The 72089-nt window shown below is 34.9% G+C and overlaps 4 protein-coding genes, 1 long non-coding RNA gene and 2 other non-coding genes across 8 annotated transcripts in view; 5 read left to right on the top strand and 2 right to left on the bottom strand.

Moving 5' to 3' along the window:
- Positions 1 to 12295: 12295 nt before the first annotated feature.
- On the bottom strand, positions 12296 to 26628 carry LOC115951173 (hsp70 nucleotide exchange factor fes1-like). Its single transcript, XM_031068355.1, has 7 exons — positions 26622 to 26628; positions 15213 to 15356; positions 14861 to 15003; positions 14720 to 14770; positions 13624 to 13845; positions 13414 to 13516; positions 12296 to 13176 (listed from the first exon to the last, which is right to left on the bottom strand). The coding sequence occupies exons 2-7, from the start codon at positions 15296 to 15298 to the stop codon at positions 12606 to 12608; spliced, it is 1176 nt and encodes a 391-aa protein (XP_030924215.1). The 5' UTR covers positions 15299 to 15356; positions 26622 to 26628; the 3' UTR covers positions 12296 to 12605.
- TRNAN-GUU lies at positions 22302 to 22375 on the top strand. The gene has a single exon. It is a non-coding gene; the product is annotated as a tRNA-Asn (tRNA).
- TRNAN-GUU lies at positions 22853 to 22926 on the top strand. Its single transcript has one exon. It is a non-coding gene; the product is annotated as a tRNA-Asn (tRNA).
- Positions 26629 to 31549: 4921 nt separating the features above from the next.
- LOC115952363 (E3 ubiquitin-protein ligase RDUF1-like) lies at positions 31550 to 33152 on the top strand. Its single transcript, XM_031069520.1, has one exon. It carries the CDS (start codon positions 32013 to 32015, stop codon positions 33150 to 33152), a length of 1140 nt encoding a protein of 379 aa, XP_030925380.1. The 5' UTR covers positions 31550 to 32012.
- Positions 33153 to 47533: 14381 nt separating this feature from the next.
- On the top strand, positions 47534 to 52971 carry LOC115951897 (probable galacturonosyltransferase 7). Its single transcript, XM_031069022.1, has 10 exons — positions 47534 to 47868; positions 48239 to 48270; positions 48367 to 48509; positions 48572 to 48653; positions 49381 to 49462; positions 49576 to 49616; positions 49714 to 50012; positions 51109 to 51466; positions 51559 to 52104; positions 52482 to 52971. Exons 1-10 carry the CDS (start codon positions 47694 to 47696, stop codon positions 52758 to 52760), a joined length of 2037 nt encoding a protein of 678 aa, XP_030924882.1. The 5' UTR covers positions 47534 to 47693; the 3' UTR covers positions 52761 to 52971.
- A 5157-nt stretch (positions 52972 to 58128) lies between these two features.
- Positions 58129 to 62113, bottom strand: LOC115951393 (protein SCARECROW-like). Its single transcript, XM_031068612.1, has 2 exons — positions 59880 to 62113; positions 58129 to 58653 (listed from the first exon to the last, which is right to left on the bottom strand). The coding sequence occupies exons 1-2, from the start codon at positions 61796 to 61798 to the stop codon at positions 58197 to 58199; spliced, it is 2376 nt and encodes a 791-aa protein (XP_030924472.1). The 5' UTR covers positions 61799 to 62113; the 3' UTR covers positions 58129 to 58196.
- Positions 62114 to 71889: 9776 nt separating this feature from the next.
- LOC115952391 overlaps positions 71890 to 72089 on the top strand; it is a 2443-nt gene continuing 2243 nt past the window's right edge. For both annotated transcript variants that reach the window (XR_004083398.1, XR_004083397.1), the window contains exon 1: positions 71890 to 72089. This exon is cut by the window's right edge and continues 187 nt beyond it. This is a non-coding gene — a long non-coding RNA (uncharacterized LOC115952391).

The raw sequence follows: 72089 nt of genomic DNA, 5'->3' as shown, positions 1-72089 counted from the left end.
CAACCATTGGCCACCTTAAAATTTCCTGGAGAAAGTCCTCAACTATCTCTCATATGTTCTTTATCTAACCATTCTGAAAATTTTACACAATTATTTTAGAGAATATGTTACCGGCTTTTATATCTGAACCAAATAACTCACATTAAGTTACTAGCTTTTATATCTAAGCTGTAGTACCCGAATGCTACTAGTACAGTTGTACATCCCATAAATGATTTACATTTTACCAAGAAAAAAAAAATCAAAGAGAGCCTTATAAGAGAAGCCACATGTTTGTTTAAGAACTAGCTGAATGAAAAACCATAAAGAACAAAATGCTCAGCTATATGTCACAATCTGTGAGTTCGTGATAGTGGAACTAGACTACCCCACTGATGTGCAGGCCAAGAAACCAAGATAAGTATTGGCTGTATTGCTAAAAAAAAGGCTGAAATCATGGTGGACCTTTCTTGTACCTGCTTCTCATAAGAATATGTGATGACAGAAACCTGTCAAACTTATTGAAGGACATTCTCAAAATAAAGTATATACGAGTGTTTTCTGAGCCAGTGGGAACAGAAGAGTAATAAGGACAAAAGAACAGATTCCAGTAATGCATTCCAAATGTGACTTGTAATAAGACTACAATGCATTCCAATGTTCTATAGACTCTGCTCCAACTTGTGGATGTCACATCCATGAACAATCAATCATCTCAAAAGGCTATCAGAAACATGAAACAGACAACCCACATTAGCAATTTTGCAGCAGGATTGAAATGAAACACATCCCACTACCTATTATCAAAGATTTATAGAAACAGTTTCTGATGAATAGCAAAAATTTCTGCAATTCAAATAAAGGGAGCTCCATAAGTCCAAACAGAATGACAGCTTCATGCATCAAATGCCACCTCGGGTAACACCATTAAAAACAAAAGAATTAACGCATTTAAGAATGGTTAAGCCTAATAATATCCTTTGGAAGACCATGATATCCAACATCCTTAACCATCTTGATTGACTGTGAGCTCCCATAATTGACCTATTCTTAGTTAAATCAACTGATTGAAACAGGACCAAAATTCTAAAGTTCAACCAATGGAAACAACAAACTACTTGTACAGGAATCTGATTCAGCTATAAATGCTAAAAACATGGTGATTTAGGAGATTTACCACCAACATCAAACTTTAGTTTATACAAGCTAAATATCCAGCAGAGCTGAACCACTTCAATCCCTAATTCCTTTGTGTTAGTGAAGGCAAAAGATTAGGAAGCAGCCGTAAATTATTAACCATGGATTTTGTGGGGGCAATTCATTAGTTGGTGGAGCAGTAAAAAACTGGCATGAGTGGTTCATAATTAACCAAAGTATATATTATTGCCGACTGCGAATTTGAAATAGGTTTGAAAGGAATCTGTTTGGACTTTGGAGCTTAACTGGGTATTTGACAGAAAGGACACCTTCAAAAATTTACAAACTTTTAAAAATATTTTAATTTATATGGAAAATCTCATATGCATATAAAATAATATTACTTTGCATGAAAAGTATTTAACATGCCAATAACATGACCAAAATTTCATGATTGTCATGATTATTGGGTATTAGTACAAAGAAATCAATCAATTTACATCTAAGGTTTGTTAAAAGAAAAATACAAATACCAAATTGATGGTATTGCAAAGAAGTAGTCATCACTAGCCAATTATTATTGGGATATTGGAAGAAACTAATAATACTTTCAAAAGTGTGGATAATAAACAAAAATTGTGGAGAAAAAACAAATTAGAGTTGTGAATTTCACAAGTTTGGAGTGAAATGATGGACTTACGACTAAGGTGTAATTTTCAATTTTGGTTTTAGTGTTAAAAAACAGATAAAAATTGTTCTATGTGTGGATATGTGGGAGATTATGCGGTTAATATTAATAATGTAGGATCTTGGATTCTTGATTCACAAATATTAAACTCTTGAGGCACATTTACAATTTTTTTTCCAAAATAATCTAAAGTTCGGAAAATCTCCAAAGGTGATTTTTCATTTTTTTTTTTTTTTTCTTTCTTGTAATTTCAGTTTTCTATGATAAATTAGAATTGCAATTGCACATAATATGTTGAATTAGTCTCTCTTGAATTTCGTGTTTATTTTCAGTGTTCAGAGCATTGCCTATATGGTTCGATCATCAGGAGGTCACATTGGCCACTTATTACCGCAATAGAGAGTACAAAGAGCTGAAATTTTGGATCAAGTTCATGCGACACAACTTCGCAGATTGGAACAAAGCCAAGAAGAAATTGGTGAAAGTGAGGCTGAATTTGCCTGTTGGATTGAACACGTCAAAGAGGTTGGTGGTGAAGAATGGACTGGACGTGACAGTCGTGATGAAAAAGTTCAGGCAAAGAACAGAGGTTGGATCAAGAAGAGGAGGGCTCCTCTGTACAATGTGGAGAGGGGATACTTGTTGGTAGAAGAGGGACTTGATTGGCAAGTGGCAAATATGTGCTTGTTTGCCATTTCACTCCATCGGTCCCTAAACATGCTAGCAACGATAGTGCCTATCGGTGATATGGATGACTTCCTCTCCCTAGATTCATGCCATCTTTCCCTTGACAGAAAGTGTTTCAATTGGGTTGAATTTTTATTGGTCTAATGTAAGACGATACTGTTGAAGACAAACAAAACGACACCATGCATTTAAAAAATAAAAAACCACAATTACTATCATAAGATTCAGACCTTTTTTATAACAGAGAGTGGGGGACCTTTATAAAGTGGGTGATGGTCTTTTGTAATGGGCCTGCTGAAGATGTTCCTTAGAGCAGTAGTGAATCATATCTTCAGGGGAGGTAATATGTGTGCAGATAGTTTAGCTAAAATTAGAGTTGAGCAACCCATAGATTTTATTATTTTTTATGAACAAACTTCTATGGTGGGACCGTTGCTAGCTTTTGAAAAAGTTGGGTTGTTTTGTAATAGACTTAATTTGCGGAGTTTAACCAAAAATAAATAGTCTTTTGTAATGGGCCTTAAGCCTAGATTTGGGCTAGTCAAACAATTGGAATAGTAACTTTAATGTATATGTACTTCTATTATTAATAGGAATATTACTAGGTTTTTTTTTTTTTTAGGGTCAGGAATATTATTACTTTATTAGGTTAAATGAAAAGTAAAATATAAATTATAAAGTGTACATTGTGGGTAAAAATGTGGCTAATGTTTGCTAAAAGTGGCTAACATTTGCCACATTTGTTTCCTACATTGTACACTTTATACCATTCATGTGAACTAATAATTGTTGTTATTAATATATGCTGTTTGTCAACTTACATTACATTTATACCACATTTTATACATTGAATGAAGATTACAATAGGATAGTTATTACTATCAATAAAAGATGTTGTAATGAAATAACTATTTATATTCAAAAATATTGTAAAATTAATTTCTAAAAATGAAAATTTTGTAAAAAATGATATATATATATATATATATATATACACACACACGTGTGTGTGGGGGGGGGGGACTTTGTATTTTTTGAAATATATTAGTTTAAAATTTAGGTAAAGATAACATTTTGGGGTCACTTTTAATTTAGTCTCTACAGTTTAGTAGTGGTCAATTTGCTTCATGTTATTTTCAATTTGTAATCAATTCTATCCATACCATCAACTCAATAACAGAAAATGCCTTTGTGGCACATAGCGTGCCCACCTAGCACAGCACCTAAACCACATGATCACACCTAAATCAACCAAAACCACCCACAAAATAGAGTAACCACACCGCCTTGCAAGTGGAGGTGAAAAAAAACGCACAACACAATTCTATGATGCGTGTGTTTCTATATTAAGAAAACTGCACCATATATTATATAGTAATATTATTATAAAAGAAGAGTTATTTCACACTAAAAAACTTGTTGGAATACTCTTAATCAACCCAAAACAAAGGAAAAAATAGATTTAGGTTGGGCCAATCCAACCAAAAATTTTGAAAAATGTCTCAATCCAAAACCTACCAAACCACATCATGATACATCACACTAAACCGCACCACACAACATATGTGACCGCAAAATTAAGGTGTGGTGCAACAATAAAATTGGTCAAAAGCCACATTGAACCACACCATGAACACACTTAGTTCAAACCCAGGTGGCCTCTAAAATAATAATAATAATAACTTTTAGTCAACATTAAAAAAAATAACACCATCATTTAATAAACAAATAAAAGACAAAAAAAAAAAAAAATTATAACTAATCAAGGTATGGTTGCAAACTAATGATTTGGTTTGGTAACAAATTGCCTGGTTCCCATATTAGGGACAAGGAAATCAACTAATTCAATTCAATACTTTTTCTTGCTCGACTTATTGGTAAGACAAGGCTATTAAGTGTTGAATCATACGTACTCGCTTCAATGCCGAAAAGGCCGTACTCGACAACACCTCCTCGTGCTCTAATCGGTACTTAAAGAACTTGGCAGTGGCAATGGCTGTGGCAAGCTGGCAATGAAGTAGAAGACCCCGGAATAACTACTTGATTTTATCCCACCTCTTCCTCATCCTCCCTAAAATATTCTTCAAAGTCACCCAATCTATGACAAGGAGGGACGGGCCCCAGGAAGGGCCCAGGGCCCCCCCCCCCCCCCCCCCGGGGTGGAAAAAAAATTATATTAGGTATATTTTCAGCCCAAAAAAATTATATTTAGGCCCCTCTTCTAAGTAGCTTGGCCCGTTTCCCGTCCAAAATCATTAGCCCAACTCAATCTAGTCCAACCCAAACTCATGTAAATCCTCGACCCAAAATATATGGATGCTTATTTGTTGATACTTTCTCGATGCTTATTTAGAGTTCTTTTTTTAGAAATGTTTTGTCCACAATATTTTCACAAAAAATTTTAAGTGTCAAGTTATTACTGGCTATTTTTAGTGGATAAATAAGGAATTTCAGTAGTTTGTTCAAATTAAAAACAATGACAATCACCTAGGAATTGCTGTGAACATGGTGTGGATATAATATGCATTTTTTTACCCCCCCCCCCCCCTCCCTCGAAAACCCCCTAATTTGAAATCCTAAATCCATCACTGATGACAAGGACAACCCAGATCTAGGCAACTACAAGTCTACAATCCCAGATCTAACAAGAAGAGAAACTTAACAAAATTTTGAGATTTATATGAGACAAATTCAACCACCACCTTATTTGTCTCATTTTGTTGTTGAAGATTCGATGAAATGAGAGATTGATTATTTGTTTTATTTTCAATGGATTGTGTATTATGTGTTTGGTTGCCAAGAAAAAGTAAGAAAAAATTGCAAAGTAAGTTTTTTTCTTTCTCCAAATCTTTTTTTTTTTTCATATAGATTCTTATGTGGAATTTTTTAAATATCAGATAAATTTTTTTATTATTATTTTAGAAGCCAGGTAAGTTTAAGTGTGCCAGCTTTGCACATTATGTGCCACATAGGCAATCAGGGCCGGCTGAACAATTGATGCAATCGCCTAAGACCCCCAAATCAAAGAAGGCCCCACTTGTAAAAAAAAATGTATATATATCTATATGTTTTAATAACAAAAAATAAATAATTAATTAAGTACTTTATTGGTCAATAAAATACATTAAAAATGTCTCATTGTATCCTAAAATGCAAAAGATTAAAAAAGGAAAAAACAAAAATAGTCAAACTTCAACTGACAAAATTAAATTTTTAGGAGACAAATTCATTAACTCATTCTTGAAATATGCTAAAATCAAAATTAATACTAGACAAATTTATTAATAATACAACATAATTGTCTTGAAATATGCTAAAATAGAGATTATAAATTTCTAAAACAAAAGAAAAAATCTCTTATCTCTCTATCTCTCTGCCTCTCCATCTATATTCTTACCTTTATTTTCTTCATCTTGATTCTTGATCTTTTCCTGTAAGCTCAATCTAGCTTGAAATCATTCTTTGTTCATTCCCTTCAATTCACAATAAATTCAAAATTGAAGAAGGATGGCGTAGGTTGTGGGCATAGCAGAGGTAACCTTCTCTCCCTTTCTATCTTTCCGAAAATTAAGATTGCGGAGTTTTTTTTTTTATTCAATTTAAATATTTTAAATTATTTTTTTTTAATCTACTTCACTGCTTGATTGGTAGGACAACACGTCTTGCACAAGCTACACAACCCACAGCACTACACAATGACAGTGCGCACTGCACACAAGCTGTGGGCTGTGCAGAAAAGACTGTACAGTGCACACAGCACTGCACAATCTACCCACAGGCCACAGCACATCACAGCTAGCCCCACCACACACTAATTAATAATTTATCACATCTTTTTGTTTTTTTAAATGCAAACTCTTACTTTATCAATTATTATAAATTACCACACGAATTAATAATTTAATGTATATCACATCAACTCATTTGTATTATAATGAAACTAATTTATTGAACCATGTAATAAATTAATTTTTATTTATGTAGGTTTAGAATTTAAAGTGGTCACGGTTTTAGAAAAATTGCAATAACTAGGTTCTATTATTCTATACTTTAAATTTTATTTTTAGTTAAATTATCATTTTTAATTATAAATTGTGTTTTAGCCATAAGGTCTACTATGTCACAAGAAATATTAAGTGGATTAATCATATTATCAATTGAAAAAGAAATGATAGAGTAACTTAAGTACAAAAACTTAATTAGTAATTTTGCATCTCAAAAGGCAAGAAAAATAGTTTTTAAAAAAAAAAAATTCAATAAATATTATTTAATAAATATTTAAATATAAAAAATGCTCTACTTAAAATTTTCGCTTAAGACCCTTAAAGTTGTTGAGCCGACCCTGTAGGCAATTTCCTTTAGTGAGTCGACGGTAGGTGTCAAATTAACTGTAAATTGAAAATAATATTAACTAAATTGATTATTATCAAAATATATGAACCAAATTGAAAGTGACTCCAAATTGTATAATTTAAAATGGTATTTTTGTCTAAAAGATATTACATATACTAAAAATCTATTACCGCATACTAAACATGATGAAAGTTTATATTTTTGGAAAGTTTTCTGCTAGATTGTATGTTTTGATAGGATGAAGATGCAACAAAATAACAAAGTAGCTGTTATATATAAATAACCATTCCATTACAATATTTATTACTACATATCAAACATACCCTTACAATCTTTGTATGAATGTGTTTCTTTTTAAGCTTTGCTGCCTAAGAAAATTTAAGTCACAAACAAGTTTCACTCGTTTGCAAACGCAATATCGAAGTTCTATGCATTTGACAAGAACCTTGGTCTCAAAGTTGACATTGTTGTTGATCGCTTGTTGACCACAAAATTAATAACTTCGACAGTTAATTTTTTGTTCGATGGAATTTTTTTTCCTCCAAGGTTGCAAGTTTGACATGAGTTCAATGGAATGTGTATCCTCTATTAAAACGTTCAAGAATCAATAATTTAGTATTGTCTCAATTAAGAGTACTTAAACCAAGGCATGATCGTGTATACATAGTTGATTGTGATTAAGCATAATAATAAAGTGCGATAGCAGATTGAGTAGAAAATTAAAATACTGAAATAAAAAAAAAAAAATTTAATAAAAGGGGGTATTATTTATATAATAGAGAGTTTACACAACAACAATCATATTAGCCATTTAAGGGACAAAGTCTACTAGTCCTTATTTGCCTTACATCCCATACAAAAGCTAGATAAATAAAAGGAGAGCATCTGTCATAGGCCTTGTTTGGTTGCAGCATCACTCATCACTCATCACTCATCACTCATCATCCAAATATCATCACTCATCACCCTGTAACTCATCACTCATCACTCAAAAATCCCTAAAACAAACCCAACTCTATTTGGCAACTAAACCCGATTAACTTTGCTTTCTTAAAAACACACCCAAAAAAATAAATAAATAAACTCACCTTTTGTAGGACCCACTTACTGTCTATCTTGCAAAGGCACAGAATGGCTACTCGCGTTCCTTTTCTCTTTTTAGTTTCCATATGCCTTTTTTGCCTTCCCTTTATTTCCAACCTTTGTCTTCACCTCTCAAACCCCAAAGCCAAAAGACCACCAAAGCATCAACTCCTCCATCCTTGCCCACCTGCGCCGCCTCCATGTCACCTTACCATGGCATCATCCTCCTTCCTCATCCTTGAACTCGAGCCGCTACACCTCCGTCCTCCAACGTCGACCCTAAATTCGAACCCAGAAATAGAGAAAAAGAGTCGATCCTCTGCTCTGTCACTGTTCCTCATCTAGATTGGTGGTCGCTTGACTTGCCCAAGGAACTTCGACGGCTTCCCTGAGCATTACGAGTGAACAGTGTATGGATTCATCCCTCGTTCTTTTTGAAATTTTAGGCAAAAATTATTTAAGCTTGCTGGGTATGCCATGGGAATCCAAATTTGTTTATCTCTTTCCATTTTTTAAGCGTGTATGCCACGGGAATAGAAGATGTAAAGCTGGGTGACTTTGTTATTGGCCTGTGATGGTTACGAAGATATGTTCCTTCGGTTCTTAATTTGCAACTCCTATTGTTTTTTTTTTTTTTTCTCTTCTTATTTTAACATAATAAGACATTATTGTTTGTTAAGAGCTTTGTAAGTTGTTCTTGCTCTTGTGATGTTGTTGTTAGGATGTTGCTGTGATGTTGGGTTTACAAGGCCTTGTGATGTTGTTATGGGTTTGGGAGAACTGAGAGGAGCTAGAAGTGATGAAAAAAGAAGATTGAGGTGGTTGGGAAAGTAGTGGCAACAGATCGATTGGGTTCACAAAGCTTGCACTGATGGGACGAAACACTGGCAATGGGACCCATATTGTTAGATAAATTACAAAATTGCCACTAATAACTCATAATCCATAACTTGAAAACACTTCCACCATGTTTCCGAATTAGCTCACTCATATCTCAAAATATTGAGATATGTTAACTGAGTTAAGTGTTTGAATAATCATCTAAACAAGCCTACAACCTGTGGGCCCCACTGATATTGGGTTATGAGTTAACAAAACTGAGATTTGTTAACTCAATTCACCAAAATCCAAACAAGGCCATAGATTTCCAAAAGGCTATGTCTTTATCTCTTTTTGCTAACACATCCACACATTCATTTGCTTTATGGTGTGTATAAAATAGACGGATGGTCCATGCTCGATAATCGATATGACAAATCTACTACAATCAAGGCTAAATTTATGCTAAAGGAGGATATTACAAGGATAACAAGCACAGTTTTTACTTTTTATATGGAGTTGAAATCTCTCCTCTCAGATGAAAAAAATTTATCCATGCTTCTTGGCAACAATTGACAATTGTTTTAGGACACGTGTCTTCATGACCTTTATCCTTTGAACAATTATCAAGGTGAGTTGCGGGACTCTCCTAGACTTTTGGGGTAATTGCCTAATAACCCAAATTCTTTTCCCTTTTGAGTTTCAAGTTATTATATAACTGCTCCTCCATAGTCCGAACAATTTCGCTGTATCAATCTATTTAACTCTTGAACACGTGTCTTCCTTGTGAGGCCCACTCTTATTTCCTTGTCACAAGTGTTTATTAACTAAGTAAATTTTAGACTAAAATATTGGTTCTGTCCTTCAAGTCTGTATGAATTTCGTTTTTCATCTTTAAAATTATGAAATGATTTTTTTTAATAGTTTAAGAATTACTATTTTTCAAAATTTTAGGAATAAAAGAATTTCTTTTTTTAAAGTTTGAGGCCATAAAATATAAGTGTTGAAGGGCTAAGGATTGAGGTACCCTATTTGAAGATAAACCTACCAACCCAAGCAACTAAACGCAATCAGACCCCGAGGATCACGCTTACCTGAGGAGTACAAGACATTAGGGGTGGAGGAAGGAAGATTCCTAATGGAGACACCTCCGACCTCCACATTCAATACTTTGCACCAACTTAGCTAGCTGCATTAATGGGAAAATGACACTTGAATAGTGACTTCACAGCTCACATCTCTTTCTACCACCTCCAGAAGGGTCCCGATGGGACAAGCATCCAAATTGTTCCTCTGAGACATATAGATGGAGGGCTGAGATGCAATGGAATGAACTATATAAGGAAAGAAACCCCCCAGAAAGAGGGGATGAACATTTTCCAAGAAAAAAGACATAAAGTGAGAGAGCAAAGGATCACCCTATAAAAATATCACCCTTGCTTATTAATGAGAGACCTATCCTCGGACCCGCCCAAGGAAGAATTTATACTAAATTGTCGTTCTTTATATTCATATTAGCCGCTTTGATTCTATTGGTCTTAAGCTTGTAATTTTCTTTGCATTGCAATTGACTCGGAAGCCAACTCTCTTAAAAATTCATTGTATTGGGTTTGGTTTGAAGGACTAGGAGCCACTATTCTAGGTGGGTCTAGACTTTTCTTTTTGAATCCTTACAATAAGATTTTCAATAATTTTAGAGGAAAGTAAAAAAATAAAAAAAATTTAATTTTAAAAACAAAAATGAAATTCATACAAATTTTATGGAATAGTGTTTTAGCCTAAATTTTATTCTAAACACCAATGTCTCAAGCTAATGTCCAGATGGAAACTAGATTGGTCTCGAGATGGAGACTATATATTGGTTTTCAACGGTGACACGTTTTTTTTTTTTTTTTTTTTTGTGTGTTATAAACAGGACCTCTTTTTTGTTGTGCAAATAGAGAGTAAAGCAAAAAAGAAATGGAAATAAAATGCAAGTAGAATAAGATAGCAAAACCGGCACCAATTCTAGATGCTGATTTAATTTATGCTCCCCTTATCTTCTTTAATCTCTTCCCGATTTTTACCTTCAAATTGCATATTATAACTAGTAACTACGAAGGTCGTTTTCTCGAGTCTGCTTGCTCGAGTATTTTGAAGATTAAGAACTGTGCTCTCTGGTGAATTTTCTCTTCTGTGTCTTTCAACCTTGAGTAACCATATGGTCTCCTCAAAAAACTTGGTTTGCTTAAGAAATCCATGATAAAGTACAGATAGAGAGAAGGGTAAGGAACTAGGCGTAGAAGCAACCTAGCTCGAAGCAATATTTATCTGAGTGTTGAAAGAAGAATTGGGGTGTGTCATATGGTGATGAAGCAGTGCTTGTGCACCAATATTTGGCAGACAAATAATCGAAGATAAAATAGACTCTGAGTTGGCCTTATATTATTGTGTCCAAATCAACATACTAGCATAGAAATGACTCCATTATTATTATTTTTTTTTTTTCATGGTAGACCTTTGATTTCTTTGAAATGGAAGAGAGGATATTTATTCTCAATCAAATATTTAGTAGGAGGTAATAAGTCACCCTATATCAGTATATCAATGGAAATTTGAGATATCAATTTTCTAATTGAGAATTAGAAAATTGGTTCTCAATTAGAAAATGTATCAATCAATTGAGTTACAAGACTTCTGGCCACTGAAACTCTTACTAAAAAGTAATTATGTTAAGTAAAGTTTCTTTTAGTTTTATTTATTTTACATCAAAGTAGTAACCGTTTTTTATCAAAGAATATTCATTTTAAAAAATAATAATAATCTCTCTTTTGCCAAAAGTTATACCCTTCACCAAGATAATGCATCACGTCCATCGCAGGACAATGTAGAAGTTGAGCCATTTGATGATGTGTCAAATGCCGAAGGGCCCTGTCTTATTTACAAGAAAGTCAGATATGGAGATTATCCGAGGCAATCCATGAAGAGGAAAGAATGAAATCCTCTCTGCATTCCATGTCACAGTCATGACTTCTGCTTCGTATCATAAACATTACTATTGTATTTGTTATTTTCTTGTGAAGAGGAAAGAATGAAATCCTGTGTGTTCCATGTCACGGTCATGACTTCTTTGTATCATAAACATTACTATTAAATTTGTTATTTTCTTGTGTCTTAACCATGCGTAGTCTGTGTAACGAAGACCACTATTTAAAACTTCTTTCCTTTTTCCTGAACGAAGACTACCATTTAAATCTTGATTACAAAAGAAAAGACTTTTTTTTTATACAATAATATTTCAAACTTATAGTATTTCCTCCATGATGATTGCTCTTACTATTAGGTCAAGATAGAAATTAATTTTTGGTATAAGTGAGTTCGAATCTCTTTTTACTGTAGGTGAAGTTCAAATCTCAATTCTCTTATACAGCAAAAAAAAATTTTACCAGTTGAGCTATAATTGGAACCCCTTTACGGTAGAAGACTGAAATCACTGTTTGCGCTATTCTTAAAACAACTAAATAGCAATCTTTATGAGCAACAATCAGACCAAGATGAAAGAAAAAAGGCTGGAAAAATATTGCACGTCAAAGCGCACCAATATGTCGTATATTACCAACATTGTTTGCTTCACACTGTTAGAGTGTTAGCAACAACAAAAACCATACATATCACAAAATTTCAGGCTATCAACTGTTAATACCATAATATTAACATCAGATTAAAGCAAAAACAAACAAGAATTCTGGGCAGCTTTCCCTAAGTCCAACAGTGAGGACAAGCCATGGGAAAGATGTTCCAAAAAGTACACAACAAAACGTATGGACAAAAAAATCCCAGTTCTGTCTATTCAAGATCCATTGGCATTCTCTCTCTAGTTTTACCTATTCGGCTGTCCATTGGCATCCTCTCCTGCACCTGAATTGTTTTGAATATCTGCAGCCTCAGGTGGAGGACCTCCTAAAAGCAAAGGAGCCTCTTTCTTTTCAGAACTGGGGCTCTTATCAGTGGAAGGGTTAGCAGCCCAAGCTCTGAGAGGAGGTTCAAAATGCTTGCTGGCAACATCAGGTGGTGGTGCATCTTCCCCAGGAAGAACAAGAAGCCCCTTCTCTTTCAATGAGGATGGCTCATTGTAACAAGTATTCCACAGGGAGTCAACAAGCTGCCTCTCCTCCCTTGCAGCCCCAAGATCGTCAGGTGACATCAAGCTGATACCATTGATCCGTTCTTGGAGAAGTTGTTTCAATTTCTCATCTTCACCTAGGCTGCCATCAGCCCCTTTTGTCTCTTCTCGAGCAAGCTCAAGAAGGCCCTTAAGGGCAGCTTCTCGTACCTCTGCATCTTCACTGGAGGCAAGGTGCATCATCATGCGAGGAAATCCAAGCTCACTTACCACATTGCAATCTGAAGCATTCTCATGTAGTAGGTAATGGATCAAGTTGAGGGCTTTCCTGAAAGGCGGTCGATCTTGTAAGTAATTAAGAGTGGAGAAACTAACTTAATTGAGAGACAAAATACAGTAAATCATATATGCATTCCAAAGTATACTATAACTAAATATTGGAAATTGGCTTCTCTCCCCCAAATCCATAATGTTTTTCTTTTAACAATGAAATATCAGACTATATATTCATTTCTGGCTCAAAAAGAAAATGATCATATAAACTGATTACTTTTTACATTATTACCTTTGAAATCTCACATTTTCAGAACCTAAAGCATCTCTCAAGGCTGCATAGCCATTTGCTAGACGGAATGCTGTAACACCTGGTTTGTTATGCCGGATTAAAGCTGAAGAGTCAACCCCAAAGCAAAATTTACAAGTATATCAGTCTAAGCCCAAGCAATTATATGGTTAACAAAAAGAATAAGTTCATTATAGAACTGAAGTCACTCACAAGAGATTGCCCCAAGTGCTTTGGTTCGAACAGCCACGTCAGGGTCTGAAGTAAAATTAGAAAGGAGAGGTTCTAAACCATTTGCTTCCATGACTAGTTGTTGACTACGGGGATTGTTCTGGACAATAGTTGTTACAACTTCTGCAGCCTTTGCACGAATATTTGAGTGGGAGTTTTTCAGGTAACCAAGGAGAGGAACCAAACCACCAATTGAGTGAAGATCTGTAGCATAAGCATTAACAGCCAAAACATGAGGCATACTCTTGACACAACTAAAAACAAAGGATAGGAAAAGTGTGCACAACAAGTATATACAAGTAGCTAGCTACAGAAAAAACCAACCCTTCAAATTTTCTTTAACTCAACTAAAGCAGTAGTAAGACTGTAAGACAAAGGAACGAAAAAGTGTGCAGAACAAGAATATATAAATGGCTAACGAAATTTTTTTTTTAAATGACACCTTAAATTTTCTTAAACGTGATTAAGGCAGAAAGAAGACAGAGGAACAAAATAGTGAGAACAACAGGTATATACATGGGGCTAATGAAACAAAAAAAATTGACACCTTCAATTCTCTTGAAAACTACCAAATCAGTAGTAAGACAAGGGAGAAAAAAGTTCGAGCAAAGGCGTATATAAGTGGCTAATGAAACAAAAAAATGACACCCCAAGTTATCATATGCAATGCCATTAAAGGATAAACCAGTAATGGCTCAAACACTATCCAGCAATCCTTAAGAAAAGGGGGGCAAAATACTGGTGTTAGTAGCTTTATACCTCAATAGATATAAAGAGTGAGGTAGAAGAACCCACTCCAGAAAGGATATATCCCATGGAAAAATTGCAAATTCCTAAATAAATTAGACTTGTATGCGTCAAGCATCCAAGAACACATCATTATACAATGTGACGACCAACATAACAATAACAACAAGACACAATTATCGATCAAGATAGTCACATTGCACATATTCCAATACTCAATGCACTCATTCACACATAATAACTGAAGCAAGCACCAAAGACATAAGCAACTGCATCCCCAAATTTCTCATCACATAAGAAGTAATTCACCAAAAAAATGCAAGAACTTTACCATTGGCCATGTCAATAGACTCCACGTGCTCTTGTAACTCGTCCAACATATCTACCAGTTGACAAACACCAGAACCCAAACCCAAATTAATACGTGACTAAAACATAAAATGAAAAAAACTAGGCTTTTGTGATATAATACCTTCTATATCAGCAGAAGTAACTCCTTGGGCCTCCAAGACTTGCTCAGGAGTTTGCATAACAAGAGTTATCTCTTTCATGCGCTTAACAACATCAACAGTCTGTGCTTGCACAGCTTCCATGAACCATTTTCGATCCTCCTCGCTGATAATATACATAAATGAATGAAATTAATCAACACCAATTTAATTCAAATTGAACATTATTGCAGCAACTAATACAAATTTCACTTATAACCTCGATTATAACCTAAAGTTGCCTCCTTTACTTTTTCCCATGTTTCTAATACATACAAACCCAAAGAAATTTTAAACTCTAAATTAACAAAAATCGTGAAGGAACAATAGGGGTACCTTAAATTGCGACTGGGGTTAGTGCCATCGGAGTGTGCGAGGCTCCACTTGAGCAATCCATCCCAGTTGGGTCCTTCTTTAGCCATTAATACGATTAACAATAACGCTACGAACAAAGACAATCTTCTTCTTCTTCTTCTTCTTCTCTGAGATACAAAGGAAAAGGCTTTCAAGGCTTTTGCAATGAAATTGTAAAGTTGTATATGTAGCAGCGAAAGGAAGGTTCGCGAAACCCCTATAGATTTCGAGCGAGCGGTGGAGAAGTGAAACAGAGAAGGACGACTTTGGTTTTTTTGGTCTATTTGGGTATTTACAAGACTCGGGCTGGTTTAAGGTTTTGAGGCCCAACTACGTTTGGACAATGATTTGTTTTGGAATGAAGGCACGGCCCGGCACGGCTAGTTAATGAGTTCTACGTAAGCCAGTAAACGGAGCTGATCATGGACAATTTAAGCTCGGCTCAATAAAAAACTTATTTATATTTGTTTGTTTATAAATTAACGAAGCTTGAATCTTAATTTTAGGCTCATTTAATAAACAAGCCGAGCCCAAGTAAAAAATTTGCTTACAAGCAAGCTTGTAAACTATTAGGCTTGATACACAACAATTCAAGCATAGACTCATTTATAAGTTTATATGTGTTTGTTAAATAGGCTTGATACACATATCTTAATAATGACATGGCTAACATGAGACTATTACCTATATTATCTTAATTTTTTCCTTCCCTTTAAACTGATCAAAAACCACTTTAGACTATAGTTATATTTAAAAATAAATAAATAAATAATTAAGTAGACTACATATGATCCTTCCCTATCAATTATCTAAAATAAAGTTGCGAAACATGTTAGTATTTCTCATTCATAATAGTTACAAACAAATATTTTTCTAGTCCTTCACCATCTGACGTGAATGTACAAATTGTATTTTGAATAATTGCTGAAGTTGTAGACAAGGAATGATGAATGAATAAATTTAATTGTGTAAATTATTAATTTGAATAATAGCTAATATTAAGTAAAACTAGATGCATGATAAAATGAATTCTCAAAAAAAAAAAAAAGATGCATGATAAAATGAGTATACTATTTTCCTTTTCCTTTTTCTTAATTTTAGAGATTTAAGCATTTAATAATGTAATTTTTTTAGATCTCAAGCTCAAAAACTTGACCTGAACTCGAGTTTGTGCTTGATATTAAGTTTGAGTTTGGCTTGACTAATTAAACAAGCTAAGCTAAGCTAAGCTCAAGCTTTTTGGCTTTACCATGAGCTTAAACTCAAACACTATTTTTAGGCTTGTCACAAGCTCAAGCCAAGCTCGAACTTTTGATTTTTCCTGACAAGCCAAGGTCAAACATGCACTACTCAATAAAGCTCGGCTCGTTTACAGCTCTAATTCTACAATATAATTATACACTATTAAACAAGAAAGAAAATTATTACACTTTTATACCATTACTTTTTGGGTTTGTTTTCATTTTGGTTCCTGAAGATTTTCATAACAGTAACTCTGTGATGTATGCATCCAGCTTTAGCTTAATTACTAGTCATCAGATCTTCAAAGCTTGATGATGATAAAGAACTTGATTACGAAACCATAGGTGTACATACAGGTCTCTAAACTTATCTAGGTCATCCCAAAGCAGTCCTTTTATACTTTAGCAAGTAGAGCTTGAAATTATAGAGATTTAACGACTTATTGGACCTCATTTGGATTCAAGATTTGCTATTCTTGATTGATCGAAGAGCTATTGAAAGGCTATCGAGCCACTCTTGATCGATCAACTAGCTGTCAAGGTAGGTGACGAGATTATAGTAACTTTTGTTCTCTTTAGTCATTATGGGCTTGAGTTTTGGACTTCAAATACACTCTAATCTATATAATTATATAAAACCAAAACTTTTGAAACTCCTACAAATTTCCACATCAGCACGATATTAAAAAAATAATAATAATAAAACTTTTCTAAGTCCCAAACCCGTGCTCTGCCTTCTCTTTCTTGATGTTGTACCTTTTCTTTCACCAAAACTCTTTCACAATGCTCTGCTCTTTCATGATGCTCTGCTTGCCATCATCTATATATGTATAAACACAGACCCACAACCAATCATGACCGTACGCAACTTTTAGATTTGTTGCTCTCAACAGCTATTTTTGTCGTAGATGAAGCCCCATCACCACCGCATGTCGTTTTCGTCACCGATAGAGCCCCATCACCACTGCATGTCGTGGGTACTACCGAAGTGAATTGGGTCTTGATTCTTAATGAGAATCATGGAGTCACCAATCAACACAACGGTCAAAAAGTTGTTTCAAAGAGGGGTGCTAAAGTGGGTCTTGATTCTTTAAAGTGGGTCTTGATTCTTGGTGAACTATGACTCACCGAAGTCACTTTGTTGAAGTGTGGGTACTGGGTTAAGGCAAGCAATATTTGAAACAGAGTTAGGTATTGAAAGAAGTTTGTGGAGGAAAATTGAGAAAAGGGAGAAATAAAGAAGACAAAAGGTTAAGGAAATATGGCTGAGAAAAAACGAAAGAAAAAAGAAATAAAAAAAAGGGTGACCTCAGGGGGGTTGTTGTAGATATTCTAGATATTGTTGAGGCTGACCTCAAGGGAGTTAGTGTAGATAGGCTCTGCCCTCAGTGCCCTGGTATTTCTGTTATTGCTTAGTTCCATTATGTATCCTTTTAACCAAAAAAAAAGACAAAAGACAAAAGATAAGCTTACCTCACATGTATACATTAATCCGATCAAAAAATTAAAAAGGGTGTTGTGTTGGTGGTTTTAACCATTGGGTATAAATAAATTAATAAGAAAGCTATCAAAACATGTCCAAAATCCGTATGATGAATTCATTGCAAAATATTTGGTATTCTTCGATTATACAAGGTTGCTTATTCTATTATGAGGTGTGCATACATGGATTATGAAGCAATGTTATGAGGTGATGTAAATGATTATAACATATTGAATAAATTCTACTACAACTACCATCTATAGCAACTTTTATTAATAATTGTTAATTTCTCTTAATTTGTTAATAATTGTTAAATTTGAATTTTTTGCTTCAATATAGTGATTTTAATATTTCGAGTAGGCGATGACCACCAAAATTATCAAAAAATTAGTTGTATCATCTCTTTGATACCTTATGTTATACAAGTGCATGGCATTATTTTTTGAATCTTACATTTAATGGTTTTCCCGTGCATCGCACGGGTTAGCGACTAGTAACATATAAAACTCAATTATTCATTCACAGTTTGCCAACCTACATCTTGTGGACCTAATATTTTAGAAATTAGATTATTACAACAATAAAAAGAAATAAATAAACTTCTTTACAAAATTTATATACTCTTGGTGGTTGAATTTTATTTAGAGTGTTTTTAAAATTTTTTAAAATTTTGGCAATAGAGATTCACGAGAAAGAGAATTATTTCAATATACTTAATACTTATAGTGTGTCACATGACACCAAGAGAATAATTTATATAATAAAATAAAAAGAAGGTGTCCACATATTATTTTTTTATTTTTTTTTTATTTTTAGGAAAAGAAGGTGTCCACTTGGTGCATGCAATTACATGTAGAACATAATTTTTATCATATAGTATAGGATATTGTTAGAACATGAGCTTATAAAATATCATGGGCGGAGGGAGGGGGGTCGAGGTCGAGAAGGGGGCAATTGCCCCCTTACCTTCTCAAAAATTCTCTATGCATTAATTCAGCAAAAGAATTCTCTACATTAGTAGTAAACTATTAATAAACATAGTAAAAGGTTATTTGCCCCTTCTAACAGAAACAATTTTTTAGTTTTTACTAGTTATATATGTATTAGCTACTTGTCAATAAGAAGACAATTTTACTTTCTTTCTTTTTTTTTTTTTTGGCTGAATAAGACAATTTTACATTCACAAAGCAGTGAAGCTTCACTTTTATTAAATAATAAGTCCCACCTACTAGTACATTGGTTTTGCACACAACTTTGTCGAATAGGACTGGAAAAAAAATATAATGATACCAAATTGTAGCACCTCAACAATCAGCCTCTTATTTACATTTTTTTTTTCTCTTGTTATCAATCATTTTCAGTCTTAACCTAAGTTTTTGTTGTTCTTAAAAAAAAAGCCTAATTTTTGCTATAAACTCAAATGTCTATATAACATTTTAAAAGCATTCATGGCATTGAGTAACATATACAACTTCATAGTAATTTGTCCAGGTCAAATTCTAAATGAGCTCGTATCGAAATAGATTTTGCAATTGAGTAAATTAAATTAGGAATGAAAAAAATGAATTAAAGTGAAATTTTATATTAGATTATGTATGACAATGACTTTGGCATATAGTCATTTATTTATTTTGTTACAATTAATATTTCTTAGATTAATTTTACCTTCAATCTTGACCCTCCTAACCTGAAATTCTGGCTCCGCCACTGTAAAATATATAATTTTTTATGAATATTTTTGTGACAACGACTAGATGATTTATTATAATTTACCCAAGTCTTTGATTAAAGATAGCCACTCGACATAAAGAGAATATGGCCACTTATTACAAAGAAAGAATAACCACTAGTGACTAGTTGCAACTATACTTTTTAAGACTCATCTTTTATTATATAGTATACGGGTTGTTATTATAGTGGAAAGTTCAACAAAAATTATTTTTATATCATACTTACATTTTAATAAAGTGTTAATAAATTAAAATTTCAAATTAGAGATTTTGTTGAAAATAACTTATCTGATGATCAAACATGATTTAATCACAATTTATTAAGTATTAGGTTGCTTTATGGAAAAAGGCAGTGAGCTTCCACTTAATTTAAACCAATGAAGTTTAGCACTATTTGTAACTCTGAAAACTTCAACGATGTGAAAAAAAAAATGTACATTTTTAAGAACTTATGTGTAAATATTAGAAGAAGTTAATAAAAGTTTTTTTATAATAAAAAATCATTTAAAAAAAAAAATCATTTAACATATTGATAAATGTGGTAAAGGGTTTACCTTCTATTCATAAAACTAAAGAAAAATGATTGAGCAATTAGAAAAAATGTAAGATCGCGGTGATGTATGTGCAATACAATTTCAGATTTTATTTATGTTTTGTTACTAAAGAATAATAATTATTTCATTCAAGGTTCTTGTATTAATTGTAACGTTGATTTGTATCAAATGTGCCTAAAGTTCCTAAAAAGAAAATTAAATAAATAAAAATTGCCCAAAGTTATTATCTAAACATTACAAACCAAAAACATTGAGTTCATTGATGATACGTCTTAAACAGCACAAAAACATTGATGAAACAACAGGTGTGAGCCGCCAGGGCCGCCTGGCTGCTAAAGAAACATTTTTAATGCTAAATCTGCTACTTAAGCTGGGTGATTCATTGGGAAATTATAGTGTGCTTCCGGAGTACTATAAATGTATATTTCTTCCTCTCACATGAATAGTAGGTTTCACTAATTAAATTCATGATAGAACCCACCATTCATGTGAGAGGAGGAAATTATAGTGTGCTCCCGGAGTACTATAAATGCGTATTTCTTCCTCTCACATGAATAGTAGGTTCCACTAATTAAATTCATGATAGAACCCACTATTCATGTGAGAGGAGGACTACGCATTTATGATACTCCGGGAATACCTAATAATTTTATTATTCACTGACCAAGCAATTAATTTGTACACATTCTCATAACAGATTTCTTATTTTTATTCAAATCAGCAATTAATTTGTACACTTTCTTATAACATATTTCTTAGTATTCTAAAATAAAAAAAAAAAAAAAAAACAATGGGCTAATTCCATGTTGAAAAAATGAGGGTGGGTTATAGATATTTAAAGCCTGTATTGTGTATCCAAGAGTTAGACCATTTTGGATATACACCACTGTTAATTTCTTTAAAACCTTCTACCCTCTCCCCTTGTGTGTGTGTTAAAATACTTAGTATTCTCAAAAAAAAAAAACAGTGAGGTTAATCACATGTTGAAAAATGAGTTTGAATTATAGAAGTTTAAAACTTGTGTTGTGTATCCAAAAATTATACCCTTTTGGATATACATTACTGTTAGTTTCTTTAAAACTTTATCTCTTCTCCTCTTGTGTGTGTGTTAAAATACTTATCAAATGCTAATCAAATAAAAAATTCATTAAAAAAAAGCTAATCAAGTAGTACCAATCAATAAGTAGGCTCTTAACTCATTCAAATCAGCATTAGCTTATGGTAGCAAATGCTAATCAAATAGTAGAACCAACGTCAGAGAGCAACAAGAGACACTTGCAGTCACATCCACTAGTGAGATCGAACTCAAATGGTTTGAAGAGATCTAACAAAAAATTAAATAAATAAATAAAACCCATCATCAAAGCATGCAGTTCAATTATTAGGCCAAAGATTGCGTGAGGGAGACAAAAATCACAAAACTAGGCCTACTTTTCATTTTTTAATTTAAATCATTATTAATGACAACTCTGGCGTAACAACATTTTTGTATGAGCAATTAGTCCTAGACTTAAATTTCTTTCCAAATGTGTCAATCATCCGCATAGAAATTGTTTTATACCACGAGATTTGTAACTATTTTTCTTACTTTTCTTATTAGATACTCTCAAAATAAAGCGATAATGTATATCCGTTTTTCACATAAATAATGGATTACATTAAGAATAAAATTAGTGAAATTAGTATTATGTAAGAGATATAAACAAGTATTGTGTATTCACATCGTTGTACTTTCAGAGACTATTTTATAATTACTCATCTTTTTATACCTTGATATTAATTTTTTTTACTTGTTATTATGCCTTTTAAGTCCTATATCATTTGTATAAAGCTCAAAAGAATCAACTAGTTAACAGAATAATAAGTTGTGATAAATTATCTAAAAATATTATCCACGGAAACAATAATAACATATTTTTTTAAAATATATATATACACCGTATACATCTACTCTGCAACTGTAATTACGAATACGTTAGGGTAAATATAATGTCAAAGTTGACTAAATAATTGAATGATGCGTTATTTTTTAAATTTAAAAAGTTTAAACCACTGAATATAGGGCTGGAATAGCTCAGTTGGTTAGAGCGTGTGGCTGTTAACCACAAGGTCGGAGGTTCAAGCCCTCCTTCTAGCGCTGAAAAGCTATTATATTTTTGGCTTTATGTTCTAGAGTTCTTATGTTATTTTTTCTACCTTTGGGCTGAAAACCAATGAAATATATATTAATCTTTAGCACTCCCAGCAGTCATATGTTATTTTTCTGCCATTTCAGGACCAATAATTTCGTATTGAATTCATTTTCCTAAAAAAAAAAAAAAAATCATAAAGTTAAATTTTCAAATGAGACTATTTATTCTAGGGTAGCAAATTTACTTATAATTAACCTTTTTAACCCATTTTACACGAAAGGGTTTTTTTTTTTTTTTTTTTTTTCTAATAAAAGATGTATAATCTCTATCTTAAAACTCTAAACTTTTGACAAAAGGATATAACATATTTCATGATAAAAAAAATTAATGAATGAATTACGGAATAACCAACAATGTCAAGTTATTAAAAATTGAATAACTTATTATTTAATTTGATAAATTATTAAACCCTTAAATGTACTGCTGGAATAGCTCAGTTGGTTAGAGCGTGTGGCTGTTAACCACAAGGTCGGAGGTTCAAGCCCTCCTTCTAGCGTTTTTACACAACCATTTGACATGCAAGGGTTTTCGTTTTAAAATACAAAAATGTATAATTTCTATCTTATTAAGATTTTTTTTTTTTAAAAAAAAAAACTATTGAAGATGGTAAGAACATTGTGTTGTTAATAATATTGATAACCATTACCGTCTTTTTTTTTTTTTTTTTTATCTTTTTTTATATAATTTTAGAGGTTTGTTAAAAAAACAAAAATACTCTAAAGTCGTTACGATTTTGGAATGAAATTTAATCTAAACTCTTTCAGAGAAATACAATGTCCACAACTTTTTTACAATATTTTCACAACAAATCTTATGTGACAGATTGTTACGGGTTGTTATTGGTGGGATAAAAAATTAATTTCAATAGTAAGTTCAAATTAAAACCAATAACAACTAACCACCTATGATTTGTTGTGAAAATGTTGTAGACGTAACACTTCTCAAGAAAATATGTTTAAAAAATGTGGTTGGGAATATTGTCCAAATCCAAACTAGGCCTATCCACAGGTCGGTCTTGGTCGAGTTTGTGCCCAACCTAAAACTGACCCAATTACTTTGGGTCTACCATTTATGGACCCGTCGTCGACCGGTAAAAGGGGTTTATTTGGGTGGTCAGACCTCCTCAGATACAAGTCGATCCTCGGTCGGGGTTGAAATTTGCAGAATTATACTGGAATCTGCTGAAATCCACCAAATCTGTACCAAATCGAGCTTGATATGTTGAGATCTGGCCGAATCTCGACAAGATCAGGTTGAATCTCAACGAGATCTCGAAGAGATCAGGCCATTTCTCGACTAATCGGACCAAAACGACTTGTGAAACTCTCCCATCAATGGAAAACGACTACTTTTCCGATGTAATACAGTCGGGTCAATTTTTTTTTTTTTTTTTTTCATGTTCAGACCAGCCAACCAACCTGCCAATCTCAAGTTCTAGGGGTGGAGACCCACTGTCGACCTATCACCGGCGCCGGGACCGCCGGTTCTCAAATCAGATCGACTGAGTTGGCCCGGTGGGTTAGTTGACGGGTTGGTTTGGACACCCCTAATCCAAATGCATATTTTAATGTTGTGTTTGGAATGAAAGGAAGAGGAGAGAAGAGAAAAGAAATTGGCGGAAAGGATTGTATTTCCATTGTTTAGTTAGCTAGAGAGATGAGAAAACAAAGCAAATGAAATTCATCTAGGCCCACCTTTTCCAATCCACTAAAATTGGGTAGAAATGGAGAGAAAGGTGTATTGGGGAGATCAGCCGCATTTCTTGACTTTTTATTGCTTTTATAATTACAATTTTGCCCATTAGCCTTTTACTCTCTTCTCCACTTACTGAGGGTATAAAAGTAAAAAAAAATACTTTTTTTTTGGAAAATTTCCTTTTTTTTTTTTTTCCAAATCAAACAAATAAAAAATGAACAATTTCTTCTTTTTTTCTTTTTTTTTTTTCCTCCCTACTTCCAAACATATGCAAGGGAAACATTTATTTTTTCCTTTGTTTATCATTTATTTTCTCCTTAATCATTTCTTTTCTTTTCTCTTCCTCCATTTACAACCAAACACATAGTAAGTTTTTGCTCAAATTAAAAAAAAAAAAAAAAAAAAAAAATCCAAATGCATATTAGTGATGATTATAATAAAAAATTAAAATCAATAACAAATTGAAGATTGTAAGTATTCTAACTGTCTACGCAATAATTTTCTCCTTATCATCCATCACTATATGTCTTCCTTGTCATCTTCTTTTGTTCAATCTAAGAAGTTGTCATAATCTCCCCTTATAAATCCTTTAATCCTTCAAAAATTTTATAATTAATATATATACTCTAAAGCTTTCATCATTGCTAAATTTTTTTACATTATGGGTGAATGAATACTTGACATTGTCTAAAAAGTGTGACAAGGTCCTTACTTCTTGTGAGAATCGCGACTCAAATGAACTGCATTTTAGTTTCTTTTCTTTAGTGGATAAAGAGATGGAATCTCCTGATTGCAAATTTCAAGGTGAAGATTTTATTATCAATAATGATTCCTCGTGATCTAAGAGCCTGTTTGGTTGTGTTGTTTAAACAACAATTTTCGTTGTTTAAAAATACAACATACATTTCCACAACACTTTTTTACCCACACGTATTTTCACAACACTTAAACAATTTTACTAGAACAACATTACCAAATAGCCCCCTAAGAACTTACAATGGAATCGTTACATAGGTACAATGGATATTATAAAATAGTTTACCTAATGAGCATCCAATCAATAACAAAAGTAGAAAATTAATATAAAGAATAAAGAACTCCATGTGCAAAAGATCGACATAATTCTAATGCTAATAGCAAAACATAAATTCAAGTTAGTCATAAGAAAAATAAACAAGCATACTTGAACAATGAAAATATGCAATGCACTCTAATCTAGGATCAAAATGGAATATTTCACATGTCATCAAAGAAATTCAAATTAACCATCAAATATGAAAATTCAATAATAAAACCTATATTTTATCGCTTTATGCAAATTAATCTAATTTTTTCAACAATGTGAAGGCACGTTGCTTTTATTTACTGATGAAGTATGAAATTAGTAGGCCGCAAGTTCCGAACACTAAGGTGGATCAACAGCCTGAAAAAGAAAGAAAGACTATCAGAGTTGACCATAGGGCTGTAAATGAACCAAGTCATTTATAAAAGCTCGTTCATGTTTGTTTGTTTATAAACAAACCAAGCTTAAGCTTTAGTTTTAGGATTGTTTAATAAACAAGCCACGCCCAAGTAAAAACTATTGTTCATAAACAAGCTTGTGAACACCAAGGCTTGATACAAAAGTAACAAAACAAGTTGAGTCTAGGCTTATTTATGAGTTTGGTAATAAAATTGATATAAACTTGACAAGTAAACTCACATCCTTCTAAGATTTTCATAAATTATAAGTTGAAACCACTCATCCAAATCAAATAGGCTAGATAATAAACTTAATATGGGCTTGATAATATACTTATGTTGGATCTTAAGCTTAAAAGCATGATATTGAACTTGAGTTTGGGCTTGATATTGAGCTCGACCTTGGCTTGACTAATGAATCAAGCCAAGCTCAAGCTTTTATACTTTATAACAAGCTCAAGCTTGAATATTATTTGTAGGCTTATATCAAGCTCAAGCCAAGCTTGAACATTCTATTTTTGCTGTCGAGTTGAGCTTAAACATTCACTACTCGACAAAGCTCGGTTCGTTTACAGCCCTAGTTAACTAGGTGGAACCGGCTGAGGACCCTTCGACAACTAAGTCATTATTTCTCTCAATGACCTAAGTATGAAAAGTGGATGAATAGTTGTGCATACCTTTACTTGGTGAAGTTTGGTCCCTTTTATAGAGAGTTTGGAGTGGGTCTACTTGTTAGGTACCACTATTATTGTGGGAGACGTGTGACTTTAGTAGGAAGAGTGGAGTGAATTTTGGGGAATTCACCCCACGTTTTGGAATAGTGGATCATGGTGTAACTGTTCTTGATTTGCAAAGAACACCTTAGAATTTACTATAAGTTTTCATCCATCATCTATGGGTTCTTGTCTTTAGACAACCTATCTTCTACTTAGTCAAACTTGCCCCTTCCTGGTGCTACTACTTTGTTCTTTCCTTCTGGACGATCATCTTGGACAGACGTTGTTTACTTGGATGACTCTAATGGATGATATATACCTTCTTCTTTTTTTTTTGGGACTGAGACGATACATACATTTTAGTAGCCCATCATTTACAAAATTACCATTATGATTTTAAAAAACAAAAAATGAGCGTTGAAAATGTCTTTTTGGTGTTTTTTAAAAAGGGTTTGGCTTACCTCTAGTACTTTTTAAAAAATAATTTCTTTTTATTTTAATGAGAGATTATCACATCACCCACTAACTAATAAAATACGAAGATTAAAACTCACTACCACTTGCCATTGTATATTTAAAATAAGAGGACATGTCCAGTTAAAAAAATACAGGAAGTAAGTCAAACCCCTCTAAAAATACATTTGTATAGCAAAATTGAGTCATCATTTTTTTTTTTTTTTTTTGGGGTAGAAACAGGAGGTCTTATTTAATTATAAAAGAGTTTATACATCAATAGCTATATCCGGCCTTCGGGCACACAGACTACTACTCCTTAGGCCTACCATATCCCTTACAAAACACGGATATACAAAACTAGGACAAGTGTCATAGATAGTCAAAACTTGATGTTGGTGGTTTCCTCGTCTCACGAGAGCGTCAACACATGCGTTTGCTTCACGGTAGATGTAGTGCACCTAAACCTTCCATGCTTGCACCATAAGGCTCCTGCAATAACATAATAAAGGAAATGCATCAGGAGGGAAATTAGAATTCTCCTTAGTTAACCAAGATAAGACTATCATAGAATCAATTTCAAGTTGGATAAATTTAAATCCCAAGTCCCATGCCAACATAAGGCCCTGACGAACTGTTCCCAGTTCTGCCATATTGTTAGTCATAATGCCCATATTTAAAGAAAAACCTGATATCCATACCCCGGAGCTATCTCTCAGAAGGTTCCCTGCACCTGCCATTCCTAGGTTGTCTAGAGAACTACCATCCATGTTTAGCTTTATAAATGGTTCAGCTGGAGTAGTCCACTTAATAGTTTGAGAGACCTTACTTTGGATTGGTTTATTAGGGCCCGCTAAGTAAAAAAATTCGATAACGGCCTGAATTGTTTTATAGATTAGTCTATGCTGGGAGCTAGATTGATTGTGAAATATATGCTCATTTTGAGCTAGCCATAGGTGCCAACATAGAAATGGAAAGCATATTTTCCAAGGCAATTGTTGGTGCAAGATAACGGCATTACCAGTCGCATTGGTTTGCAACCAGGATTGCAAGGGTAATTGAAAGAATGTAAGTGGCAAGCTACTCGGTGATTGACACCAGACCTCCTTAGACCATGGGCAATCTCTTAAAATATGGATAGTTGTTTCAGGAATATTGCATCTAGGACAGTGATCACTTATGTGTGGTCGAGAAAAAGCTAAATACTGCCTTGTAGGAACCCGATTACGCATGGCTTTCCAAATGAATAGTTGGATCTTTTTGGGACATTGTAGCTTCCAGATCCAGTTTCACAGAGGTTTTTCTCTTGGCACATTTTTTGTTTGGTATAGATATTTTGAGGCTGAATTGACTGAGCAAATACCATTATTATAGGGCCACACAAAGGAATCAGGGATCCTAGTAAACTGTGCTACATGAATACCTCTAATAAGTTGCTCAATTTGTTTTGGGAGAGGCACTTGAAGGCAGTCTAAAGTCCAAGCATGGTTATTGCGTAATGAGCTAACTAGACATTGTTCTATAATGGCCCAGCAATGCGACTCTGGAGGGTGCCTCCAGGAATCCAGTTATCCTGCCATACCTGTATATGTTGGCCATCTCCTAAGATCCATTTCATACCACGCTAGAGCCATCGTGTGCCTTCATGCATGGCTTTCCAAATATGGGAGCCTTGTGGATTACGGACACTATCAAAGAGGTTCGTGTTTGGAAAATATTTGGCTTTTAAAACTTAAGCCCCTAACATATTTGGTTACTGATGAAGTCACCAGGCCTAGTTCATAAGAATTGCCACGTTCAGGGATGGAACCATGTTGAGGTTGAGGGGGGCTGTGGCCCCTCCCTTCCCCAAAATTTTTTAAAATATTAAATAGTAAGGTATATATTTAAGATTTTTGAAAGTAAGCCCAAAAAAAATTATATTTGCCCCCTCAAGAAAATTATATTTGCCTCACTCGATTTCGAATCCTAGTTCTGTCCTTGGCCACGTTCATATGGCGAGTCGATTGTAAACCCAGACCCCCTGCGTTCTTGGGAATCGTAATAGTTTCCCAACTTACTGTATGACATCTTCTCTGCTAATTCGTATCTCCCCATAAGAACTTACAACTGTATTTGTCTAATGTTCGGCTAACTTTCTGGGGAAGTAGGGTTGTTTGCATGGCATAGATAGGGATAGAAGCCACCGAGAATTTGATTAATGTAATCCTGCCAGCCATTGTAAGATATTTGGCCTGCCAACCTTCAATTTTCTTTTGGATTTTATCAACTAAAAATTGATATGCATTGGCTGTTTGTCATGTGGTAAAGACGGGGGTCCCTAGATATGTGCCTATTTGCGTCGTAGTTGGTAATCAAAGATTCCTACAATAAGAGCCTTCGATCTTCGAGGAGTATTAGCTGTAAACCAGATACAAGATTGTGGGTACTGATAATTTGGCCTATGAAAGATAGAATTTTTGTAAAATGCTTCTAAGGTTTTGGCATTCAGTTAACTTAGCTTTGGTGAACATGAAGATATCATCTGCAAAAAATAGATGGGATATTCAAATTTGGCCTCAGAATCCTATAAGGTGGATCTTTCTATCTCGAACTGCCTCTTCCAAAAGCATGGAAAGGCGTTCCAAGTACAAAATAAAGAGGTATGGGGATAGCAGATCTTCCTAGCGCACTCCCCTACTTGGAATCACTTCTGGCAGTAGAGCTTCATTCCACTAAATATGATATTGCGTTGATATTATCATGTTCATAATCAATTTAATTAAAACAGGCGGAACTTGAAAAAACTAAAGAGATTCCTGAATAAATGACCACTCTAATCGATCATAAGCTTTTGCAAGGTCTAATTTGAGCATCACATACCCATTTTGCCCTCTTTTACGCACCATTGTACAAATAATTTCTTGAGCTAAAATAATATTTATTTCTTTTTTATTAAAGTACTCAACCAAACAAACTTAAACGTGAAAACATATTTCAAAACTCTTACGAAACAAGTATTTGTAGTTTGTCAAGCGTCCTGTATGCTAAAAATATTTTCATTAAGATTCTTATTTTCAAAAACTTCTATAATTAAAGTTCTACATATAAAAATATATAGACAAAGTCAAAGCTTCCACGTCAAAATTTTTAAATGAAGTGGGTTTTTAGTGGGGTTTTTTTGAAGGTAACTTTGTTAAGAACAAAAATTGTAAAAGTAACCTGTTTTTTTTTTGAGAAATAATTTTAACCTGTGATGTTTGTTCATTATAATTTATTTATTTATTTATTTTTTTATCAATAAACTAAGACAAATTGGTTTTTTAGTGTAGGTGGGGATCGAATCCCAGATTTTTTTTTTCGACAACAATAAATTTTATCATTTGAGTTAGCTGGAATCCATAGTAACATATTGTTAAGTGATGGACAGTTGCTGATCTCACTTTCATTTTGTAAAAAAAGTGGCATTATTAGATTTATTTATTTCTTGCTTATATATATACACACACATATATCTTTTACGGATAAATTCCAGATAAAATTTTCTTTAAAGGAATTTCATGTTTTATTCATTTTGCTCCACTTGTTATAGGATCCTAAAAAATGAGCTAAGTACTTTGCTGGTTTTATTTAAAAGCATTAGCACTGGGGTGTAAAACCTCTTAAACGACTATTTTAACAATGCACACAGCTCAAATTGAGCTTTACCCAGATGTGTATTGCTAAATTTTTTTGGCAATTGTGAACCATAAATTTTTATTTATAATAATTACGGTAGCAAATTTGTATTTATTTTTTATTCAATTTATTGTCACTTTTCTCTTTATACTATTTTATTATTTTTTTTTTTTTTTTTGAGAAACTTCTCTTAATTTTGTTGAGAGGTAAATAGACTTAACACACACACACAGAGCGAGTGGGGGGCCGAGTTTAATATCACACAACTCACTCCACACAAAAGTCGGTAACTCTTGTGGGGAGTGTGAAGGCTTTAAACCCTTGTGGACACACACACACAGGCGATGTGGGACAAACCCACTTGAGCTTTTTTTGAGAAACTTCTCTCAATTTTGTTGAGAGGTAAATAGACTTAACACACACACACACACACTATTTTATTATGTTGTATATAAAAATAAGAAATAAGATAGTTAATCTAAATGAGGAATATTATATTTATAATATTTTCACAATAAATTTTAAATAATAAATTATCATTATTAAAATAAAAAAATAATTTTAATAATAAATTCATATTTGCAAAAATATCGTAGAAATAGCAATAATATAATGAAAATTTTGTAAATGAACCAGTGTGAATACGTGAATGCTCTAAAAATGGTCTAGCGGAATCAGAAATAGATAGCCTACTCCTATAGTCTAAATAGCCTTGGTTAAACGGGCCCCCCGTTGTCGTGATCGCATCTTTGTGGTCGAAACGTCAAACAAACTGAGCGACGTTTTGCCTCCTTGTCCGAATTCGCATCTTCCGCGACTTTCGCTCCTACCTAAAAATCATTCCATTCCAACTCGCCGGTTCCCGTAACCTCTGTTCATACCTCATACCCAAATTACTTTCATTGAGACACATTAACGTCACTAATAACGCCGTCAACATACCAACCAACTAATATCATCTTAACACGTGTACAAAAGTTATCACTCGCTCGTCAGAACCCACCAATTACCACTTGTTTTTTCTTTTTCTTTTTTCCTTTCTTTCCAAACCAATAAAAAAAGAAAAAAGAAAAATAATTTCGGTAATTAAGCGTGAGTACCACGCTTAAAAGAGTCACGCGCTTTCACCGATGCAGCTTCCACGCTGCTCTATTAAATTAAAATAAAAAACAAAATATCCTTCAAATTCTCATTTTTCACGTCTCTCTGCTTATTGTAGTTGTGGTGTGTGTTACTACATTTTCCTACGATTCAGGTTTTTCCTTTTCCATGCTTGTCACTTCCTCTCTCTCAAAAAAAACCGGAGAATTCAATTTCTTCGTTTTCTTCTTTCTCCGATCTCTGAAGAGGAAAAAAGAAGAAGCTTTCTTTCTTCAATTTCGTTTCCATTTCCTTTGATTCAATTCCTTAGCGTCCAAGTCCACTCAAAAGCTTCGATCTTTTTGACCAAGAAATTGAGGGTATTTTACTACTTTTGCCCTTCTGTTTTTCAACAAATTGAAGAAAAGGAGAAAAGATATTATTAGGGTTTTCGTTTCTTACAATTTTACAAATCCCCGCAAAATTATCGGTGGGAATTTGATTTGATTTGATTTGATCGATGGCTTCGACTGCCTCGTCCTACTGGTGCTACAGGTGCAACCACTTCATCCGGGTCCGGGTTCGGGTCGAAGACGCCGTCCTCTGCCCCGATTGTGGCGGCGGATTCGTCGAAGAAACCCCGACCCGATCCCCGCCCCACCGGTTCCCCGCCGCAATGTACATCGACAACCCGCCCAATCCGGAGCACAACGCAATCCCAATCCCAATCCCTAGGCTCCGCCGCAGCCGGAGGAACGGTGGGGATCGCTCGCCGTTCAACCCGGTCATCGTCCTCCGTGGGAACGAGCCCGAGAGAGGGAATTTCGAGCTCTACTACGACGATGGAGCCGGGTCGGGGCTTCGGCCTTTGCCGGCTAGTATGTCGGATTTTTTGATGGGATCAGGGTTTGATCGGCTTCTCGAGCAATTGGCGCAGTTGGAAATCAATGGGGTTGGAAGGTTAGAGCATCCACCCGCTTCAAAAGCCGCTATCGAATCGATGCCGTTTGTGAAGATCGTTGGGAGCCATGTCTCCATGGAGTCTCATTGCGCAATTTGCAAAGAACCGTTTGAGCTGGATTCGGAGGCGAGAGAGATGCCTTGTAAGCACATTTACCATTCGGATTGTATTCTGCCATGGCTTTCGATTAGGAATTCGTGCCCGGTGTGTCGGCACGAGTTGCCCACGGATGTGCGTGGTGGGAGTGGTAGGAGTTCGCCGGAGTTGGACCCTGTAACGGGTCCGGCTCGGGATGAAGAGACCATGGGATTGACGATTTGGAGATTGCCCGGTGGCGGGTTTGCGGTTGGGAGGTTTACTGGGGGGATAAGAGCAGCAGAGCGTGAGCTGCCTGTTGTTTACACTGAGGTGGATGGTGGGTTCAATGATGGAGGGTTTAATGGTGGTGGTGGTGGTGGTGGTAATAATGTTCCAAGGAGGATTTCGTGGGAGACAAGTATGAGAAGCTCAAGGGAGAGTGGCGGGTTGCGCCGTGCGTTTCGTAGTTTCTTCTCATTCTTTGGGAGGCTTAGAATTACTTCATCAACCTCAAGGTCAAGGTCTGAGCCGCAAAGGAGTCACTCTAATTTAGTGTTTAGTCGATCGTGGAGGAGGCGGCAGCGTGGTCAGCCAGCGGCTTTGGATGATGACAGATGGTAAATTTTTTGATTTTGTAATGAGAGAGGTGTTGAATTGCTTATATTCTTTATCTAGGGTCTTCTCTAATTGTTTCAGTAAGACTACAATGTTTTCACATATGTATATTGTTTGATTTTACTTGCTGTACATAACAACACATGAGAAAGAGTTGAGCCATTTTTCAGTTTTGAATTCTGTCAAAGAGAGAAATGAAGTGGCAGATCACTTAGATTTTCACACTAGTGGAAGGAGAAGAAGATAGTTATGCAATTAGAGTGGGCCTTCAAAAGTTATGGAGGTAAATCCCCTTGTAGCTGCGCTTGTACTAATGTTGTACCTTATTGAGCTCCGCCAATCTTTTTATTACAATAGGAAATGCACACTTTCTTCTCTTAATGTATTTGTAGAAGCTGTTTGGTATGTAATATCTGCCGTTCCTTGTAGACAATTTTGAACTTTTTTATTGTATGTAACATGGTTTCTTTCCCTCTGTGGTCTTGTGTCCTTTTGGGCGCTTTTGACTCCACATGCTACTCTTCAATAACAGTGGCTTACTTGCTAAAATTTGTCCAATTCAATTTTCTTGATTTATGTTGGAGGTTTCTTAACATAGAATGTCTGCCATAATACATTTATGGATCAGAGGATTGTGGTTGCGAGTGGGACCAATGGTCATTAGGTTGTAAACAATACAGGATGGCTAGTTAACCAGGAGACGTTGATCGTATTGATTTCAAAAGCTTCCTGGAATCAACTATTAGATAGGCTGCAGTTGTAGCTTATTACTTGCATGGACTGCTATGGAGTGTTTTTATGAAACGGTTCTTAATCATCCTGATACTTGTTGGGTATTGTTAATTTGTTTTTCTTACCTGTTCTTGTGATGATATTCATAGGATAGTTGATTTTGTAGCATCACCTGTAATCCTGACCAGATTCATTTTGAAAGTTCTTCATAACTGAAAATTAGCAGCAGAACCACTAGCTTGAGGGGCTGCTGCAATACTTTGGCATCATTGCTACAGGTCAGTTTTCCTGCAGTGTATTGTTGTGGAGAACTTGTGGTGATGTAACCCTTAAATGCACTTCTTTTTAAACTCAAAATTATTATAATGTATAAAAAAAACATGGTGTAATGTATAGCATGCAGGTCATTCCAAAATCTTGAAACAGATGAGATAGGATACCGTTTGCTTCTCATTTTTTAATGGAATGCATTCTGGTTATTGTATTTAAGCATCTTTGCTTAATTTGAATGGGTATTACCTTTGGCAGAGAATTTTAGATTGAATGATGGTATCAGCATTGTTGAAGTATTTTTTTTTTAATAAGATGAGGGATATTTAGAATCATGTTGTAGTAGGTAAGGCTGAATTTTTTTAGCCTTTTACTTGTATAATCATGTCATATACATTCATATCAAGATGGTTTTCAACCACCTAGGTACCATTAGGATGTCATTTATCTTTTTTCTTGACCTTTTTGGCATATGGAAGGCTTTGCCAATGAGCTTCCAGCTCAACTGGCACCTCCTTTCCTTGTAAGTTTTAGGTGGAGGGTGAGGAATTGGCTTCAAGACCAATCAGGTGCTTGTGTAACTTGTTAATAAAAAAATATTGGATGATTTCAGGTTCAAAGGTATGTATATAAATGATCAACTATTTTCTTGTTTTGTAATTTGCACGCACCTGGTGGGTATTGACTCATGACCACAACCTCCACGCCATTCTTCATGGAGGAAGTACCTTTGGAACTAGAGCTCATATATTAACGGTCAACTATAAATAAAAAATCTGTTTGAAGTGGGATTCAACTATACAGAAAAAAGAAAAAGAATTTTTTTTTTTTTTTTTACCATCTTAGTTGTTCTCTGTAGCTCAACAGCCAAATTTTTTGACTTTCCCTCCACCATTGTAGCATGCTTTCTAGTATTGGTAGTGCTAAAAATAGCAATATGGCTTTTAGTACCACCAATACTAATGCTCTCAATATGTAAGTGTTGGTACTGTAAGCAATAGACACCCTAAAAATATAACACCTTCATTTTAATTTTATTTATTTATAATGATTATGTACATTCTTTTAAAAAGAGTGTATGTTTAATGTATATAATGGTGTACAATCTTTAAAAGTTGTGTATGTTGAAGGTACATAATTGTGAACATTCTTTAAAAATTATGTTTGTTGTAAACATACAATTGTATGGATAATGACAGTTTGGTTAAATGGGTATTTTTGTGCACAATCATGTACATTTTTGTGAATAATGTGTACATTGAACTTGTGGTAGCAATTGGGTGGGCTAGGATGGGTCGACGTATTTTCACAAAAATGTGTGTTGAATACACAATTGTGTACATTCTTTGAAAATTATATGTGTTGAAAATACACCGGCCCGTCCAAACTCACCCAACTGCCACTGCAAAATCAATGTAAACATTTTTCAAAAAAAATGTATAGTTTATGCACATAATTGGGTACTAAACACCCATTTAGCCATTTATTATCTATTTAACCAAATTGTCATTACTCCCACCCAAATTACCAAATAATCTAAAGAACCATGTAATAATATATAAAATACTATTTTGTAAATTTTACCAAAAGTAGCAAATTTTTTATTCAGTCTGTTAGACATGTTAGCAATTTCTGTCCCACACTAAATAGTTAATAGGAAGGACCAAATGGACCAAATTGACATAGCACAAAAATTTAAGGACCAAATTGACACAAGGTAGGACCATTTATGTAATTTAGTCTAAAATAAAATATTCCAGATTGTGTAAACCCCTTTTGTAAACCTCTCTCTCTCTCTCTCTCTCTCTCTCTCATCCCTTCGTCACCACCACCCATCACGTTGCCGTAATGGCGCTATTGCCGATTTTTGGTTGCCAATCATCAGTATGCTCTCTCTTTCTCTTTCTTCACTCACCTCTATCTTCCTCTCTCTTTGTTCACCCACTTTCCCTCCCCGCCATCCTTTATTTCTTTCTCACTTTTCCACGGCCGCCACCTCTCTCTCTACTTTTCTCTCTCTTTCAAGCCGACAACGATTCATGATTCACTCAATCTCTAAATTCTCCTTTGTCTCGCACTCTGGTCAATTGTCTTGCACTCTCTAGCTCGTGTTGCTAAACTTCAAAATCTTGTTTTGGCTAATCAAAGCTTAATTAAGTTTAGTCAATCACATAAAAATTGATGAAAATCGACAACAAAAATTGGGTCCAACTAGTAAAATCATTACATCCTTCATTTTTAGGCAAAAACTTCTATCAAAATTTAGAGTCGGACAAAATATAGTATCAACACCAAGTGCAACTCCTTTTTCCATGATATTTTTTCTCATGCAAAAGGACACAAAAGAATAACAAAAACACAAATGGTTAAATGTTTTTTAAAATGAAAAAACAATGTCATTTTACAATTTTATTATCTTTGAAGGAAAACCTTTTGTTTTGGCAAATCAAGAAAAAGCTTTTTTTGTGACCTCAAAGGCCTTTGTGGAATTTTTTTTTTTAATATTTTAGGGTCAAAAAATAATTTTGAGAAAATTTGAGGATCAAAATGTGATTTTAAAAATTTTTAAGGTCAAAAGATAATTTTTAAAGTTTTGGTTTTGAAAGACAATATTGGAAATGTTTTGGGGTTGATAGGTAATTTGTAGAAAAGATTTGTGTTGTTGGTGGCGACTCTTTTTTTTTTTTTTTTTTGAAAGCCAATCCAGCATAATTTCATTCATTCAAATTCATAATATCAAAATACAAATCATCCACCACTAGTGGCGGAGAGCCTTCCAGCTAGTACATATCGTCAAAAACATTTTTAGCATACCTCGCAAGGGCATGGGCCACCTTATTTCCTTCCCTCCTAATACTGTTGACATAGACATTTTGCATACCATTCATAAGACACTTATCATCATCTATGATTATGCCCAACGAAGATCAATTTGGGAGTGATGAACAAATAGTCTTCATAACATGCGCATTATCGCCTTCAATGATCAGCTCCAGAAATCCCGCATCGATGGAGAATTCAAGCGTCTTCCTGCAAGCCAATGCTTTTGCTTCATCACTAGTTCTCACAGGCGGTCCCTTGGCTGACATGGTAGCCATCACCTTTCCTCTGTAGTTTCAAATTATTGCACCAAATCCAGTACAGTTCTGCTCAGCAAAGATATCCACATCAAAGTTGAGTTTGAAGCTTGATTGTGGTGGTGGCTGCCAGGTGGTTCTGTTGTTGCTGTAGGAATAGCAATTTGCCATTGTGCTTGTTGAAAATCCTTGTGGTAGTCGCTGGCTCTTTTGTTTAGCCATTTCGATTCCTTAAAAATTCCTCCATATAAAATTGTATTTCTTTAGTTCCATGTGAACCAAGCTTGGACTAGAAACAACTCAAATTCTGATTTCTCAAGTCTGTTTAACAGATTCTCAACTAGCTTTATGACATTGCTATGATTGTTTGGCATCTTCTAAAGCCGAGGTACACAACCTGCCCAGACATCTTGCGCAGCTCCACATTCCCATAACACATATGCTTTAGTTTCAAGTTCTCTCACAGCACCTATGAAGCACGGGTGCATTTCAAGACTTGGGTGCGGGTGCGAGACTCAGTAATTTTTGAAAAAGGTGGGTGCGGGTGCGGCGAGACTCGGCGATTAAAAAATTATTAAATTTTTATTTATTTATATATTTTATACATTGCTAAACATGTTTTTTTATATAATAATAGAAAACTCATATAATAATAATAATAATAATGTACCGTACTGTACTATACAAAAAAAAGCCTCTCTAACCAAAGTGGCTCACGTACCAAAGGCTAGTGGTTCAATGGCTCATTGTACCACAAAAAAAAAAAATAATAAAATAAAGGAGAGATGTGGCTCATGTGAGAGGCACAAAAAACAAAATAAAGCCTCTCTGACCAAACGCATTTAACAACCCTTTTCAAAAAAAAAAAAAAACAAAACAAAACTTATTAAAAAAAAAAGAAACAGAACAGAAGTTACAGAACGGCAATGGTGCAACGCTGGAAGAAGAAGATGAAGAAGCAAAAAAGAAGAAGAAGAAGAAAGGGGTTAAGCCGGTGAAGATGGCGACAACGGCATATCAAATCCATCGATTTCGGCGGTTTCGCCCGATATGGCCGATACGGCCCAAGTCGGCGTGAATCAGCCCGATTCAGTGCGAATCGGCTCGAGTCCGAGCTGCATCAGTGCTAGTCGGGGAAAAAAAAAACATGTGGCAGACGCAGCCCGACGCGGCACCAACACGAGGTCAGCGGGGTCCCTCGCGCGTCGCTGCATTGGACGTGGGTGCGACTCCTCTGGTGTCGCGTCTGTGCATCCTAGCACAGCACTGACATAGATTATCGGAAGTGATTTTCCTTTTTGCCAAGTTCACACGGGTTGGTAAAATTTCCTAACAAGGATGCCAACCAAACACCTTGATTTCATTCGGCACTCCTAGCTTCCAAATCTTCTGCCACACCTGCCTTCCTGTTAGACCCGTGGAACATTCCGTCCAATTTGACTCTCTTGCAATCTGTCTTGCAACTTGATACCCATACTTGCATGAGTATACCCCATCCTATCTATGTAGCCAAAAAATGGCGTCTAGAGCAGACCTACGGCTCAATGGTATTATGCAAATTGCATTAGCATTAACTTTCTGAAATTTGGCATAAATGAGCTCACGGTTCCACCAATTAAGGTCTGGATCTATCAGGTTTGCCACATGCCAATCCTCATCCTCCATCACGGTTGGAAATAGGATTTGGTTGGTTGGGTGGTTTGGTATCCATTTGTCCTCTACCCCTCTAATAGTTGATCCATCGCTGACCCTCTGATAGCGCCCCGATTTTAGGATAGGCATTGTTGCCATTATACTTTTCCATGTATATGAGCAGTTTGGTGATACAATCGCATCAAGGAAATTGCATCGAGGGAAGTATCTAGCCTTAAGGCATTGGAATAAAATTGAGTCTTGATCTTGTATTAGTCTCCACCCTTGCTTAGCAAGCATAGCAAGATTAAAGCTTCTCAAATCTCTAAACCCCGTACCACCATCCTTCTTTGGCTTTGATAAAAAATCCCAACTCTGCCAACGTATTTTCCTCTCATTGCCAACTTGTCCCCACTAGAATTTTGCACACAAGGCATTGAGATCATCACAAAGCATCAAAGGTGAGAGAAACACCCCCATAGTGTATGTGGGTATTGATTGAGCCACTGCCTTGATTAACACTTCCTTGCCTGCTCTAGATAACATCATTTCCTTCCACCCTTGCAATTTTTTCCAAACTCTATCCTTGAGGAAGGAAAATGTTTGGTATTTTGCACGTCCAATCAAGGTTGGTAAGCCTAAGTGTCAAACCTCTCCACCACCTTCACTCCCAAAGCCAAGGCACTTGCTTGTCTTTGGTCGCAAGGTGTGTTCTTGCTAAAGAATACCAAAGATTTCTGTAAATTAATGGATTGGCTCGATGCACCTGCATACTTTTGGAGGATCTCAGTAATGGCTGCAACTTCGGGTTGAGTTTCCTGGCAAAACAATAGAGAATCATCTGCAAATAATAAGTTGATGATTTTTGGTGCACTTCTACAGATAGATACACCACTAGTCCACCTCTCCATTTTTGCTTTTTCCAAAAGAGATGTAAACCCTTCTGCACACAAAAGAAACAAATATGGTGAAAGAAGGTTGCCTTGGCGAATCCCCCTTGAAGGTTGCAAGTGACCATACGGTTTCCCATTAATAATAATGGAATAGGAGGATGAACTCACACATCCCATCACCTAGTTAATCCACTTCTCTGGACAACCCGATTTCACCATCATGCCATTGAGGAAAGGCCATTCCACCATATCATATGCCTTACTAATATCAAGCTTCAACGCCAATGAACATTTTTTTCCTTTTTTCCGAGTATTCATAGCATGGAGAGTCTCATAGGCAAGTAATACATTAATAGTGATGAGTTTGCCAGGGACAAATGCACTTTGTGTGGGAGAGATAGTATATGAGAGGATCTGTTTCAAACAATTAGCCAAAACCTTGGATATGATGATAACATTGCATAAGCTAATTGGTCTAAAATCAGACATTTTGATAGATTTTTTCACTTTTGGAATTAACACAATATTGGTATGGTTAGGAGTCATGCAACTAGATTTTAAAAAAATCAAAATAGCAGTAACAACATTATCACCCACAACATGCCAAAATTTTTGGTAAAACAGGGGATTCATACCATCTGGTTCAGGGGCCTTTGTCGGTCACATCTGGAACAAAGCTGCCTTAATTTCATCAGCACTGAAATCACTGGACAGGATCTACTGCATATTAGGAGCGACTTTGCTTGTCACCGAGCTTTGGCATTCATCAGTCTGGTCACATGTTCTTGCAGTAAACAGGTTATCAAAGTAATCAATTGCCACATTTGCAATGTCTTCTACTTCCTCCATCCAACAATCTTCAGAGTTTTTAATCCTTTGAATATGATTTCTTCATCTCTGATGTGAGGCTTTGGCATGGAAAAATCTTGTGTTCCTATCCCCATGCTTAAGCCAAGAAATTCTAGATCTCTGAGCCCAAAAAATTTCTTGCCTGTTGTGGTGGGCCTTTTGTGATTTTGGGCTGGACTACCTCCTGTTGCACTGGGCCCAAGTGTTCTAGATAAGAGAGTTGAGACTGGTCTAATTGCAACTCACCTTGGTCCGACTTGTGCACAAACTATGCCCTATTTGCCAAAACTTTGGTCACATGCCCATAGCAGGCAAAGCTGCTACAAAAGAGTTATGACAAATAAATGCAATAAAACAATGATAAAAGAAATATGTTGCTGTCAGGCAAAGCAAGTAAGAGATCCTTAATTAAAATAGAGAAAAAGAACGATATGGCAACAAGAAACACATTATAGGTGAAATTGCAAAGACAAGAGAAGAAACAATAGCAATAAGCGATAAAATCAAAGAAGGAAAAGATCAATTTGCTGTGTTTAATTGTATTATGGGACTAAGGCCAAGGAGGGAATCACTTCCTCAACGTGGGTAACCTCACAAGAGGATCCTACTGTAGAAATTATCCACTTTGAGAGAACAGGCCTAAATGGCTTATACCCAAATGAGTTCTTTATCCTTAACAGATGGTAGGCTCTTAGATGGAGGAATGAGATTAGCCTATTTGTGTATGTCTGCCATTCTACACTCTATATTTATCTTCTTTCTCTCTTTTTTCTCCGTTTTGTTACCTTGATTCTTTCCCCTACTCCTTTTCTTTCTTTCTTAGTGCTTACTTGTGTAGTGTTATGGTGATGGTGGTGTTGTGATTCTCTCCTAGTAGTTGCTACTGTTGCGATGATGTTATTGTGCATGGCAAGGACCTTTTATATACTGCTTGCCGTGACTGATTTTTACCATTTTAACATTTAACTACTTTTGTCTGGTTTAGGGTGTTCTTCCCGACCACCCACTGGTTTGTCAACTGCCCAGCCACCACCACTTATCTGTGCTGGCTGTGCCACTCCCCATTACCAGACAAAGAAGACTGTTTTGTTTACTTGCTTACCGTGACATTCTTATCCACCACAGTATGGGTATTCTCTTTTGCTATCCCTCATGACATGCACCTAGTGGTTCCAACTCATCCTTCCTTCTTTTGGGTGGTATGTCATTCCAGTAGGACACCACCCCTAAAAAAATGTAAGTAAGAACCCCAGAATAGGCTTTTCCTTCTCCCCACCACCAGATCATATCTTCTCTTACTTCTGACCCATGACCCACCACTCCTGTATTAGCTGGGTACAGGTTGGTAGTGCCTGGGCCTGGCACGTGTTCCACTTCCCATGTACATCAAAAGCTTGCTGCTCATGCGTTTGCCATGGTCTGGAGGCTCTTTTGTGCATTCTGCCGCTCATCCTTGACCTCTTATGGCGTAAACTATTTTCTGATTTTCCATTCTTCATTGGCTTGCTCCTTTCGAGGGCTGGGCTTTGCTTGATTGTGGGTTTTCTCCTCTTTAGCCCATTCTTTGCTCCTTCTGTAATCTTGTTGCCATTCCTATTATACCACTCTGCTATTCCTGCCGTGGTGTTATTTGACCCGTGCTTGTTGGGCCTCTTTTGGGCCTGCTGCCTGTTCTTCTCTCAATGATTGTATAGTCATTAGATTTATACTCATGCTACTTTGGAGCTTTCTTGACCCATTATATTACTTGTGGGCTCCTTTGTCCCATTTCTTTCTTCTTGGGCATCCTTGGCCCATTTGCTTTCCTTGGACATCTTTGGCCCATTTTCTAATTATGCATTCTCATGGGCTTTTACTAACTCTTTTGGGCTTTCCTAGCCTAATTACCTTATCCTTCATCCTTGGGGCTCATGGTCTTTCCATTAACCCCTTATTTTCTTACTTCATTACTTCGGGCTTGCTGTGGCCCATTCTTACTTTTCTACATCACATAATGCCTATAGGTTTACTACTTCTCTCTCTGGGCTTCTTTAGGCCCATTTGCTTTCCTCAAGACCCATTTATTTACTTTATGGGCCTATGATCCATAGTTCCTGCCATTCGGGCTTAATGGTTTTTCTATCAATCCACTAACTCTTCTCTACTCGTATGGTTGGGCTTTTTCCTGTTACTGGGCTTCCAAAATGAGCATCAACACCTGTGTAATAGTTCATCCAATTTTTTGGAGACGTCTAGGAACTCTGCTTTAGACTCCTCGGTAACTTCCACCACAATCATAATGACTATTTTTTTTTTTAAGCTTTTTTATTTCCTCAGTATCTGGGTTTAACTTACCAACACCCCAAGCCTTCAATTCCACCTTACATGCCTCAATTCTGTGTTGTATATTGGCTAACCCGGTCCCATCAGTCCCACCTATATTCCATGCTCCCTCAACCACTACTTCACACTCTTCCCACAACAGCCATGTTTCTTCAAATTTGAACCCTCTATTCCCCCTTGGTCGTTGATGCCTATAAGTTTGGGTTTAAAGGAGAATGGCCAAGTTATCCGAGGCATGTGAAGAAAGGTGGATCAGTTTGCTCATTTGGAACTTGTCAGCTCGATCTTTTGTGGTGATGGCATGGTCTAGGCATTGCTTCATATTAGCGTCACTTGGCCTTTTGTTGTTCCAGGTGTACGGGTAGCCATGGTGTCCCAAGTCTTGAAGTTGACAAGAGTCAAGTGTGTCTCCAAAAGCATTCACCTGATTCCTCTAGCATGGATGTTTGCTGAGTTTCTCCGCTGTATGAAGGATTGCATTAAAATCTCCAATGCACATCTAGGGGCCATCCACCAACGTTCTGATATGTTTAAGCAGTGCCCATGATTTATTGTGTTGAGTTGCATCTAGCCATCCATAGAACCCCGTCCAGTGCCACACAAACCTGTCCTCTTCCTTCATAGTGACAAGAATATGGTTAGGCGAGAAGTTCACGAGGTCGATACTCATATCTGATTTCCACAACAACGCCAATCCACCCCTTTCATCAAGTTGTTTCATGATAATACAATTCTGAAACAATAAATCTTTGTATAGCTTTTCAAATCCTTCTTTTTCCAGTCTAGTCTCCATTAGAAAACACACCATGGGATCTTGTTCCCTGACAATTTTGCGAAGATTTTGACCTGTCCAAGGGTTCCCAAGCCCTTGGTAGTTCCAACTTAGGATCGGCATTGCTCTCGGCAGGGGTGGCTTTCAACCCCCGCCGATATTTCATCATGGTTTACTTCACCAATCTCTACCCGTCCTTTTTTCCAGTGGCATTCTTCGCGCTCTGCAAACAAAGTACTCGTTGTTGCTCTTTTTAGGCTTAGAATTTAGCCTATCAGGCCCATTTGTTTGTGTAATTGCTACACCCGAGACTGTTGGGGCCAAGTCTTGTCCAACATTTGAATTAGTGCAGTCAACAGTTTTCCCATCAGTTTGTGTAACGCTTCCCATTAATAAGCCTTTATCACCAGGATTCTCAATCATTGTTTGCTGCTGTTTCGGACTACAATCATGATTGCTACTGTTTCCAACAGTTTTTGTAACGCTTTCCACCAGGTTGTTCTTAGGTATTGAATTTATTGCTGCTGTCTCCGCCACTGCTGGGTGTTGCTCCTTCACTGTGGCACTATCAGAACCATCATGAGACTCTGATTCATGGTTTCGAGTGGATTTTGAACGACTCCCCGCTGCCTTAAGCTAGTCGCCATACTGGTATTCACCTACACCTCCGTTCTTTTCCGCTGCATAATGACTTGCATAGTGGCACAAATCGTGGCCCAACAAGCCACAAAAATGTTAAAAGACAAGCGGTCTCTCATACTTGAATTGTATCCATGTGTGTTCTCCATCAGGTCCTGCAATATAACTCCCACGACGTAGTGGTTTTGCAATAGGTAGAGCAACCCTGACCCGTATAAAAACGTTTTATGCATCCTGTTATCTTCACTTCTCAACTTCCTCCACAACCCCAGTCTGCTTCCGACCTTTGATGCAACAATAGGAGATACCATGTCAAAAGGGGCTCCCTAGATTTGTATCCAAAGAGATGCGTGTTCCCACTTCATGTTCCCAGCAATCATACCTTTATGCCACCTCTTTAGCAAGAGGAGTTGGTTGTCAAAACATCCATGGCCCCCCTTGTAGGATGCGCATCATATCAAATTCAAAGTTAAATTTGAACTAAAACAGGTTTGGTCATACATTGAGTATTTGGAGCTTTGTATCCATTCCCCATGCTCTTTGAATTGTGTTCTTAGCCACCATTTTGTTGAAGGATTTGCAGGTTAATTTGCCAATGAGGCTGAGGTAACAACTCTCTAGTTCATCCGCTCTATCTTTGTTTGGTATCTCAATTACTTCCTCCTCTTCCATTGTTAGTTTCATTTTTTCTAGTTCGTTGATAACGTTGTCTACCATCAGTTCGAGATAAAGAGTAGATGGGTAGGTAGGTAAGTGATCTAGGTAAAGAGAAAACTTAAGGGAGGGAGATCTTATTATGGAACGAAAGGGAAGGCTCTTATAGTAAGGAGAGGGAGGGATTTTTTCACTTGACTTTTTTCTGAATGCTATGTAAACATCCTACAATCCCTTTAAATGTTGGCTAAAATGAAAAATTAGGATTTCAAGAGAACTTGGAAGAATGACTAATGTTCTCTTGTTGGTGGTGACTCTTAAAAGTGAATACATGGCATGTAAGAAATTTATTTTGGAAGGAAAAATTGAAAGTCATAGCTATACATGTTGATGGTTCCTTGGAAATCAGTAGGTTGATAAGCCTCGGGCACTGATGATCTTAGAGCTTGATCCTGAAAACAAATACTAAGTCAGAGGGGACCGGTGGGGATCGGCCAAAAGTCCTCCTCCGATGAAGTCAGTGAATTTGTAATTCCCAGTAAGAAGGAAGTGATTTCTGAAATAAATGTCTGAATGAATCCTTACCTTCTCATCAAAGAATGCTTATATAGCATGTGTGAAACAGTTATCTGTTTAATAACCGCTCTTATTGTCGAGGAGTCCGGAGGATTTGGAGGTAACTTCCATAACCGTCATGGAAGTTACCTCAGTTGGACTTGTGTTCCATAGTAGTTAATGGAGAACTTGGCATATAATAGTCCAACCCAATGAACTCGTCCATCCTTTATTAAGGATGGACGAGGCTATTAGGGACGACTTTTCCTTGTGTATTTACTTTTTCCAAATTTCGTGTAGAGCTCGTCCGTCCAAACAATTATGAGGATGGACAAGCTTCTCATGGGACCTCGTTTATCCAAAGACGAACGAGGTCATTAAGGACGCTTGGGATGATCACCTCATGTGCTTGGTTTGTCCTTATTGGTCTTTCAAACAAGCCATATGGACAAGTTTAGGAGTTGGTGCTTTTTTGTAACACCATCATATGTGATTGCATGGCATTAGCTTAAAGGTAAATGACTTTTGAGGTAAGTCTCATTGCATAGCATAGCATAGCATAACAAGAGCAATTATTTTTCCCAAGTATTTACCTCATGCAAAAGACAAAGAAATAACAAGGAATACAAAATGAGTAAGTTCCTATAGAATGTGAAAACATAGTCATTTGACAATTTAATTATTTTTGTGACCTCAAGGGCCTGTGTGCAATTTTTGAATTTATAAAGGTCACTTCGTAATTTCATGAAATTTGTGGGGTCAAATTATAATTTTGGAAATTTTAGGGGCCAATTTGTAATTTAGAAAATTTTAGGGCTAAAATGTGATTTCAAGAAAATTGTGGAGTCAAATTATAATTTTGGAAAAGTTTGGGATCAATTTTAATTTTGCAAATATATGTGATAATGGGTCCACAGGTTGGGCTTAGGTGAATTGAGTTTAATTTTCAGGTTGGGCTTGTTTGAGGCAAATTTAGGGGCCGTTTGGATTGAGTTTTTTGATAACTCAATTCTCAGTTTCCATAACTCATAACTCAAAAATGGTAGGGTCCATAGCAAAAAGGTTGTTTGGCCAAACGATAACTCTATTTTCATAACTCTGTTTCCATCACTCAATTCTCTGATTTTTGAGTTATGAGTTATGGAAACTGAAAACAACAAAAGGCTGTTTTCAGTTTCCATAACTCATAACTCAATGGCATTTCCGTAAATAAACACACATGAGGGACCCACAGCCGCAACTTTTGACCACCTTTTGACTTTTTTTTTTTTTTTTTTTTTTCTGGGTTGGCGTTGGCTTTTTTTTTTTTTTTTCCTTTTTTTTTCTTTTCTGGGTTGGCGTTGGCTGTTTTTTTTTTTTTTTTTTTCCTTTTTCTTTTTCTTTTCTGGGTTGGCGTTGGCTGTTTTTTTTTTTTTTTTTTTTTTTTTTTTTTTTTTTTTAAGTACCTAGACTCACCAAACTTAGTGAAAAAAAAAAAAAAAAAAAAAAAAAAAAGAAGACACCAGACCCGAACAGCCAACCCAGGAGGGAAAAAAAAAAAAAACACTGTACCGTGACAGGTGTGGGCCCTCCAAATAGTGTGAAAAATAGTGAGTGATGAAAACTGAGTGATGAAGGCAAACGGATGTGAAAAATTGAGTGATGAATGATGAGTGATGAGTGATGAGTTATGAGTGATGAGTGATGAGTGATGGAAATTGAGTGATGGAAATTGAGTGGCGAAAATTCTTTACCCAAACAGGCCCTTAGTTTTGGGCTCAAATTCGGGAAATGCAAACTCACGTATTGGAATGATCCCTACCTTTCCCAAAATCTCAAAAAAAAAAAAAAAAAAAAAATTTGGCGATAATTAGATATACTCCGTTTGAGGTCAAATAAATCTAATTAGAAAGACGTACAAAAGTGGATTTCACCCAAAGTAAAATACTCAAAAGGTGATGCGTTTGCATTTACAATTGCATTGTAGCAAAGTGAAAACTAAAAACTAAAAACGGAGCAGAGGGAAAGGGGGGAAAAGAAAGAGTGGTTTTAGTGTGTGATGAGACGAGTATTGGCGGTAAATTGGTGGAGGAGGTGGTTGAAATTGTTCCAATATTAATAAACACACATTCTACGGACACGGTGGTTGCTTCTTGGAAAAAAAAAAGAGAAAATGAAGGGCGGGGGTGGTTGGGGTGGTGGTGGCGGTGGATTGGGATTAGGGTTGAAAAGTCAAAGGCGATGGAGAGGGCTTGTTATTGGAGTGCTGGGACTCGTTATCCTCTCCATGCTGGTTCCTCTTGCCTTTTTGCTAGGCCTTCACAATGGCTTTCGCCCTGCGCCTCCGGGTACTTTCTACTTTGCTTTTGCTTTTGCTTTTGCTTTGCTCAATCTAACTTCTTCTTCTTCTTCTTTTCTATTTAGATCTGTTTCCTCTTCTTCCTGATTAATTTAGGGCACAATCACACTCTCTCCTTTCTCCATTTATTTTTTAGATCGATCCAGATTTCTTTTTCACTTTGCTAGATTCGGGGAAGTCTTAACTTAATTAATTATATTAGCTTAACAATCTTAATTAGTCCCAGATCTCTCATTATCTATTATTATTATTATTATCATTATGGATGATACTGACTTAGCATGATTATGCTCTTTGTTTTGCTCCATCGCATTACTACATTTTCCCCATTTTATAAAACATTTGCGCATCTGCTGCAGGATATTTGCCTGAACAACAAACTTCAGCTTCAGTAAGTACTTCGCCATAGGGTTTCAAATTTTTTTTGTGCTTTCAATTCTTTTTTGGCAATGTTGTTGACTCTCTCTCTCTCTCTCATGCAAATCAGAATGGTTTTGGAGAATTGGACCACGACCATGTCAGAAACACTTGGAACGAGTCTGAGGTAATGCATCTTAGTCACACCATTAGGCCATATTTGCAGATTTCATTTGGATGCTGTACAATTTCATTCCTAAAAACTTGTTCATGAAATTTTCAACTTTCTACTCTTACAAAGTTAAAGGAATAACACATGCCTTGATTTTTAACAGGGGGATCAATCTAGCCATGTACGTGAACTTATTAGAAAATTGGGACCTACTCTTCCAAAGGTTCATGCATAATGCTCTGATGGTCAATACTTAACTTCTTTCGCTGTTAAATCGTTGAAAGTGGTATCATTATGCTTAGAAAATTGTCAGACATAAAGCTTGTAGTTTGAATCGTTAGATTGCAACTGGCCTACTTTTACTTTTATTCATTGTTTGATAAGATTGGAATTTGTGTAATGTTTGTTTTTCCTTACATTAATCTGAAATGTACACATTTTTACAAAGATGAATATTGCTTTTGATGTCATAAGCTACATACATTAACGTTAGTCCTGAAAGGTTCTAATTCTGATTTGGGGATATGCTTGAATGACATACAAAGGCGTTTTTATCTATATGAGCCACATTCATTCAAGGTTTGGTAGGATGGACGCAACTGCTAAGAGGGACTTCCAGTCATTGCTGGAATTATTTTTAATTTTGATTTTTTTTTTTTGGGGGGGGTTTGGGGTTGTGTTTGAGTTTCTAGTATTGAATGATATCATGAGAATCATTAAGGTGCAGGGACATATTTACAGTAATTATTATTATTATTATTTTTTTCACTTTTTTCTCTTTCCTCCTATGTAATTTTGTTAAGGCGTTCTTATTATTTATGGGAGTGTGTTGCAATTCATTTACTGAAAAAAAATAGAGATTGACATTCATTCTGATCCCAGAATGTCGATATATAAGCTTATTGACTTCTATGTTCTGTAATGTAGGCATCTAAAATAATTTTTTTGGTCATCTTCTATTCTGTGTGTCAGGATGTTCTTAGAGACTTTACCAATGAAGCAAAGAATAAAACCATTGGTAGGGGTTCCGTGAACGATAGTCAGCCAAAAGAAGGTTCTTTTGAACTTCTTATCTTAAAAGTGTTGCTTTCAAAAACCTTCCTTGTTAAAAAGATGTTGATTCAATATTTTCTTGTTTCTATTGTTAATTATCTACAGGCTTTCCAGTGCCTCCGCGTGGCTCTCTGCAATCACCTCCCAGTGCAAATGTAAGAATGCATCACTCTTTCTGTAAACTTCTGTTAACATGCTAATCAATTTCTGGTGCATGTATGGCTTCCTTGATTGATTTGAAATCTGTGACAGAATACTAAAGTTGGTGCTGTAATTGAAGTCCCCTTATATACAAAAGATGTACATGATGTTGGAAAATTATGTGAGTTTAAATTTGGTAGTTATTGCCTTTGGCGTAAAGAACACAGAGAAGATATGAAGGATTCTATGGTGAAAAAATTGAAGGACCAATTATTTGTAGCTAGAGCATACTATCCTAGTATTGCAAAACTTCCAAGACAGGACAAGTTGTCTCGTGAATTGAAGCAAAATATTCAAGAACTAGAGCGTGTTCTTAGTGAAAGTTCTACAGATGGTGATCTTCCACCACAGTAAGTGATGGTAACCTTTCATTGTTTACCTTATATTTCATCAATGGCAACCAATAAAGCAATGATCATTGCTTTAGCATGGAAAGAAGATTGATTCTTGCCATCTGCAGTCCACTTTCTAAGTGCAAACATCAAATTTACCTAAACAAGCTCCTAAGTTGTATTAATGATTTTTTTTTTCTTTTGACACATGTTGTTTTCTTTTGTTAGATTCACTTTGTGTTCTTGTCAGACCTTGGAACTGTTTGTCTTTTCTTTTCTGGGTTTTTGTTAAATATAGACTATATTGGAAACATATTTGATTAGTGCTTATTCTTTCTCATGTGTTCTTTATTTTGATGATATTAGATCTACTTCTGCCAATGCTTTTGGTTTTACATTCGGGTGCTGTTACATCCAATACTTCTGCCAATGCTTTTGGTTTTACTTTCTGGTGCTGTTACATCCAACTACAAAGTATACGAGGCCCTTTAAGCCCACTCTGATTATATTTTCTTTTGTGTTATGCTCTATTCTCAACCCCAACAATGTTCTATTGAGCTTCATTTGTTTCTTTTTTTATCATCCTTTTTTCTTTCCAGTTCTACATGAACTTTTTTTTATATAATTGCCTGGTCACTGCAATTTGTAAAACTATCTTAGTTAGCCTTAAGCTATTTAGATCCCTCTCAAACATATTGCTGACAGTTTCATGCTATGCTTGAGCATATTGTGGCAGAATTATTTTTTGCACTTTTTTAGATTTTCTGTACTGACCTTGAAATGCTTTGATTTTTGGTCAAGCTGCTGTGACAAGTAACATCAATCAAAAATACTTGCCTGAGAATCTGTATACAAAAACTTCTGTTTGGAACTGTGTCCTGCTAATGCTATGGGATGAGGATAGTCAGACCTTTTAGATAAGCATCTTTATGACTTCGAGATCAATATGATGTAAAATATATTGTCAATGCAGTAGCTTGTTAGATCTTTTGGCAGATAGTGCTCGAAGTTTTCATTCTTTTCATCATTTGTTTCAGCAAGTGCTGCGGATTTCTATTATAAGAAATTTTAACATGGCTTGTTCAACACACTAAGAACAAAATTGTTTTATTAGGATTGCTAAGAAGTTACAGATGATGGAAGCTGCAATAGCCAAAGCCAAATCATTTATTGTGGACTGCAACAACGTTGACAAGAAATTGAGACAAATATATGATATGACTGAGGATGAAGCTAACTTCCACATGAAACAAAGTGCCTTCCTCTACCAACTTGCAGTCCAGACTATGCCAAAGAGTCTTCACTGCCTGTCAATGAGATTGACAGTAGAATATTTTGGATCACCTTTAAATGACACGGAACTCTCTTTGGCTCAAAAATATTTAGATCCTACGTTGCACCACTATGTCATATTCTCCAATAACGTTCTTGCTTCATCAGTAGTAATCAACTCAACTGTTATGCATGCAAAAGTATGTTTCTGACATTCTACTGAGCACATTTTACTCTTAAATTTTCATCATGTATGCTCGCAAAACTGATTGACTATCCTGCTATGTTTCAGGAAAGCAGGAACCAGGTTTTTCATGTGCTTACAGATGGGCAGAATTACTTTGCAATGAAATTATGGTTTCTGAGAAATACTTACAAGGAAGCCACAGTTCAAGTGTTAAACATTGAACATCTTAAGCTGGAAAGCCATATCAAGGCAACTCCATTGTATCTTTCCCTGCCTGAGGAATTTCGTGTTTCCTTCCTCAATGTTGATAGTCCACCAATGGCTCCTATTAGAACAGAATACATATCTATTTTTTCTCACTCACACTATCTTCTCCCTGAAATATTCCAGAATTTGAAGAAAGTTGTGGTTCTGGATGATGATGTTATTGTGCAGCAAGACTTGTCAGCACTATGGAGCCTCAACATGGAAGGGAAAGTTAATGGCGCTGTGCAGTTCTGCTCATTGAAGTTGGGTCAACTCAAGAAATATTTGGGTGAAAACAGTTATGATAAAAAATCTTGTGCTTGGATGTCTGGATTGAATGTAATTGATCTGGACAGGTGGAGAGAGCTAGATCTTACTGAAACTTACCGAAAGTTGATGCATGAGGTGAGTGACACTGAATTTATACCTTACATATTTTGGCGTTTTGAATATGCTGGGAACTATTTGTGGTTTGACAATCCTATAAATTTGAATTAAAAAAATATAAATAAATAATGAAAAGAAGCCAATGGCCCTCAATTTTCTTTAATTGGTCTGGTAAACCCTTGACACCACTGATCTCTTTTAAAGGCTGTGCTTCACTAAGCTACAACAAATTTGGCAAATGGACTGGTCATTCTGTATTATTTCTGCATGTTCTATTTATTAGTAACGTTGAACCTTTCAATTGTTATACAAATAATTATTAGAACAGTGGCTGAAGCTACTATACTCTTGAGCAATATAAATTTTCTGACTCTTTGCCTTCATAATAACTGCAGCTGACCATGCATGAGGGATCCAGTGAAGCTGTTGCATTGCATGCAAGCTTGCTAAGCTTTCAGGACCTAATTTATGCCCTTGATGGTACTTGGTTACTGTCTGGGCTAGGACATGACTATGGCATTGATATCCAAGCAATTTCAAAAGCTGCAGTTTTGCACTATAATGGTAACATGAAGCCTTGGCTCGAGCTGGGAATTCCAAAATATAGAGGTTACTGGAAGAAGTATTTGAATCGAGGAGATCAGTTCTTGAGTCAGTGCAATGTAAATTCATAATGTGCTGATGGTGGGAATTCAATCCTTGAGATTCCTCCTAATATAGTGATCAAGAAGTGGGGATGTCCATTTTTGGGGTGCTGAGAAATTTTCTTTCAGCTAGTTGTTCCAGAGAGTATTGAGTTGAATGGAAGAGAGGGCCATACAAAGGCATTGTTCAATTTTTTTGGTAAATAAGAGCACTTGAATATTTATACTTTTTCCCTGGCAAAGCGAAGAGATTTAGCTCACTCTTGACAGCTGCAGTTGCTATTATTGGGCATTTATGGTATGAGTTGCTATTCGATGGACAATGCGGGGAATGATACGAAGAGCTTTATTCTCTGCTTCTTAGCTTGGTGAAGTGAATGAGTGGAATGGAGGAAGCCATGACAAATTATTTCAACCCAGCAAAGGTGTGATTGAGTGTTTGCTCCAAGGGGATTCAATTGTCAGTCATGATGTAAATGATTGTTGGTAGGAAAGCAAGTAGTGTAATGTCTGTCTTTCAGTTTCCACTCATCATTTGAGGCCTTACTTCATCTGATTTGAACGAATCTTTTATTCGGTCATGAGAATGTTAATGGATTAAAAATTTCTTTGCAATATATGTCATGGAGTAACACCCCCCCTTCTCCCCCAAAAAAAAAATGTTGGTGGGGGGGGGGGGGGGGGGGGGGGGGCATGTTTGCAACTATCATTACATCGGAATTGGCTATAAGGTTAAGTAAGGTCATTAACAAATTGATCGCATTATAACATGGGGCTCGACTTGGAAAACATGTTTGTTTATATTCAAACTTAAATTTAGACTCAGGTATTAAATGATATGAATTCACACTTAATAATATATTCATATATTCATGAACAAGCTTATGTATATAGGATTGATTTAAATATACATATTATTGTATGTTTGGATGTATACAATATATTTACATAAACATGAAATTATATTTTTCTAAACAAATTCATAAAACATCAAATTATTATTGGTAATTTGAGAACTATAAATATTATATTTTGTTGTAAAAATTATATGAAATTCTTGATAATACAAGATTGGTGAATCTAGATTTTATAAATTCATAGCGAGAAGCCACTCTATTAAATTGACTTAAATAATATAATTTCATTGCAATTTAGTTATTTATTATTGCATAAATTTGTGAATGGGTGACAAATTTTAGTCGCAGTGTTTTCTATATATGAAGGGCAAAAATAGTTAATCAAATAGTTCATGAACAGGATAGAGCTTTATGACTAGAAAATGAATCAACCTAAATAAGTAATCTCGTTAAAGTGATGAGGTCAAGCATGAATTGTGTTCAGAATAAATTAAATGAACAATCTTAAACTTCTTTTAATTTTTATATTTGAACTTCTGAATTCCGAAGTAAAATGAAATAGTTAGAATTCATTTTCTTACCAAACAATCTCTAACTAATTCGCAAACTAGTTGTTTAACTTTTTCTTTTCCCATATATAGTAGACATCGTACTAAAATTTTTACATCTTCACAAATTTATAATTATAATTAATAACAAAATTATAGGTAGAACTACATTATTTGAGTTAATTAGATAGAAAGGTATTTTTTATAAACTTATAAAATTCATATATAATTTTTTTTATACAAATTGGACTATACATATAGTATCAATAAATTAGAAATAATAATTTAATATCTATAAACTTATATACAAACTAATAAAATCTAATCTAAAGTTTATATAAATATATTTTTTTTTGTACATGTTTGCATATAAAAAAAAAATATTAATATATATTTCACAAATTTGTTCACAAGCATATTATTTTGTTTGAGCGAGACTTGCTTAATAGTTGACACTAAGCTTAGCTCATTTACCAAATAAAAAAATATAGACAATTTTTTCCTTATTCATTTTCGTCCTATGGCCTTTCTCATAGTGTATGTTATGCTTTTATGGTAAGCTCTGCGTGAATTTTTTGGAGAAATTACACTTTTTCACCATAAATTATACTCTAAATTACACTTTGCACCATAAACTTTCAAAATACATGATTAGCACCTTAAACTATAATTCATGTTATACTTTGCACCCCTTTGTCAATTCTACCGTTATCTTGGATGGCATCATGTGAAAAGACTAAATTGTCTATCTTCTCAATCCTTTAGAAACAAATGATAAATTACATTTTATCACTTTAAACTATATTCTCAATTACACTTTGCGTTTTAAACTTTGATTTTTCATCTAAGTTAACGGCAAAATTAACGGTAGGGCGCAAAGTGTAACACAGATTATAGTTTGGGTGCTAACAGTGCATTCTAAAAGTTTAGAATGCTAAGTGTAATGTAAGGTATAATTTAGAGTGGTCAAGTGTATTTATCCTGAATTTATTTCATTCTCATTTTGCTATTTTCTTTTGTTCTCTCTTTGTGTACGTGTGGAGTAATCCATTTTGAGTTGAAAGTCAGGTTTTGAAATGAGAAATATTGGTTTTTATAATGTATTGCATAATTCTATTGTTAGCGATTTTCGTTTTTAACTTAATAATTTGTCTGCTTGAACACAAGAGGATAAAGTTAGGGAGAAGGGGGGGTGAGGGATGAATAATAAGTACTTTAGTGAAGAAGAAATTAGCCCTTTGAAATAAGCATATTTCATAATATGTAAGACTCGTACTCAAGGGATTAATATATGTTGTGAGAAAGAGATTTCATGAAAAACTCATACTTGAGGGATCAACATATGTTAGAAGGAGATTTCATGAGATCATCTCATAAGGAAATTTTTTTTTTTTTTGAAACATAGGCAAAATCAGGGAGTTAGAGAAAGAGTAATAGATAGACAAAGCTTCAAACTTAATTATAGTATAATACTACAATTTCTCTCAATATCTTTTTATTAAATGTGAATTTTATCAAATCACCATTAGATTACATTTTATTCTTAAATCCACTATGCTTGCAAAATTTCTCAAAAATCAAAGATTAATAGTTGTGTTATCAATAAAATGTTTAAATTTCAAGTTTTTAGTCTAACGTTATGCATAAAAGATTAGTTTACGAATCAAATAGGAAATAACATCTAATTAGCATATAATCCAACAGTTACTTTTTTAAAATATGTAGTCATATTATTTTTTTAGTAAGAGTTGAGGGTACAACCAAGTTTGGCAAACTTTTTTTGTAATAGATAGGGCTATAAATGAGTCAACCCAAGCTGAGTATCAAAAGTTCAAACTTATTTATTTAATTTTATTTTGAACGAGAGCTCATTACCAGACAAGATTACATGTTTGAACTTGTTTCATTTTCTTGTTAAGCAAACTTGAGCTTGTCCACGAGATAATTGATTAACCTTTTTTCCCCCTATATACGGTAATATCATGGTTAAAATGTTTTACCCTTTCATAAATCTATGAGTTTTTACAATGAATGGATTGTTTATATTATTTAGAGGTGTGCATGGGTCGGGTTAAGGGGATTTTTTGACCCAACCCACCATGGTGGGTTAAAAAAAATTCAACTCAACCCAACCCAACCCAATCCACATGGGTCAGGTTGAACCCATGGGTTAGATAATTTTTTTTATTACTATTATTATTAAATTGAGCAGAAAAAAATATATTACACCTGCCACCTGAGTTGATAAACAAAATATAAATTAATATATAAACTAATATTCCAATTCAGTTATACATTAATATATGAACTAATATACATTAATATTGGTTTTTATATAGGATAGGAGGAAAAGCTAGTTATTTAAAAAAATTATTAATTATATAATATTTTTTAAATATATGGGTGGATCAGGTCGAGTTTGGCGGGTTTGGAATTTTATGACTTGAACCCAACCCAACTCGCTATCAAAAAAATTTTTGTAACTGAATCCAACTCACCAACCCTAAAAACCGACCCAACCCGGCAGGTTGGCAGGTTGACTGCACACCCCTTATTATTAATAAACTATAAATAATAATTTAATATCATTTTAACTTATTCGCAAATTTATACATTCCAATTTTTTTGAGAGAGTTTCAACCTATTGCGTCTGCTCTTGATGATAGTTATTTATTATCAGACCAAGACATCAATAAGTTTTTGGTGTAGACGGGGATTGAACCCCAGATCTCTTATACAACCATCAAAAACTTTACCAGTTGAGTTAACTAGAACCCACATACTTTCCAATTTCAAGTTTATATAAATATATTTTTATATAAGTATACGTATAAAAATATACTATAATATATAGTTAAACCAAGCACTCATACTTACGAGCTTGTTTACTAACAAATTATTTGAACTTAGCGTATTTAATAATCAAGCCAAAACTTGTGATAGAGTTAGAGGCTTGTTTACTAAACAAATGAGCATCAACAAGTTTTTCTTGATTCGAGCTCAAGCTTTCCATATACAATTCATTCATTTATAGCTCTGGCAATATGCTCCCAATTCACCTAAACTAAACAAACTAGCACTTATTAAATTTTACTTTACCTCCTTCCCGACCACCACTTAATAATAATTTGAATTTTTTTTCCTTCTCTTTTGGTTAACTTCTTTTAAGTATATTTCTGTGAATAAATTTCTTTTATATCATAATTAAAATCAAAATACTATTATCTATTTTATATTTCAAAATTCATTCAAAAAATAAAATCTCCTAAGGTTCAAAAATCTATAAAAGGAAAACAAAGATAAAAACAAACAAAGGAAAATAAAATGTGTGTATTAAAAAGAAAACTAATAGAACCTTAAATCCTTTATGTAATAATTTATTTTCCTTCATAAAAATGTGTATAATATTAGCAATAAATTTTTGAGAAAATTACATAAACATACCAGATTAAGTTGAATATTGACATTGAAAAATTTTAAAATATTTTATTCATGAGAAGAAAAAAAAAACACCTTATAACATAAAAGAAGTATAATGAATATTATATCTTTTTGTGAGTTTTCTTATATTGTTATATTTATCATATGCATAAATGTTTTTACCATATGTAAATTTTGCCACTTCCCTAGAATGAAATATTGCTTTGCCAATGCTTTGAAATATGACCATCTCAATTTTACTTAAAAAACAGAGACTCGTTTCATAGTTTTTTTTACTGGTTAGAAATTGTCCGACTGCTATCCCCTCCTCACCTTCAACTCCTAGGTAGAATGAGGTATCACTTGGACCAGATGTCCAGTGATCCATTTCATTATAAAATTATATATATCCTTTAAAATTTTAAATAACGGTGACAACGTATACATTTTTAGTGTATAATATTTAATCTAATCTAACAATAATGTAATCAGTTTGAATTATTAAATCATCAAGGGAGCAAAGCTAGTAATTAACTGAATAACGTTGGAAGTAACAAATAAATAAAGGACAACAGTTCTACCTCTTTCAGTCAAAAAAAAAAAGGACAACAGAGCATGTAGTGAGAATTAGAAAAGTGTAGTCAATAGTGATGGGTAGAGGTAGTAGCAGGAAATGGAGGCCTCCAGGCAGAAGCAGTGAGCAAGCAAAGGTCTTTCCAACCAAGCTTGAGGGCGCCATTGTCCTCAACCAAGGTGTAACCATCGGAAGGGAACATACCAAGAAGCAGGGTGGCCTGGGTGGCAGCATTCCCTGCCAAAGAGAGGGGCTTGAACCCACACTGCTGCAGCTTCTCCCTCCAGTTATGGAACTTCACCTCTCCACTCCTCGATGGGCCCCCAACAGCCAGCACATTCCGGATCTCCCTGGATAGCAACTGCTGCTCTACCACGTGCCTTTCCTCGCTCTCCTCTCCGTAGCTTGCCCCGAGTGAATCGAACAGTGCCGAGTAGTAGTGTATTGCCTCCACAAACCTTCCCAAGAATGAACCTGCGTGGCTCAGGTCCTGCTCTACCACCGTCACCACTTTTGGTGCCAATCTGTTTAAATTCATTTCCCACATGTATAAACGTTGTCAAAATCTGACATATACAATCTTTATAAAAATGGTGTAGATTTTTTTTTTTTTTTTGTTGTTGTTGTTGGTGTGTGTGTGTGTTTGGATGATATTGATTGAAAATAACTGCATCACAAGCAAAAGAACTGGGCCTCGGGTCATCTATTGCGAAGATTCAACAAAGGTGTAGATTTTAACATAAAACAAAATTTTCTTCTAGTCCCAAAAGAAGAAAAAAAGTTAATTGCACCCTACATATGAATAGATTGAAATGTCATTTCACAGAACTAGTCAAAATCAATGGGCACGAATACAATGAAAACCATCCTTCGGTGTTCGCCAAGAAGGATGTTAGCAAGTTGTAGTGTAAGTTTAAACATGTATTTATATGCTTCTGGGTAATTTCCTTTTGCAAGCTGGTTTTCAAAGATGTATTCTACCATGCACAGTACAATCATGCTATATATAATTAATCATATATTTTATTGAAAATGAAACAAAAAACACCATCTATACAAAGATTAAACAAAAGTTTTCGTTATTTAAACAACACAATACATATTTTCACAACACTTAAACAACATTACTAGAACAACATTACGGCCCTAAAAGGTTATTCTACTGTTAAAAACACTTTTTTATCATACATATTTTCACAACACTTAAAACAATATTACTAAAACAATATTACAGCCTAAGAGGTCATTTTGCTATTAAAAACATTTTTTTTACTTACACATTTCTACAGCATCTAAACAACATTACAATGTTACTGGAACAACATTACGGAGGTAAAAGTTCGTTATCTATTAAAAATAGCCAAGAAGCCCGCACAACCAATAAAACCTGCCAAAAAGACAAAGTTAACCTGTACATTTAGAAGCACAAGCTAAATAACTATCTGGAAATCTGAACAGGAGAAAACTTATTTAAGCAACCAACCAGCCAATGTAGACAGCAACGTGAAATGGTTTTTTTTTTCCTAGAGGGAAAAATGTAATATTGATCAAAATATAATACTAAATGATTATAATAGCTACAATATAACGACAATAATCCAATGTAAAGATTTTCCACTAGATGTGAATAACGAAAAGGCAAAGATGGAATCAAAAAAGAGGGGATCATCATGATGTGTTTAAAATTAAAAGTAGTTATATATGTAGAACTCGATCATAAGTAGTGTAACGCGTTAGTCATAGTTGTTACCTCTGCAAAAGCCACAGCATATTGGTGTCGGAACCAGTGACATCGTAAAGAGAATGTTGCAACCAGTGAACAGCAACGGCTTCCCTCTTGCTGACATTAAGCCTCTCTGGGTCCAAATTGCCGGGTTTATCTGCGAGAGGAATGAACTCAAAGGGAAGGCCTAATTTCTCGGCGAAATCGGACAAGCGCTTGCCAGTAGCCTCGAGAGCATCCATGGAGGTTCCTAGGCCAGTGAGGCGCACATAAGGTGGTCCGCGGGGTCTAGAAGCAAGGATGTGAAAGAGACCAGGCCACTGGAGACCTTGCATGATGTCTAGATCAATGATGTGAACTCTTTCCTCCCTCTCGAATGCTTCCTGTATTGCCTGATTAGCTGTGAAATGCGAAAACTTGACGAGGGGGCTGATGCCATTGAATACTTGAAAGGCAGAAGCCATCTTTTGGCTATAACTATGGCCTGAATTGGGCAGCGACCCATATATTCCGAGGCACGAGCTCACCAGTCTTGCGGACATAGCCTCGGAGAAATAAGCAGCCACACGCTGCGCGGCAGTACCAAAAGGCGTTGAAAGTTCCGAAATCTCCAGAAGCATGTTGTTTGCTTCCTCAAAATTATCAGCGGAGACAGATTCGGCGCATTGCAAGAGCAAGGTGAGGAGGTGTAAGCCTTGTTCGTCTCTCTTCTGCTGACGCATCTCTTCTTTCCTGTCTCTGCTTGTATGGACAATATTAGTTGGGGTGGTCGCACTAGTAGCAGTAGTAGACGGCATTATTATCGCAGTATCTGGAGGGGAAGAGTGTTCCTGTTGTTGTTGCTCCTCTTGCAATTGAACTTGGACGGTAGGGTTAGGGGAAGCGGTAGGAAGGGGTGTAACTCCCCAGTGCATATACAATTGATTCATAGCTTCAGAAGTAGAAACAGGAAGCAGCGGAGTCTGTTGGCCTGCTTGTTGCTGCACTACAGTAGTCCTTGATCTCCTGAGTTCCGCTGCTGCTGGCACATAATTTGGGATGGGATCGGCTGAAGTTAGGGAGCGAAGCCTGTACTCGAGGACAGCAGCAAGATTAGGATTGCAAGGAAAAATAATCTCTCTCACGTTCTGGATGAGCTGTGGAATAGACACGTTGTTGGAGCTGTGGATTAGATCCTTTATGATGCCGTCGATCCACGCCGAGCCGTCTTCCATGGAAACGCCGCAAAAACTCGCCTTATTATTATTATTAGTATTAGGAAGGCTTCTGCTGCTGCTGTTGCTGTTGCCGTTGATGTTGGTAGTGGTATTATTACTAGTATTTTGACTCCTTTCGGAAGGGAACAAGGGCAGGCCTGAGAACCCGCACACAGAGACAGAAACAGCAGCAGGGGTAGTGCTTATTTGGGGTTGGGGCTGGGCCGCAGGACTTAAGTTGGGAGGAGTAACACAAGATAAAAACCCACCAACTGACGTCATACTGGTCAAATTGGTGGTGGATGAAGGTAGCATAGTGGAGTAGTTGGTCTGACTTGGATTTGGTACAGTAGCTGCTGCAGTGAAGTTGTCCACCGAACCAACATGATTGTTATTACCAGCACCTTGAAACGAGCTAGAGCTACCATTCACGGTGGTGCTACTGCCAACTCGCCGGGAAAACCTAGTATAATCATTATTCTTGTTGGTATCAGGGGCTGTACATGTGGTGGATGTCTGAACCTCCGTCTCAATCTCAGAAGCCATCCTTTTTCTCAGCATCTTTCCGTTAGACAGCTGATGATGACGATGATTACGTGGTTGTTCCTCGTAGCACCTTGACATCCTGCTGCTATTGTTGTTGTTGTTGTTGTTGGAGGCACTCGTGGTCAAGGGACTATTGTTATCTGTATTTTTGTTGCTATTATTACTGCCATTGACATCAACATCAAGCCAAGTACAAGCAGTCATTGAGACTCACGGGCCGCTTATCGAATGAGGAAAATAGTGATCCTGGAGATTTTTTTTTGACGAAAGACAAATTAAGGCTCTGTGGTGTAAGTGCTTCCTCGTAGTATATGAGATTTTTAAGAATACAAATTTGCTAACAATAATGGAGTTTGTAAGAGAGCATTTGTGTGTGTTGCCTGAGATGCAGAGAGCATCCAAGCAGATAACGGTGTGAGGATTGAGACAGCGGCTGTGGGATTCTTTTTTTCTCTCTCTTTCTCAAGTCTCAACTTTCAACCTTACCTTTTGGATGCTTCTGTTTTTTTTTCATAACCGAGAAGAAAAAGGTAGGGGGGGGGGGGGGGGGGGGGGGGGGGGGGGAAGGCGAGGCCAGCTGGTGTGGTGGTGGTGGTGGTGATGGCAGTTAGCTATGCGTCTTTGTGTGGATGAACTTATTGTAACTGGCAAATAGGAAATAATGAAATGGTGCACACAGATTGATGTCTTTGTTGGGTCGCATTTGCAAGCGATGCAACTTATACAGATTGATAGGGAAAGAAGTTAGTAATTTACCCCGCTTAACGCTGTCTGTGTATATTCCTGTGGGAGATTTGAAATACATAAAAAAATAATGGCCACTTTGTTCCCTCGTTCGTCGTTGAGTGTTTGACGTCTTTACAATCAGACTTGGAACAATCACAATGAAAAAATCCTCAGCTCCAGCGTTTTTGAATGGCCAAGCCCGATCTTTCCGTGAATTTACAATATTTGCCATTTCATTTGTCACCCCTGTCAGCACACGCTGTTCCACACATTTTCCAATACACATCTAAGTATTTAGGCCCAAAAATAAAAACTTAAGTACAATGCATGGATCACGATTTAGTGCTTTTACAATGATGGTCCTAACAATGAAGCAATCAATGTTCCCGGCCGTTTCGCGAAGTAATATTGTCCTGGTAATCTTATTTAAGTACTGTAAAAATACGTGAAGATAAAAAATATTGTAAATATTCGTGCTATGTTGTTTAAACGAGCAAAACTTGTTTAAACAAAATAAACAAACAGGCCCCAATTACTGTAAATATAATTGTATGACTTGCCTTCCCGCCGTAATTGAACACTTACAATGTATCTGTTATTCTGTTTGCTAGTTTTTTTTAAAAAAGCCCTTATTTCTGGCACTCTTTTACCATAGATCATGACCGGGAGATGTCACGTATTTAGTTGGCAAACCTTATATTACTTTGTGTATGTAACCATTAGGTTTGGACACTGATTTGAAAAAGCCCAAGTCATTGCTAACTACTGTTGGATAACCATTGGATTAAGCATTTTTAGCAAATAGAAAATGGATGGATTCATTAGAAAATTGGTTTGAGATTGACAAAGGTCAATCCTTTTTTTTTTTTTTGATGAAAAAGGTCAATCCTTTTGAATCTATAGCATGTGAAACTACTCATGTGTTTAAAGAGAGAGAAAGGATAATTTGAGGCGATTTGATTGATGAAACTATTGGGTTGCAATTTACTAAAATGACATAATAAAATTCCAAGTCTTCGTATCATCGCCCACCTTTCTTTTCTTTTCTTTTTTCTTTTTCCTTTTTTTCCTCTTGTTCTTTTCTGGCGAGGTTGTTTACAATATATGGAAAAACAAATTACTGAGGTCGAACCTTCCAGAACCAGAAGACATTAAATATCAAAGTCTACCTGATTATCACAAATAAATAGTAAACAATAGAAGTGGGTCAATTTTTGGTTGCTGTAAAAAAAAGAAGAAGTTGGTCAGTGAAAATGTAATTCGTGTCATAAGACTAACATGCTGAAGGTAAAATGATCAACCTGTTTCCTTTTTATTTTTACATGGATATATGAGATATTCTCCAAGTCTGCTATTCTTCGACTAGAATGGCATAGCTGGTCAGTTATCACCCCAAAAAAGAAAGGCATATAAAGAAGTTCATCAAAAAGAAAGGCGTCGTACGGAGTATTATTCAACAATTCGCGTTTACAATGTCGTCAATCGTCAAAGAACATGGAAAAATAAATTGAAAATTATGTAAAGATCAATTCATTTTTGGCGACTGCCATTTGAAAAGCACTGTGTTTTGGATGGGGTGAAGCTGTGGGCCAATAAACAAAATAGGGTCTGAAAAAAGGCTATGCCTACCCGTAACTTTTTTGCTTGAAGAAAACGATGCGTAATTCAAGCGAAGTTTTATGTGTTCGCCTCATAAAGGTCACTATCGATTTCATTTCCCACACAAACGTTTTAATTTACATTTGGAAGCATATAGCGAAAAACATCTCGTGCTAATTCCGAGACGTGGCCCCTTACAACAAAATAATATCTTCTCTTTGTTTCTCCAAAATAAAAATAAAAATTATAATAATATCTTCCCTTTGCTTCGTTATAAGCAAAGTGCAAGACAAAAAATAGTTCTTTACTTCTTTGTCGTAGAATATTATCATCTTTGAAAGGGTTTGTGTTTATTCAACAACAAAAAAAAAAATTGTGCGATTTGTCCAATAACCCTCGGTCCAACTAAAATTTCCTAAGCTTAGCTGCTGTGGTATAAATTTTTCCTCATATCACATGACTCGGCTTCAAAAGTAACCAAAGCAAATATTTAAAGCTTTAGCTTGACTTTAGAATGCCATTAATTGGATCGTCTCGTCTGCGTAGATCTACGTATATTGACATATTGTTAATATGGTAGTAAATAAAAAAGTGGGTCTAAAACATGTTGTCAATTTTGTTTTTCTTTTTTTGTTATAACGGTGCTCATTTATGTTATAAAGCTCTCTCACTAGTCACTAGCTAGTCACTACTTTTTAAGTTTTAATAGATAGGGTGGAATCAGTCCAAAAAACAAAAAAGATAGGGTGGAATAGCATTAAAAAGTTGGGAAGTAAAATGAATAGCAAGACAAACGAGAGTGGTGGAGGCTAAGAAGAAGACAGAAAAGAAATCGGGGTAGTGCTGTGATCGAGGTAGGGGTAGAGGAGGAGGATGAGGAGATAGGGCTGTCAATTCTCTCAGTTCCCCAAAATTGAAACGTAGCGTTTGACATTTTGCTTTCATCTGCATCATTACCTGTCAACTTTTTCACCTTCAATATTACTATGTTTTTTATATTTTTATTTTTAATAGGTCTTTGGACTTTGTTTGACTCCAGCACAACCTTAGGGGTAAAGATATTGCAATAAAAAATACTACTGAACTAGAAAAAGTGAGATGGACAGGTCACATTGGAGACTGAAACTCGCAGGGAACCGGAAAAAGAAACAAAATAATAAAGAGCACACTTTTCAAGAAAAAAGTTGAGTTGAAAGTTTTTATTATTTACAGTATTTTTTTAATTTTAGGAGTACGAAAACAATAAGGATACAGTGTAGAAGTTTGGCGTGTAGAAAGTTAGAAGTCTTTTCAACCTTTTTTTTCTCTATACAGAGAGAGAAGTCTGTCAAGTAAACACGTGAGAGAGAGACACTGGACTGCTCCTCCCAAAATAGGTCCGATCCATCGAGATCAGGAAGATCTCGACCGCATAAATCCTTTTCAGCAAAATCTTATATATCTGCCTGATTGTTCTAACTTCTAACTCTTTTTTTTCCACTCTTCTGCAAACCTCCCTCGTGTCCAAATGGTCCCCCCTTTACTCTCTCATGAGCTCAACCCTTTTTCTGGATTTTCTTCTAGATCAGGATAATGCATACAATAACAATTTATTTTAAGAAAATTTTTATTGAGAATGGAAAAAATTATCAAATTTTTTTGATAATTTTTTCAATCCTTAATAAAAATTTTCCAAAAATAACTTACTAATATACTCTACGAACATACATTAGTAAAATTTTTTCTTCTTTTTTATATATAATATATGCTCGTATCATTTATTTTAGCTACAAAATGAGAATGGAGGACTTCTTCATTATCAGTGTTGTGAATTGTGACGTGTCCGGTGAGCCAAGTGAAGTGCGGTATGTATGTGTCCTGATGTCGCAGTTTTGTATTTGGGATTTATGTTCTATTTTAAAAAAAATTTTAAAGAAAAATAAAAAAATAATTAATTGTTTAGACAACTTTTTCAATTTTTCATAAAAAATTTTCTAAAATAAGAGCGCATATTAACCGGGGCCTTTTTTTTTTTTTTTTTTTTAGGCAAAGTACCTCCACATCTCAGTTTACACAAGTACTTGGTTTCTTTTACTAGATGTAATGATAACGATAAAAAATCACAGAAAGCCTTATCTCTAAATCAGGATCATCCAACTACAAAATAGGTGGAGAAATAGAGATAGAAATTACTCAATCAAGATCATTGAGGGGCTAAAATATGAAACTTTTTTTTTTTAATTAAGAATAAAAAATATAAGGAGAATTAAAAGATTAAATCACATACCGGACCTTTGGCTGCTAAAGATCATGGAGGTCAATAAGATCAACTAGTTTCTACTAGACCTTTGGCTGCTAAATAGTCACTTCTTTTTAGATAGGATATGTTCTTTGGAAGTGGCTAGATCTGAAGGATATTACTTTGACTTATAAACACTCTACTTGTTAGTGTATCCTTAGGTAACTGTTTCTTTTAAGATGTAATTGTCTTGTTCTAACTCTTGTTAGTATTACAAAAGAGAATGAGAAGGTCATTATTGACATTTTTTCTTTTTTCTCATTGTATAATATGATATTAAATGAATAAAGTTTACTATCGTTTCTTCTTAAAATATAATAAAAGTTGAGTCTTATAAGTTATAGGTGTATCAATTAATTTTTTTTTATTAATTATTAAGATACATTTGAAATAGTTTTTTATTTAATTTATAATATATATTTAATACTTAAAATACATGTTTTTATTTACAAATATTTTTTTATTAAAATTTTGCATTGCATATACTAGTATACTATATACAAAAAAAAACTATTACCCTATTGACAATACATACCAAAGAAAAAGGACACAAAATAATTATTTTTAATAAATTTTTAATTAGTCATTTATTAAAACGAACTTTAGCATTCTTTTAAATTCTAGGAATAATCTATTATTGATTATGTATTGAATTTACAGTAATTTACCTTTTATGTAAAAAAAAAAAATTAAATAGTCCTTTAAAAAAATCATCTTCTCTTTTGTAATTAAAACTAATTTTAATTTTGACAACAGTTATGACTAAAAATTTTCAGCTTGTAGTTATAATTAAAACAAAAAGGTTAAGTATAAGTGCAATCACTATAAATAAAGTTGGTATATTGTCAATCGTTTGATCGTTAGTTTGTTACCAAATATTTGGTACCATTCAAAAAGAATTGATGAAGTTTTTTTTTTTTTAATGTGTACTTCATCTATTACCATCTCATCAAATATAGAATGAAAAAAGAGAAGAAAAGAAACACTAGCGACACATAAAAAGGACACAAAATAATTATTTTTAATAAATTTTAATAGTCATTTATAAAAGATACTTTACATCTTTTAAATTCTAGGAATAATCTATTATTGATTATGTTTGAATTTACAGTAATTCCTTTGATGAAAAAAAAATTAAATGTCCTTTAAAAAAATCATCGTCTTGTGAAATTAAATAACTAATTTTAATTTGACATACATATGAACTAAAAATTTCAGATTGTAGTTAATCATAAAAACAAAAAGGTAATATAGTGCAATCACTATAAATAAGTTGGTTAAATGTCAATCGTTTGATCGTTAAGTTTTGGTTACCAATATTTGGGTACCATTCAAAAGAATTGTGAAGATTTTTTTTTTTTTTTTTTTAAATGTGTACTTAATCTATTACATTCACAAATATAGAATGAAAAAAGAGAAGAAAAGAAACACTAGCGAGCGTGCGCGCGCGCACACACACACACACACATATATATATATATATATATATATATATAAAAGATCAAAAAACCAATCTAGAATAAAAATAAAAGAGAAATTTTTCTTGAAGACTCTTAATCTCTTATCATATCTTAGTTTGCCTTTAATTTTCTACTGATAAAGAAAAGCTTTTCTTTTTTACTAACAAATTTTAGCTACATAAAAAATACACACAAAAACCATAATTAAAAAAAAAACAATTTTCTACTGATTAAGAATTTATTTATTTATTTTAAATTTTGCTTGCTGTGATCATCATTCATCAAACGAAAAAAATTTAGGAAATCTTCAACTATAGAAAAATTTCGTTTGCCACACACAAAATCGCATAATTGTTTTGCTGAATATAGTTTGTTCAACCAAGGAGGTTGGCCAAGTTGGTTGAGCTCTTGGTCTCAAAGTGCTTGTACTTGGCTCGACTAGGTGTGCTCCCTAGTTCGAGTCCTGCTACCTGCACTTTGAAAATAATTTCCTTGGCCAGTGCTTTACCCCTTCGTGGGCTCACCCGGCACGAACAGTGATTAGTCTCTGGTTGAAAGCCTTGAGGAAACACTGTGGGAAACCAAAAAAAAAAAAAAGAATATAGTTGTTCAAGCTTTGCATGTTTAGAAAAAAGAAATCAGTTTGCCTTTTGTAGCCAAGTGCCCCTCGTGTGAGTGATATTCTCAGGGAGGAGGCTAGTTTGCTGTGTTTCTTGTTCAATAAAGTCTTTCATTTCATAAATTTTTTTTTTGGTTTGAAAGTCACTTAGGTAGGAGGGGGTGTATATCTATTGAATTATGTTAGTACCACATAATTGGGCACAACTTTGTGCCACAACTCGCCACATGGTGAGTTGTGGTTGGCAAATGTGTGTTTCCACATGATCCATTTACACACTTTTGCCATTCACAACTTGCCATATGGTGAGTTGTGGCACAAGGTTGTACCCTATTATGTGGTATTAGTATAATTTATGTCTTTTCAAGGTCCATTTAGATGGAATAATGGAAAAGTGAGAGAATAGAAAATAGAGGGGGATGGAAAAGTAGGAGGATAGACAAATTTTTAGTTTTCATCGTTTATGTTTTGTTGAGAGGGTGGAAAACTGGAGAGATGAAAAACTTTTTAGTTTAGTTGAAAATAAGGTTTGTATAAATTTACCATCATATCACTCTTAAATAAAACAAAAAGTAATACATTATACTTTTTAAAAAAATTGTGTATGAAAGTGGACATTTCAAAAAATAGCATAAGAAATCATCAAAAAGTTTTTTTTTTAAATAATAAAAAAATTAAGAAAAAAAAAAAAGAAGGAAAAGAAGAAGAACCCACCACCTGACAAAACCAAAGAAAGAAAAAAGAAAAAAGAAAACAAAAACAAAAAACAAAAAACAGCGTTACAAAGGAAAAGTCAAAAGAAGAAAAAAAATATCCAAAACATTAAAGGAGGTGGGGTAGTTTTGTCCATATATATATATATATATATATATATTCCACTTTTCATTTCAATTTTCTCTCAAATTTGGAGAGATTGTATTTTGAAGTGGGAGTAGAGAAAACTTGTGAGCCCCACCACTTTTCTCTCCCGTTCCCCCTCTCAATCAAACAGTGAAAAATGTCATTTTCCACCTTATTTTCCATCCTCCCTATTTTTTTAAATGTGGAGAACATTAATATTCATCCAGAATTTATGCTTAAGATTCTAAGAAATACATAAGCAGTACTGTGTTTTGATCTTCACGTTTTATTTAGTTAGTAGGTGATGTGATAGTTTCTCATTAAAATAAAAGAAGATTCTAATTTAAAAAAATAGTGGAGGTAAGCTAAACCCATCTTATAGTATTGAGATTTAGATTTGAAGTTGCATGTTTAATTGCTTTGTCATTGTCAAGACGGCGATAGCACAGGATTTTGGACCTTTTGGTCTTTGTAGGGTAACTCACCCACCCTATGGGGAGAATCTAATGGCCGAGTTGAGACTTGAGGGTAGTGTTCTTGTTGTTTTAAGCAAACCACGCACGCATTGACGCACTTTTTTAATTTGAAATCTATTAGATAAACTGCTTATTATTAACCAAAGAGAAATGTTTGATCCACGATACTTTAACAACATTTTAAAAACAAATTCATTCTAGATGACTATCATTGGTGAGTAAAAAATTGGTGTTATTGGACCATGTAGGATTTGTTATAAGAATATTGTGAATTAGCATTACTATTAACTGAAACTAGACAACATATTGAATATCAAATAAAACCCTTTTGATTCAAAATTGATCTTTTTTTTCTTTTTAGTTGAGTTTATTTATATATTAAGAGTGAATTAGTTTTTGATGTTTGCCAAATATCTTTATTATGTGGGAAATTTTCACCATTTTTTTTTTTTTTTTTGAGCAGAAAATTTTCACAATTAATTATGGAGATTAGAAAGAGAGAGACAGGTGTGAAAAGGAGGGAAGAGACAGGCATGGCCAAGTGAGCATGTTGATGTTGGGGCAGTTGAAATTTGGGGGCAAGGTCACATGGAACAAAAATTCAGATTAAGTTAAAAAAAATTGATGCACAAGCGATCATTTGTATTTGATAGGAAAAAGACGGAATAGGTAGTACCAAACGTTGGAGCTTGCATGTAACAAAACAACGGTGTCAATCTAAATTAACAGAGAAAAGCGGAAGAGGCTAACAGCATAGGCCAAAACCATTACTACGAACTCCTGTAAAGAAGAATCATGAATGCGTGTAATCCCAATCTCATTACGCCAAACTCCCAGATCCAGATCCGCCCCACTCTGTCTCTCCCATATCATATCATATATAAGTTGTAAGTTATAACACATGAATTTGGAGAGCTTTTTACATATGTTTGATTGATTGATTTGAGTGACACTTGATTGGTTGGATCTTTTTGTTTGTAAGTACATGATTCCAATCATTTTTGCAATTATTCATCAATGCATTTTCATGTATCTAATAAATTCATTACTAGGACTCTTCACTCTTATCTTCTCTCCCAAATTATTTTGCATATGATGTAATGATTTTTTCGCCTCTTCTTCTCAAAAGTGTCAACTTGTTTTTCAGGTCACCAAAAAAAAATACATTCCAAACTAGTGCCCACTCGTTACTGTCAGTTTCATGCTAGCGTTGTCCCCTGGGCCGCTGGGCGTCAAACATCCAAATCAAATGGATTAGTATTTTTTTTTTAATTGATACTTTTAATGGGGAGAATGAGAATTTAATCTTTGAATATTTCTATTGAAAATAACTAGATGGGCCAATTGAGTCACAGGCTCTTGACGATCATTTATTTCATTCAATAGTAGCATGTAAGTGCCAGGAAAATTTTATGAGTAGTGATTCAAAATATAACAAGAATCATTTGGTAGAATATACGGTTATAATCTTATAATTTTTTAAAAACCCACAATTTTTTTTTTTAGCTAGAATACTCTAAAAATGAACTCTTTCTTGGGATCCCCTTGCAATCCAACTACGTCAATGGAAATATAATTTTTTTTTTTTTTTTGATAGAGGTCCAAATATAGGAATCATAATGAAATGCATTTTAATGGGGAAAATAGGGTTCAACATTGAGGGTAAGATGAAAGGTAAATGGATAAATATTTTTATTTTTAACACTCATTTATTTTGGGGAACTAAAAAACGCATCTCATCTATTAAATTTTTACTAATTACTACAATTAAAATGAACACTTTGAAGATTTGGAGGCCCTGGTCCTATAGGCTCATTGTAAAACCCTCTCGTTGCTTCAAAAGAAACGAGAGGGTTTTACAATGAGCCTATAGGAAGCTATTCACTTGGCAAATTTACTGAAAAATTGAATCCTAATTTGATTATTTAGCCTGATGAAATCAATTAATTACATCACATGTATAAAAAGTAATGTAGCTTTACTTAGAATAGTGTTTTTTGGATAGTTATAATAGCTGGAGGGAGATTTAAACCTTAAATATCTCCATTGAAAAAATTAAAAAGTGTCAGTTGGTTGAATTACAAGGTTCTTAGCACTTAGAAATTAAAATAATGTTTGATATAATATACCTAAAAGAATATGAACTTTTAATTGATAAATCTAATTAAACCAAACATATATTTTTTTGGTATAAATGGTTGAACAATTATGATACACGACATGTTGAATTGTGATTTTAACCATATAAGAGAATTACGAAACAATGTCAAATAATGTAATAAACAGATTGTGGGCCTATATAAAAATAAAAAAGAAAACTAACATTGTATAACAAGTTCAAAACCCACCTATTGTAACTATCAAAATTTTCCTATAAAAGGGGGAATAGGTGTATTTTTGGGCTAAACAAGTGAGCGAGTGGCCCAAATGAATAGAATGAAGTTAATTAGTGAAAGGGCCTAATCCAGTATAGTAGTGAAGCTGAAGAAGTGTTCCA

This window comes from Quercus lobata, chromosome 7 (assembly GCF_001633185.2).
Source record: "Quercus lobata isolate SW786 chromosome 7, ValleyOak3.0 Primary Assembly, whole genome shotgun sequence".
In the NCBI taxonomy this organism is placed as follows: domain Eukaryota; kingdom Viridiplantae; phylum Streptophyta; class Magnoliopsida; order Fagales; family Fagaceae; genus Quercus; species Quercus lobata.
Note: the sequence above shows the minus strand (reverse complement) of the source record. Positions and strands in the feature narration are given on the sequence as shown.

Bases quoted from the DNA above. Each gene is read 5' to 3' on its own strand.
- LOC115951897 (XM_031069022.1), top strand. From the start codon at position 47,694: ATGAAGGGCGGGGGTGGTTGGGGTGGTGGTGGCGGTGGATTGGGATTA. The intron at 49,463-49,575 runs GTTCTTTTGAAC...CAGGCTTTCCAG, and splicing joins CGATAGTCAGCCAAAAGAAG to TGCCTCCGCGTGGCTCTCTG. The intron at 49,617-49,713 runs GTAAGAATGCAT...AATCTGTGACAG, and splicing joins AATCACCTCCCAGTGCAAAT to AATACTAAAGTTGGTGCTGT.
- LOC115952363 (XM_031069520.1), top strand. From the start codon at position 32,013: ATGGCTTCGACTGCCTCGTCCTACTGGTGCTACAGGTGCAACCACTTC.
- LOC115951173 (XM_031068355.1), bottom strand. From the start codon at position 15,298: ATGGCTAAAGAAGGACCCAACTGGGATGGATTGCTCAAGTGGAGCCTC. The intron at 14,771-14,860 runs GTATTATATCAC...GTCAACTGGTAG, and splicing joins TACTTCTGCTGATATAGAAG to ATATGTTGGACGAGTTACAA. The intron at 13,517-13,623 runs GTGAGTGACTTC...TTGACTCTTCAG, and splicing joins AGCACTTGGGGCAATCTCTT to CTTTAATCCGGCATAACAAA.
- LOC115951393 (XM_031068612.1), bottom strand. From the start codon at position 61,798: ATGACTGCTTGTACTTGGCTTGATGTTGATGTCAATGGCAGTAATAAT. The intron at 58,654-59,879 runs GTAACAACTATG...GAATTTAAACAG, and splicing joins ATGCTGTGGCTTTTGCAGAG to ATTGGCACCAAAAGTGGTGA.